This window comes from Podarcis raffonei, chromosome 11, assembly GCF_027172205.1.
Source record: "Podarcis raffonei isolate rPodRaf1 chromosome 11, rPodRaf1.pri, whole genome shotgun sequence".
In the NCBI taxonomy this organism is placed as follows: Eukaryota; Metazoa; Chordata; class Lepidosauria; order Squamata; family Lacertidae; genus Podarcis; species Podarcis raffonei.
In genome coordinates this window covers 37,137,136-37,209,224 of record NC_070612.1, presented here as the reverse complement: position 1 = coordinate 37,209,224, position 72,089 = coordinate 37,137,136, and the positions used below count along the sequence as shown (strand labels likewise).

General features: G+C 41.3%; 1 protein-coding gene across 1 annotated transcript; it reads left to right on the top strand.

Annotated features, from left to right (window-relative positions):
* The first annotated feature begins 17,706 nt into the window (after positions 1 to 17,706).
* Positions 17,707 to 55,818, top strand: ELL2 (elongation factor for RNA polymerase II 2). Its single transcript, XM_053409023.1, has 12 exons — positions 17,707 to 18,046; positions 25,877 to 25,924; positions 32,272 to 32,393; positions 33,931 to 34,094; positions 37,593 to 37,852; positions 40,470 to 40,594; positions 40,725 to 40,818; positions 42,722 to 43,295; positions 45,694 to 45,760; positions 49,539 to 49,710; positions 52,132 to 52,176; positions 54,327 to 55,818. The coding sequence occupies exons 1-12, from the start codon at positions 17,915 to 17,917 to the stop codon at positions 54,441 to 54,443; spliced, it is 1,920 nt and encodes a 639-aa protein (XP_053264998.1). The 5' UTR covers positions 17,707 to 17,914; the 3' UTR covers positions 54,444 to 55,818.
* Positions 55,819 to 72,089: the final 16,271 nt, after the last annotated feature.

Here is a 72,089-nt window from a genome sequence, read left to right as displayed (position 1 = left end):
CAAAGTATTCCAGAGTAAACTAGATAGCCAGGGAGACAATCAGGACTAAAGAATGGGGCCAATGATATACTCACACTCATTTTTATTTTAAAATATATAAACTGAATATCTAAAGACGTTCCCAAGGCTAAACACATTAACAATAAAAATGAGAAACCTTATAAAATCAGTATATTAGAAATACACAGACAAGTTTTTTAAAAAGAAATGGATAAAATATTTCACTCTTCTCAAGAGAACCAAAACACTAGTAGAGCAATGCTATAACAGAGAAACCATTGTTTCCTTAGCCCAGGGGTGCCAGCTTGAATAAAATATTGGGGGGCAGGTAAGCCCCACCCTGCATAATCAATCACATGATGGTAATGCCCATCAACTTGGGGGGGCTGGACCCCCTCAAATATTTTATTGGGGGGTCCAAAGACCCCTCAGCCTCTAGGAGTTGGCTCCTATGGCCCTGGTGAAATTGTGCCACCAGATTAGAAGGTAGAGGAAGCAGCTTTCCTCCTCGTTCCTATTTTTTAAAAACTTATTTAATCCTTTCTTTCAACAAAAAACCCCCTCCCATTGGTTTCAATAGGAGGAAAATTAACAATGCAAGAGAGAGGGACATTTTTAATTGGGGAAATGGTGCAAAACAGAAAGTCTTCAAAATAATCCTTCTCTAGCATCATGGTCTTATAGCTGCTACTAACTTTAAAACAAACAAAAACCCAAGGGACATCCTGCATGTTATCTCCTGCATCCCTAAGGAAGTGGCCTGGTGGGCCTTCTTGGGGAGAAAGTATTCTTAATGGTAGAGGTGCTCCTGGGAAGTCCCTGCTCAAAGTCATGAAGTCTCTCGGCCATAATAGGTGGAGATTTTAATGCCCGTACAGCAGCAAACTGGGACTCGCTGACCAAAGCCAAATGGTGGGTTACCCCAAACCTTGATAATTATGACCTGGAACACATCATGAAGAGAACTTCTAAAGACCACAGAGTAAATGAGGCTGGAGTACTCCTCTATCAAATGGCCATCCATTTGAATTTGGTCCCCTTAAATGGCACATGCCTCCCCGATATTCCAGGGGATTTCACTCACCTGAGCGTTAAATCAAACAGCGTCCTCGATTACCTGTTGGTCTCTAGGGATCTACTTAAGTGTATTTCCACTTTTAAGATCGAGAATGTACAATTTAGTGATCATCTTCCCCTTGTTGCTAAGCTTTCCCTGAACTGGCAGCTGGAGGCTCATAGACATCCGACTCAGATAGTAACCAATGAATCTCTCCAAGTAAGAGGAATCAAATGGTCGGAGACACAGGCCCAAAGGTACCTGGAATTCTTTCAAAAAGAAATCCTCGGGCCCCATCCCAACATAGGCCCTGCCTCAGACGAGCATAGCATAGTGTTGAAGCGCTTCCACCATCATATGACTGATCTTACGTCCTTCTTCAGGTTACCACCCAAAAATTTAAATCGAAACGAGTATACTTACGGTGCCCCCTGGTATAATTCTCAGTGCAAACAAGCAAGACAGCGCCTCCGTGCTATATATAATGTATACAAGACCTCCGATGCATCTACTCTGCCAGCTAGCTATGCACATGCCAAGCAAGTTTACAAATGCACGCAGAAAATTGCCAAGCGTGAGTGGCAACATAATCGTTGGCAGGCTTTGATCACTGCTTCAAAACCACACAGATCCAGGGAATTCTGGTCTTTGATTAACAGAAGGGGGAGGAATTCCCCAAGGGCAGTCATCTCTGCACCGACATGGGAACTGTTCCTGAAGAGATGCTTCTCACAGGCAGATGCTCCCTCCGACCATCTGATGCACCTGTTTACCCACCTACCTATTTGGCCTCCCACCGATCCTGACGAAATAGCCAAGTTAATAGCTCAGCTGAAACCGGGCAAGGCCCCTGGGCCCGACCTGATCCCTGCTGAAGCCATCAAACTACACCCAAAATGGTGGGCCGGCATCTTGGCCAAAACCTTCGATGCAATCAATGCTTCCGGTCTCATCCCCAAAATATGGAAGGAGGCCATAATAGTACCAATTCATAAAAAAGGTTCTCCAACGGAGCCGGAAAACTACCGTAACATCAGCCTCCTTTCGATCATAGGGAAAATTTATGCCAGCTTTTTGCTGACTAAATTATTGCGATGGGTAGACGAGACTAACCAGATTGGTCACGAACAAGCAGGGTTCAGAACTAAACGCTCTACAATCGATCATGCGATAGTTCTTTATCACCTGGCACGGAAGTACTCCTCCCCTCCCCGGGGCTACCTCTGTGCCGCCTTCTTAGATCTAAAGGCAGCCTTTGATAGCGTTCCTAGAAATATTCTTTGGGAGAAACTTGCGAAACAGGGCATTGATAGAAGACTCTTATGGCTCATAAGCCAGCTCCACGAAGGTACCCTTGCCAGAGTGAGACTCACTCCTGCGGGCGACCTCACAAATTCGATACCAATAAACAAGGGAGTGCGCCAAGGATGCATATTGGCTCCCTGCCTATTCAACCTATTCATCAGTGACATGCGAGCACCCCTAGTTAACTCATCTCCAAGTATACACGCGCCTAGACTAGCGGATTACCGCTGTCCACTCCTCTTATATGCGGACGACGCGGTAATTCTATCTTATACACGTGTTGGACTAACCAGAGCTCTGAAGATCTTTGCCACGTATTGTCAACTCAATCAATTAACCATCAACCATGCTAAGTCCAAGATTCTGATTTTCTCCAGAAGCCGGAGATTATACAAATGGAAGCTTGGTGGAGCAAAAATAGAGCAAGTCCTAAAATTTCAATACCTAGGAGTTATTTTTCAATACAATTTGGGGTGGAAAGCTCAAATTCAACACCTACTTAACAAGGCCAAAACCTTGTCATATGCGCTCCTCCGATTCTTCTTTTCAGACGGAGCTTTGCATGTTCCCTCGGCCCTAAAGGTGTTCAAGGCAAAAGTGGTTGCCGTGCTTGCTTATGCTGCCCCGCTCTGGGCCGTGATGACAGATCTTGCTCCCCTTGAGACTCTGCAAAGCCAATTCCTACGTCGGCTCCTAATGCTCCCCCTGTGCGTAAGCAACGCAGCCATGTGACTAGAATTGAAGATCGCATCCTTAGAAACTTGTCTGTGGAAGCAAGTCTTCAATTACTGGTTATCATTGTGGCATAGATTACCAAACCATTACCTTGCCCAATGCTTATGGCGAGATGAATTCTCTAGCCTTTGGACTAGTAGAATTCATGCCAAACTCCTGAGTTATGGAATCTCTCCCTCAGATTCCCTAAAACTAGACCAAATCACTGCTCAAAGATTGATCCGCCAAAGACTGGATGACATCGACTTACAGCGAAATTATACGCTGGGGGGAGGTGTTTGCTCGCCCCAGAACATTGGTATCACTTTAACTTACTGCGTTCCATCATACCTCTCCTCCCTTTCGACTGTTGCCCATAGACTGGTCTTCACCAAAGCGAGGTTTAACGTTTTTCCCTCCAATGTCCTGAGACATAGATTCTCAAAGGGCCAAGCCCCCGCCGTGTGCAAATGTGATAAGGTGACGCCGGAGTCGCTCCAGCACATTATGTTCTTTTGCCCCTTGTTCAATGTGCCACGGGCAAATTTGTTGGGATCAATCATTCAGAAACTAGAGGGTACCCCACCAAAATTCCACCTTGCCCAAATCTTGCAGGACAAGGATACCCACACGACCCTGAAGGTGGCTAGGTTCCTGGTTGCTGTCCTTTCCCAAAAGCGACGACAAGGAGCACTACAAGCTAATTAAGGTGTAGTATGCCTTTCCATCTTATAGTATTTTATTGTTATAGTGGTGTTTTAGCGACTGTTTTTTGTTTTGTTTTTTTCCCCCCTACGGCACAAGCTGTCACTTATGTGTTGTTTTTACCTGTATGGGCCTATGGCCGTAATAAATGAAATGAATGAAGTCTCTCACATCTTGCCTAAAACGGACCTGGGGGGGTGTGAAATCCCTTCCCACCCAATCCTTGCACAAATGTTTCTCAAGTTTATGACCAGTGCAGGGCCAGGATGAATAAGTGTCGTGTCTTTATGAAGTGCTTGTTGCTGATAAGTGTTGCAGAACATCATGAAGAAATGGCATCTAACCCAGAACTCACTGTCTGTTCCTTCCGTATTTCATAACCAAAATATATATTAGGAATCAATTTGTATGCTTCAAGCACACATGTGGGTGGAACTTGGTTATAACAATGGGTAAATGGGAAATTGTCAGAACTGTGCAAGGACTTGCAAATTTCTTAAATTAAACCGCAGAGAATCCTGTGATTCTCCTGTTTGAGACGTGCACTTAGACTTGAGTCTTGATTAGTCTTGTGTATTTCTCATTATTAGATGGGTAGTTCTGAGTACTGCCAAAGAGGTCATGCCACTAAGTGAGTAAGTCTATTAGGCAAGAAATATTCATAGAACTCTTTCAGGAAGAGCAGAACAGATGTTTCTTCAGAATTCCCTATGTCATAAAAAGTTTCCCACTTGTGACGTTCTTGGCTGCTAGTTGCATAGATTTTTGCATTGTTGTAGATGTTTCGCATTTCTGTCCCCTAGAAGAAAATACAAAAAACTACATTTCAAGACTCTATATATAACAATATTACTTAACATGATTTGAAACTATTTTTACGTATGAAAGTGTTTCTAAATGTTGTAATTTTTTAATATACAAAACTGTGATTGTTTTTATTGCAGATGTTTTTAATTGTGAAATTGCTTCTGGATATTTTATGGGAAGCAATTCATAAATGAAATAACTACCGTATATATGTAACTATATATTAGAGACTACCATAAGGCTAACATTCTGTGATGAATGGATGGGTCATGGACAGAGCCCGACAAAAAGCAGTGAAGCTTTTCAGATCATTCTCACGTGATTACCCATTTAAAAGACACAGTTTAAGCAAGAAAGAACACCCCTCCCCAAATTTTATAGCCATGTGTCCTTGTAATCCCTTAATCTGGTCCTGATTACAATGTAAACTGAAACAATGTTGTCTTCTGATCTAGTTCTAGTTCAGATAAAAACAGCAGCTGTAGAATGTGCATGTTCCTCCCATTCATGAAAGTTAACTTTGAAGTCCTGTTATTGCCTCTTATATGATAACGCTGTTAACTATCTCACAGCCCATATTTATATAATAACAAGCCAATTTATTAATCAAGCAAGACACACCTGTTAAGTAAATCCTCCCTGTTACATTCCTTTGAAGGGGCATTCAGACTAAGTACACTCCTATATGCTTTACCTGATACAGATTGCACTGTTAAAGCCCCTTTGACAGAGCAGATCTTTCTGCAACCTAGATATTTTATTTTTTTTACAATTTACCCTTGAAACTAGCAAAAAGGCAAACTGAATGTATGCACATTTAATTCATTTAATATGTACAGTTATTAAATAATTGCAAATCCTGGCAAATATACTAGGATTTTACACACACATACAAATATAAAACAAAAGAAGCATTGGAAATTGGTTTATTGTCAAAGTTGCCATTATTATTATTATTATTATTATTATTATTACTAGAATATATACACCACCCTATACCAGGTGGATTTGTTATATCATCTGTAAAGAATGACATGGATAAAAATTCTGGGACCAGTGATTAAACTCTCTGATTTCAACCTAGGTGGTTTAGGAATGTGAGCTAAAGCTAAGTGGTTTTAACAATCAATCCCTCTTAACAGGGGACTCTTGGGATTGTACTTCTGCATGGGGGCCTCAGACCAACTCTCAGCACCCTTCCGAAACTGCAGCTCCCAGTATTCTTTGTTTAAAGTATATAGTGTGAATATGGCCTCAAAGAGGCTAGGCTAGCCTGCTTCAGTCTGCATCCTTGCTAGAGATTAAGTCCTATTGATCTTAACTGGGTTTACCAGAGCAGACATGTATAAGGTGAACACTTGCAGTGTAAGCAGTTTTTGCTTACTGTAAAGAGGCAGACCGAAAATTGTATTGAAAACTTCACACAAATCTTATCTTCAGCAATTGGTTGGCTAAACATATTCCAAGATTCTGAGATATCCATTATGAATTAAATACTGGTTGCTAATAACAGCAAAACATCTAATTCCCTAAACCTATAAGATCTAGAAGAAAAAGCAAAGTTACACTGAAAGGAAAGCTAAAAGATCAGATTTAGCTGTGGAAGCAGAGACACACATCTGCAGCATGCAGGTTTTGCTTTAATATCTGGTGTCCTTGCATGGGCAAGGTTCTTATCTTAAGTAAACTTTCTGGTCGGAGCACTTCTGACAATCCATCCAAGTTAACACCACAAAGTTAATTAGAGTCACTCCTCAGTTGCTAAAATTCTGAACAAGGGTTACTTAGCTATTGGATTTGCTTGCAGTCAATTACTTTGCAAGAATCAGGTGAGATACCTTAGGGATTTTACATTGTCCCAGGCAGGCTATGCAATTCATTGCATAAATACTCTACATCATCAGTTTCAAATTAGTGATCCATGGATCCCAGGGCCTCTGCATAACCCACCCAGGGGGTTTGTGACACCATTCACATTTTAAAAAACCTACCAGCGAGATATCAAATTTTTCGAAAGTAGGGGGTCCACGGCTTGGCTTTTGAAAAGCAGGGGGTCTGCAGTACTTAGCTATCTGGGAACCACTGTCCTACACGATGAAAATGTGCAGTATTGATGTAGGTGAAAGTCTGCAAGCATAGTGTATGGAAAAACCACCATTATATAGCAACATTCAATATTGTAGCAAGTGGTTAAATTGTAGTGCAAGGCTGCAATTGCTTAAGCCTGGGAGTCATTCCATGGAGCTTCAACTCAGTGGGACTTACTTTCATGAAGAAGCACATAGGATAATGGTGGAAGGGCAGCCTATCCCAACCTGTTGCCCTGTAGAAGTTTTGTACTACAAATCCCATCATCCTGGTCATTAGCAATGCTGACTGGGGCTGAAGGGAGTTGAAGTCCAAAATGTCTGCAAGGCATCAGGTTGGGGAAGGCTGGGATTTGTTCAGATATTAAGCCCCCACACACACACACTTAATAGGCATTAGGGGAGCCTAATATATAGAACACTCCATACACTTGTAGTGGCTACCAAGTTTCAAGAGTAAGTACAAGTTTCAAGAGTGAGTAGCTTCAAGGAGAGACTAACAAAGAGAACCAGCTTTGGCACTGTTTGGGTCCTCAATAACAAGAAAATGCAAAGCTAATGCCAAAGTGAGCAAATGCTAAACTCTGTCCTTCCTGGGAGCACAGAGCAAGAGATAGCTAGAGGGAGGCTTCTGTAGTATTGAAACTAATGGCCGTTACAGGTGCATGGAGGCTTTCCCCATATAGTGCACCATTAAGAGACTTAATATTCAGCATATCTGTCAGTGAATCAGCTCTAATATACAATATTTCATTCACATAACCTTCTCTAGCGTCCTGAAAGACAATAGTCTGACTCTAGATTCCTCAGCTGACAAGTCAGCTGTTGCACATAGATAGCAGGCTTTTTGAACGATATTCCACTGATATTTGTGTGCCAGTGGTGCAGTCTGCAATGATTTATATGATGTTACTAAGTGCTCCACTTGCAGCCTGAAGAAGTACAAACCTTTCTGTGTTTTGTTGTCTGTCTTCCTAGCCATCGTCTCATCCCTCTTCTTTAATCATCAGACCCATTCCTATTATGAGTTTGCACTATTGTCCCATGCGGAAATTTCACCCGGCCCATCTGAAGTCTCCCCATCCTCCATTTTTTCAACAATGTGCAGTGCATCAGACTCATCTGGCACACATCTCCTGAGGATGCAAATGCAATTGCACAAACTCAGTGTTGTTGTTTTAAAAACAAAACACAAAACAAAAACCCTGAGCCAACATTGTCAAGTGGTGAAAGCATGTTTATATTCATAAGAACAAAAAGTGAAAGCGCTGCCTTGGATGCATCCAGAGTTTTAATATGTTTGGAGCCTCTTAACCTAATTTCAAAATTGTTTCTCAAACTTCTGTACACTTGGGCTGTGCAAAACTCTTAACATTTGCTAGATGAACTTTGATATATTTGTTTTACATTTAGTGAGACATAGCTGGCTAGAGAGTAAGCCTTAGCTAAGGGTTCCAACAGCTGAAAATTTTAGAAAGCCTTATTTTGAAATACATATTGCCACACAAGTCAAGAAAGAAATGATATTAAAATATCACAAATCTCCATATTTGTAAACTTGGCATATACAACGATTAGATCCAGCATTAAATCTTGAAAAGTGGTATTCCTCAAGCCAAAAGGGGGACTTTTGGATAACATACTTCAAACATTTTGAGTACACAAACATTGTGCAAATAGTAGGGCTGCCATACATCCGAATTTTCCCGGACACTTCCAAGATTTCAAAGGTGGAATTGATGTCCGGGGGGCATAACTGTCAACTTTTCCCTTTTCTTGCGAGGAATCCTATTCAGAATAAGGGAATTTCCCTTTAAAAAGGGAAACGTTGACAGCTATGCCGGGGGGAATTTCTGAAAGGAAGTGCTTCATCCAGGATCTTAGGCAAGTCAATTGAAAAATTGTGGGTTTTGGGGCGTTTTTGTAAAATAAAGCTCAACAACTTTTGCGGTGTCCTGGTTATTCCTTTTCGAAATATAGCAACCCTACAAATAGTTAATTAATTACAAAATCACCTTGGAATCACTTTATGTAGGCATATAGCCCAGATGAGAGCAGAACTTGGGTGCAGAGGCATGACATAAAGGTGCATAAAGTCTACATTTGCAGATTTAGATGTATACACAATGTACAGTATATGTATAGATTGCCTATGGGATAGTGAAATGCTAGATTCCGGGTGTTAGATGGTTTGTGTTTTATCAACACAATAGTTTGCAGTGCACACAGCTAAACTATAAGCAACATTAAAAAAATTAATGCCACACTTGCAAGTTACATTTTAAACAGGTATTGTACCACTGTCATGGCTTCCCCCAAAGAATCCTGGGAACTGTAGTTTGTTAAGTGTGGTGAGACTTGTTTGGCAACTCCTATTCCCTTCACAGAGCTATAATTCTCAGCGTTCCCTATGAAGAGGGATTGATGGTTAAAAGGCCAATTTGTGAGGCATGGAAAGGTGGGATTTAGAAGTTAGTCCCACTGCATTCAGTGGTCTTAGAAAGTGCATTTAAAGACTGTGGCCTAACACCACAATCCTATAGATATTTTAGTATGGCTCACTCCCAAGTAAGTGTGTACAAGATTGCAGCCTAAACTTCACTCCGGAGTCATAAAATATTCACATAAAAGGTCTACATTTTATTTTCAAGTACTCCATTTTGCTGGCTACTGTGTTCATAGTGTTTATGAAAGATAAGAAATGCCCCATTTACAAGCTTCGGTTCTATAAATAATGGCAAAACTTCGTCTTCCTAGAAAACACAGCAGTTATAGTGTTTTGACAGAACTAATGAAGACTTAAGTGGTGGCTACAACTTCTTCCAGCAAAAGAAACAAAAATTCTATTGCTTCCACAACAACAGAGACTTTCAAATACAAAACCAGAATAGCAGGGCTCCTATTTAAGGAACAATATCTAAACACTGGGCACAATTATATATTTTAAAATGGAATAGTAAACTGAACCTGTTGCTACATGCTAAATTACCTACATGCAGTCCACCAGACTTAAGCAATTATAGTTTTAAACAAATTCCTTCCCCTCTAATTTGTTTAATGATTTTCTGGTGGGGACACATTGTACCGAAAAAAACAAATTCACATTTTTGATCCAGAGGGCTTTTTTTTTTTTTAAGGCTACAACCCTAGCCTGGTGCTCATGGCATGCTAAACCAAGACTTGGCTTGACAACATACCTGTGGGCCCTTAGAAAGGAGCTTGCAGCTGCTTTGCTGCTCCCAAGCCCTTTTTGCCACCACACCATGATGAGCTAATGTCATAAACTGGCTGGATACAGAAGAGTGGTGGGAGGCACCAGCAGAGGAACCCCCAGGGGAAGAAGACTCAGAGCCAGGGAATTGGTGGAGGGACGATGATGAGTGGTCAGAAGGAGAAGACGGGGGTGGGGAGAGGTGTTGGAAGATGGAGGGGCAACAGGGTTTAGTGAGCAGGAAGAGTCTGTGGCTGAATGCAGTTCAGACTCTGAAGCGGAAGCAGAGGCTGGAGAGGAGGGGGTCAAGAGGCTCCTGAAGAATCCAGGGATTCTCCGCCTCCTGCAGTGACAAGCTCCCCAAGAAGGCACAGAATAATGAGGAGAGCAGAACAGAGGTCAGAGGTGTACAGACACCTCTGCAGACACAGTTTGAGACTGTGTGGGGAAAACCCTGGAGAGGAGGAGCCTTAGAGAGAGGTAGTGCTGTAAACAAAAATTGCCCTTTTCCCTTATGGGGTATCCAAGAGCCCATATAGAGTCCTTACATAGGTTTCCTATTGGTAGGAGAAGATAACAGAGGCCAACCACAGAGTATTGAAAAGCAAAGCAGCTAGTAAGCTTGATCTGTTGCAATAGGGTGCTCCCCTCACCCGCAGGAGAGGAGGAACTCCGAAGAATGGTGCACAAGGCCTTATAAAGACTTTTGAAATTGCCACCCTGTAGATCAAGACCAGGGACGCGGGTGGCGCTGTGGGTAAAACCTCGGTGCCTAGGACTTGCTGATCATATGGTCGGCGGTTCGAATCCCTGCGGCGGGGTGAGCTCCCGTCGTTCGGTCCCAGCTCCTGCCCACCTAGCAGTTCGAAAGCACTCTTAAGTGCAAGTAGATAAATAGGCGTTTCCGTGTGCTGCACTGGTGCTGGCTCGCCAGCTGCAGCTTCGTCACGCTGGCCACGTGACCCGGAAGTGTCTTTGGACAGCGCCGGCTCACGGCCTCTAGAGCGAGATGAGCATGCAACCCTAGAGTTGGACACGATTGGCCCGTACGGGCAGGGGTACCTTTACCTTTACCTTTAGAGCAAGACCACCCCCAGAAACATCATACATACATCACAGAAGGGGTGTAACCTCAGACCACCCCTCAGATACATCATACCTACATCACAGAAAAGGCGGTCTAAACAGAAATTTGAATGTTGTTTTTCTCCTGTCGTTGTTTATCTCCTGTCTGGCAGGTTACTTGATTGGATTGCCTGGGGAGCCTGGCCGTTCTTTTGTAGTGATAAATACTTAGTTCCTGGGCCTGGTCACAGGCTCACACGCTATTCATATCTTAAATGTGCCCTTAAGACAGGATTTGTGAGGAAAGAGACAATGGGGAGGTTTCCCACTTTGACCTTGCAGAGAAAACATTTGCTCAGTTTAGGAGTCAAAATGGTTCCAGGTCAGTCTTCCTGTGCTGATCTATGTACGTGCTTGGTTGGTACGCTTATGAACATTACCATATATCTAAGACCTCAAAATTCCTATCACAGTAGGAAGGCGGGGCCCTTCAGTCCTCGCAACTATGTCACTGGGGCAAGACTTCCAAGAAAGAGTTGCTGAGATGACAAGGCCTGATCTGTGGCTTGTTTCCTTGGATAAAGATTTAACTTCACTGGCCCTGGGTGATTTATTGTTTTTGATTGCTGACCTACGCCTTCCTCAAGCCCTGACAGCTAAGTCAAGCTCAGAGGCCGATTTAAGAGCCGCATGACTGGCTTCCCCACACTGGGCACTGGGCCTAAGAGGCACTGCAGAGCACTGCAACTATGGCATAGTGAACTGAACAGAATGGAAGGCCAGAGGCAGGACGGGGCGCCAAATTTTGGCCTTGAACAGGGTGCCGCTGCAATTTGAAAGACCCAAGTCTGCCCCGGCTAAGCTATGGCTGAGCACATCATCCAAACCTGGGCTTGTGGTTAAGCTTTGTCCTCACCAACTACAAGCCAAAGTTTGTTCTAGGTTGCACCTCAAAAACTGGCATTTTGTCTGATAAGGTCGGTTATAAGGATCTAGCAAAGTAAGACAAAGTGAAGATCCAGCTGAAACGTCTGTTGGTTTTTGGTGTACCGAAGGACAGGAACCACTGATCCAAATTTGGCCCGGGAGGCAATTTTCCCAAACCACACCCAACTGCCCTATACTTTACATCATATGTGAACAGGGAGAGAGACAGCTGGATTGTCTGCCCAACCATTAGACATCCTAATGATGGCAGGTGATGGATAGGTGAATTATTACACCCGACTGTCCAAGTTGGCCCACCTTACTGTTTTTAACACTTGATTGGGAGCCGCCCAGAGTGGCTGGGGAAACTCAGCCAGATGAGCGGGGTATAAATAATAAATTATTATTATTATTATTATTAATAATAATAATAATAATAATAATAATAATATTTCCATGAAGACCAGTATGTACTACAGTGGTACCTCGGGTTAAGTACTTAATTCGTTCCAGAGGTCCGGTCTTAACCTGAAACTGTTCTTAACCTGAAGCACCACTTTAGCTAATGGGGACTCCCGCTGCTGCCGCGCTGCCGGAGCATGATTTCTGTTCTCATCCTGAAGCAAAGTTCTTAACCCAAGGTAATATTTCTGGGTCTGTAACCTGAAGCGTATGTAACCTGAAGCGTATGTAACCCGAGGTACCACTGTACAGGAAACAGAGCAAGCTTTTCCCCAACCTTAGGGCATAAGCTTCCCCAGGGTGGTGGCAGTCTACCTTACAATCTAGAGGGTCAACAGAGTGAGATGCAAATGGGTTCCAGCAGTAGTCTAACATGCATTTATCATTTTATTCCCTGGAATAGCTTGTGAGGGCTGCTCCATGGAAACCCTTTTCACCTTTGGTGTGAACCCTCCACAAGAACGTTGCACAACGAAAATAAACAAAACAACAGCAACACTGCATTGTATTTTGTGTAGCAGGTGTTTCACATGTTTAAAATACGATTAACCTCTCAAATCTAAGCCTAAAACCTGTGTGTATGGACACTTTGCCAGTGACCTTGGTGAGAGAAGACTCCTATCAAATGGTCTCCATTGTAAAAGTTCTTTGTATTCATTGTCTGACTTTTGAAGAAAAACAAACAAACAAACAAATTTCTTTCCAGTAGCACCTTAAAGACCAACTAAGTTAGTTCTTGGTATGAGCTTTCGTGTGCATGCACACTTCTTCAGATACACTAGTGTATCTGAAGAAGTGTGCATGCACACGAAAGCTCATACCAAGAACTAACTTAGTTGGTCTTTAAGGTGCTACTGGAAAGAAATTTGTTTGTTTGTTTGTTTTGAGTATGGCAGACCAACACGGCTACCTTTCTGTAACTGACTTTTGAAGGTTCAATTGATCTCTTTTGTAGCCCTTATCATTGCACTTTCTGGCACCAGTGTGACTTTAACAATGCTCCCCTCCAGATGGGAACTCTCCAAATCAGATGCTAAAGTACTTTAGGAAATCCCTTTCTACAGACAAAACATGTTTCCAAAGCAGGATTCTAAGCCTTTTGTCCTGTTCTGAACAAAGTCATCCTGATTTGCAGCCATGGGACAAATGGACCACAGCAACAAGCCTATTTTCAGTAATAAATAAATAAATAAATAAAATCAAGCGGTCTAGCAAGAAACACACATGATATAAACAGGGATGCAAGCGCAATGGACACTTCTGCCTGTTCATTAAGCTTTTACTCTTTCAAAGTCAGTGCAAGTTTTAAAAAACGGTGCTCACTTCAGTACTTAGGAGAATTAAGGAGAAGTTGTCAGGAGGAATAAATCACAATGGCTGTAATCCAGCATGCAACTATGCATGATTCAGTCCCACTGATTGAAGTTGTTCTATCAATCTGAATGGGACTTAAGTGAGCATAATTGGATGCAAGGCTGCTTTCATCCTATTTCAATTCTAGGAAGTGTTGTGGTGGTGGTGCTAGTATCACTGTGTACACCTAAGACTGCAGCCTTATGCACATTTACTTGAACACAGCGGAACTTCCTTCCTGGAAAATCGGCATGCTGGTCAGGCTGTGAACTGGATCCATTTTTCTTTCAGTTATCTCAGAGGCTGCGGACAAAGACCATACAATTAAAACACATTCCCAGCACCACTCAAAGAATCCTGGGAACTGTAGTTTAGCCCTCACAGAGTCAGCATTCCAAGCACCCTTAACCAGTGCCTTTTTTTCTATTTTAAAAAAATGTACTCTCATTTTGACTCAAGAAAATCACCATTTTATAGTTCAAATCGGGGGAAATAAATACAGTAAATGGACAAAAATACAAAGAACATGCATTACACGGGGAAAGGAAAGGAAGCCACCATTGGAGGTGGTAACAACGAAACTGACCAATCACCATGTTAGATTCCAACTCCTACTTCACACATTAAACGCTCGCTTCTGTCCAAGACTCAGGAAACACCGTGACAGGAAATGAGGCCACCATTGGGGTGGCAACAGAACTGACAATTCACCATGGTAGAGAAGAAAATATTTTTTTAAAAGTTTCTTCTCCCGTTAGATTCACAAAATGTTTAGGGGTATTGTACCCCTGTGTACCCCCAGAAAAAAGCACTGCCCTTAACAAACCAGTTCTCAGGATTCTTCTTGATCTCTGAGCACAGGTGTTATATGGTGACAAGACCTCTCCTGTCAGCAATCGTGTCGCAGCATTCTTTGTTAAATAGCAGTTTCAGGGGTGTCTCAGACAGGAGGAGAGGGTTTAAAAACAGCAGCAGCAGCCTTCTCTGTGTTTCACAGATGTCCCAATCCTGATTGGATGCCAATAGCAAACAGCAGTGTTACCTGTAGTTTAGCCTTTGGAAGCCAGAGAACAAGGCTCCAGTGTCCTCCAGTGCTCCTGGACTATTCCCTCACAAGCAGAATAATCTTACATTAAAACACTAGCATCACAGAAACCATTCAAATGTGTTTATTTTTCCTGTAGTGGAATGTGAATAACCTGGCGCAGGCTTTTGGAAACTGAGTACATGCAGCTCTGAAGGCTACCAACTTCAGCACGAACAATTCTCTGTGATTCTTCCTTTGTTTTAACCATTGTCTGTGCCATATGCCATTATCGTCACACAGAGAGAGGCAGCCTTTTATCCTGGGAAGAAATTACGGTAGTGCAAAATAGTTCATCCAACTGTTTTAAGACTTCATATTAAAAAGAAAACAAAAACCCTGGCAAGGAGAAATAGTACCTGACCCTGGAAGAATGGAGACAAACAGGATTATGCAACCATCTGTTGCAACCCGCCACCAAATCACACATCCTCCCTTTCTCAGTATGTGTATCAAATGCTGGAATGTACTGAATTTGTATTAAAACAGTAGCTGATTCCCCAAGCCCAGCTATTGCTAGTAGTAATCTGCCATCTTCCTTTAACACGAGAACGTAAATATTAGCTAGCACGTTAGTTGTCAAACAAACAAACAAAAACATGCAGAATTGCAAAACAAGGACAACAAAACATGGTGCTGATGATGCCAATGTTGCAGGTTCAATCCCCACATGGGACAACTGCATATTCCTGCATTGCCAAGTGTTGGACTAGATGATTCTCAGGGTCCCTTCCAACTCTACAATTCTAGGATTCTAACATTACACACAGTCCTGATTTCTCGAGATATTTCCAGTTTGGGGTTAAGCACACTGATGTCTCCAAAAATACGTTCCACCCGCTTTTTTTCTTAGCTATCATCTATGGCCTTATATGGCAAATGTAAGAAGATTGCATGACATAATAAACATTTGGGATTAAATTTGTAACCCCCATTGGGATTACATTCATAACACCCTTTCTGCCTTTATCCTGGATCGGAATAGAATCACAGTAGTGTATAGCTTCAGCTTCAGAGGAGGATCTGAGAGACCAGGGTTTTAATCCCCACTCGGCCATAAAGTTTGCTGGGTGACCTTGGGCCAATCATCTCTCAGTCTATAACCTACCTCACAGAATTGTTGAGAGGATTAAAAAATGGGGGAGGAGAGAACCATGACTGTCCCCTTCAGAAGAGGAAAGCTACAAGCATAGACCATGAGTGGTGAAACTGTGCTCCTGGACCTGTAGAGGTTTGCACTCAATGCATGGGTGTCAAGGAGAGCAGCCAGGGAACTGCACACTTTCACAGCCAGCCACACTGCCCCTTTCACACAAGGGGGATTAAGCCCTCAGTCACAGGTCTGATACGAGAGAAAGGGCTTTAGGTGTGATTGCCACATCCCCAATGCACCAAGTGCAATGCTAGGAAAGCAAGGAACTAGCCAAGCATGGGCACCTCTCACATATCCCTTGAACTCATGGAAGGGAGGGATGTCTTCCAAACTCCCTGAGATGAGCGCATGAAGGGAGCTAAACTGAATAGTTAAAATGTCACTAAATGATTAACTCTAAGCCTCTTTCAAGGCCTGCTTACGGATACAGTGGAGATTTTTATCTGTACAGTATATAGAACAGCATGGAAACAGTAAATGATACGTAAAATAAGAATTATGAAGTGTTTTGCACAATTAAAAAATGAACTATATAAATCCCTCAATAATATATTTATTATCCCAGATTACTTTGAGAGCTACATTTGGAGGGATGGCATCAAGCATCAAGGGTATATGCCCTGCCCGATGTGTTGCACCAATGCCCATCTGAGATAGCCCTATGGTTGTCATGAAGGCCATGAAGTCATTTAATGTACTTTAAATATATACAACCAAGTATAAGAGACTCTATGCTTCAGACATTGGCCCAGCATCTTGTCGAGACTGACTGGTAATGGGCAAAGGTAGTACATTCATTCTAGCTACCCCCACCACACATTTCCTTCACTGATATTTAGACTTTCTACAAAGTACAAATCAGGCATAAGGAAACTCCTGATTTCACCCACCTATAACTAAATTATGTGCCACCTAGCGAGTCACTTGGCTAAGCAGTGAGGATGGGAATCCTGTGATCCTCCAAACCAGCCTTCCCTCACCCAGTGCTCTCCAGTTGTTTCAAACTCCAGCGCCCATCAATCCCAACCAGCATAGCTTAGATTTAGTAGCTCAAAATAGCTGGAGGTCACCAGCTTGGAGAAGAAACCTCCAGAGGCTTATTTGATTTTTATCCCATCTTTCCTGAAAGGAGCTCAATGTGGTACCCCCCCCCACTTTATCCTAACAACAACCCTGTGAGGCAGGTCGTTGGACTCCAAATCCTATCAACCCCAGGCAGCACGCATGGCCAATGGTCTGGGACAAGGGAGGTTGAAAGCCTCAACATCTGGAGAACCCCAGGCTCCCTAACCCTGCAATATAAGAGCACAAGCCACACACAGAGAGATATATGCAGCCTCGTGGATCCAGATGTGGGGAGAAATAGCATCCTGGAGGAGAGCAAACACTGATGTGGGTAAACAGGCGGCACAGAGCACGGCCGCTGACAGCCCAAGGTACATAATGGTCCTACAGGTGACTCAACCCTAAGCGTCAATAATGATATAAACGCGCTTGAACGCCGCCTGCGCTGACGTCAGCGTGCAGCCCCGCCCCCTCCTCTCCTGCTGACCTCGGGTAAGCCTCTTTCGCGCGGATCCCGGCTGGGGCAGCTTCGGCCAATCAGCGAGGCCGGCGGCGCGAGGCGTCTTCGCGCGGGGAGGGGGGCGTGGCGTGCGTGTCGCGGCCTGGCAGCGGGCCTGTCGCGTGGGGGGAAGAAAGGGGGCGTGGCTAAGGTGTGCGGAGAGGGAGGAGGAGGAGAGGGGAAGGGCGGCCGTTGCGCTGAGTGGGCGGGGTGCCGCGGCGGCGGCGGCGGCGCGGCGCTGGCGGCGTCTGCGCGCTGGCGGGCTTGGCTGGTACGTCAGCGGCAGGATGGCTGTAGCTGTTGACCCAGCAGCAGCAACAGTAGCAGGCTCCGGTGGCGGCTTGGCGGCCCCAGCGGTGGCAGTGGTGGCTGTGGGGCGGGAGGTGGCGGCGGCGGCGGCGTTGGCGGCGGCTTGGTAAGATGGCGGCGCTGCAGGAAGGGGGCAGGTATGGCGTGTCCTGCGGCAGAGTCACCCAGGACAACATCACGGTGCTACATGTCAAGCTGACCGAGACCGCCTTCCGAGCGCTGGAGAGCTACCAGGGGAGCAAGGTGAGCGGCGCCCCGGGGTCGCCGGTTGTCCTCACTCGCCCGGGCTGGGACGCCCGGGAAGGGAAGAGGGACACGCAGCCGGCACAAGGGGCGTGGAGGGGCTGCTTCCTCGAGGAATTCCACGCACCCCACTCATCCCAGGGCGTGAAATCTCGCCCCACACTGAGCTCTGGGTCCGGCTGAGGATCCCTTAGAAAAGTCTCCTCTTCTCTCCTCCCCCCTTCCATGGGACCGTCTCTCCATATGGTTCGTGCCTATTTATAGGCGGGGGGGGGGAAATAAGAATACTAATTCCACATTCTTCCTTCTCACCAACTTTTGTTGATCCCCCTCTCTTTTTTCTTTTCCTTCCGCGTAAGGGACGGGGAAAAAAAGTTTTGCGGGGCAACAAATGCCCCCAGCTGCCCTGTATGTACCTCACGCAGAAGGGAGGAGGAGGAGGAGGTTGGCCGTGGCAGAGGGCGATCCTTTGAAAATGGCATTTACACAAGAAAGTCATTTTTCTCGGTGTCGGTGCCAGCTAGTGCCTCTGGAGCTGGCCGTGACCGGAGCCAGCCGTTCCCAGATGAGGCCGATTCTGCTGAGCTGTCATTTATTTATGGGCTTAGTTCTTCTGCCTGCTGATTTCGCTCGCTCGCTCGCTCGCTCTCCCTCCCCGGGGCAGGGAGAGAGGGATGGGCTGAGCTTTTCCCTAGGCCCAGCTTCTCAGCCTGCCCACCCCGAAAATGTGAAGTGGCCCTGGTTGTTTTTTTTAAGGGACAATGGCAACTATGACAGTTTTATTGTACATCTTTATCATGCTGTCAGGAAAACTGTTTCTCACTGTCTTCCTGTGTTCCCCCCCCCACCAATACCTTGTCCCTCTCCCACCCCCATCCGTAACAGCTGCCTTGTGAGAAATCCTGATGGGGACAAGTTCCACAGCACATTCCAGTGGTAACAGCAGCTGTATAAATTGTTCAGCACATCGGAGATAATATAGAAATATTTTAAATCGGTTTATATCTGGATTGTATTCTTTTCATTTATATTCTGTAGATAGGTTGGATTCATGCAATGTTGTCTTTGGTTGGGGGATTAACACCCTACACCCCCAAAAAATAAAACAGCATAGGGGAAGGGCATTTTAGACTTAGGGGAATGGGTCAGTTAAAAAGAACATATGATAGATCTCTCTCTGTCAGGCTTCTCTTGCAAAAGTAGGGGACAGGAGAACTGATAGTCTTCTTTAGTTTTTCCTTACTGTAGCTTTCCATTGGAAACTTGAGCCTCCGCTTGTGTTTGTTCAGGGCACATTAAAAGTGGCTATATGTCCCAGCAAGGAGGATTAAGCTCTAATTAGCTGGTGTTTTAACATGGAATTTCAAATTAAATGTTACTTGTCTCATTTTTTTTTCCTAAGGCCCATTTGTTACTCTCTCCCCTCTCCCTTACTGTTCTGAGAAATCTTGGAGGATTGTTACTTTGAGTACAATGAATCCCAAGAAAAGGTGCTGATCGACTCTTCTTTTTTCTTTTCTTTAAACAAAAATAATTCTATGTCTTTTGTAGTGCCAGCAGGCTTTCTTCCAAAAGATTTCCTTTGAAACAGTTCTAGGAGCAATTCTTAAAAGATAAGCCAGGAACATACTAAAACCAGACAGAATTTAAATAACAGGTTCTTGACAGACAACAGTCTCTCTTCTCAGAGTCTCAGTGCTGCTTTCCTTATGTAGTTCTTCATGTAAAAAGATGACTCAGACATGGTTTTCCCAGAATTGACCTCCAAATTGTGCCTTTTCTTATGACTAATGGTTGTTTTTCATAATAAGTAGGTGAATCTAAAATAGAGTAAGCGAGTAAGCTTCCTTCACCGAGTTTGCCCCTTCTATTCTAGCGTGTCTGGGCCATCATTCTCTCTGCCCCTTAGCCATTGAACAGTGTATTATAGCCACTCTGGGTTTTGTACTGCACAATTATGCAGTACATCAGCTGTTTCCCTTGTTAAACCTGAGTGGAAATCGTTACTTCTGCCAAATGATCCTTCGAAATCAACTTCAAATTGCAGCTTTCCACTGCATATGTTTCTTGAAGAACTGCAAACTGTTATTGCTAGCGTCAAGGCTGCTCTAAGGCTCATATTCTGGAATGTGATAGTTTTAAACACTATTGATTTCTTCTTTAAATGTAGAGAGTTGCTTGTGTTCCCCTCCCCCATCTTTTAATAATTAAGAAAAGTTAGAACTTTGGAGTAAGCAGCGTGTGGTTGGAGGTATAATTATTTTTCATACTCTGTGTTTTTTTAAAAATAAACTCATTAACTTTTGAACCAAACTGCTTATACAGAAAGTTTTAGAGTAAATATCTTCAGAGGATTTTTTGTTGTTCAGACTTAACCTAATTAAAGTGAGATTGAGTTATAGCAGTTTTTTAATATAAAAAATTGAGTTGCATAGTATACCAATTTTATGTTCAGTTTTAAATATCATTCTTCTCCTGTCTTGAAACTAACTTCGGTCAATATTTCGAACGTAGTCATATTGAATAATTTTTGCCTATTTTGTAGAGTTTAAAGAAACCAAAGGCTTTGTTGAGGCTGAAATTGCTAGCTTTTAAAATTCCATAATGCTTTAGGTTTCCATAATGTAAGACATATTACTTTGTGGCACAGAATAAACTGTTTCTGAAGTTGTAATTGTAAAATACTTATTTTTCACATCAACTTAATTTCCTATAAAATGTAAAATATATATAAAACTGTAGATTTGAGTTTAATTTTAAGCATTCTTCTGGAGTCTCTTATGAATAGGGTCTCATGTACGTAATACCTAATTTAACCTGAACGTAGTGACACTCTTGCATGTTACAACACATGACTATTTAAAATTTTGTGCTGAGTTCAGCTAGTCTGCATTTTGTAGGTAAATGCATCATCGAGAAAGATAATTGCCCTAGCGTTGTAAAATCAAATGTGATTAACTTAAAAACAGGAGCTTAGCTGCAACTTTTTTAGTGATTTAGAATATGAAATATCAGTTACATGAGAATAAACATCATTTAATTTCCTGGAGTTTACGTTACGTACAGAATTATCGTGTGTATACAGACGTTATTTACCTATAATTGAGATAAATAAAATTTGAAGTAACAAAGCTAGTTGCTGTTTCCTTGTCTGGCAAAATATTACTGTGCAAATATGTTCAAAGTAAGTTCTGCAATATGCAACATACCGGGAATTTGTAACGGAAGGGAACAGTACTTGCCCACCATTTGATCAGCTGCCTGCAGAGTCCTAAAGTAGCTATTAAAGTGACAGTTTGATGAACAAAAGTCAGTTTGGCTTTTAGCTGCCTGCATTGGTAATCTTCACCAGCTTTCCCTATGCCCATTTGCCTAATTAATTAAACAGCAAAACATCTCTAACTTGAACAGTTCTTCCAGCCGTCCAAAACACAGGGAAATTTGTAGTTAATTTCTTTTTATTCTTGCTATATCACAGTAGTTAGATATTATTGTCATTGAATTCATCCAAAAAGCACAGGGCAGTTTTACAACATGAAAATAAAACAATACTTGCCATAATAACAAAAACAATAACAAGTGCACACACATACAGTTTAAAAAGCCATAGGTTGTTTAATTAGCTAAAGGCCTGGGAGAAGAGGAATGTTTTTGCCTGGCATTTAAAAATATGTAACATGCATGAATAGCCTCCTGAAAAATAAATTAATTAAAATACTGTAAGAAGCCATAGGCACTGTGTAAAGGATTTAAGAAATATTATCTTCAAATGCTTATAGTCATAAACATGATGTGGGTGCAAAGCATTTGCTGTGTAATGTATGTATCATTTATAGGTACTGTCAAAAGGTTTAGCTAAGCTGAAACGTCATATATGCAATAAAATCTTGTTATGGTACAAACACATCTTGTACCTTTTTAATCAGATCATTCCAGCAGCCTGTCTTTTTATTTTATTTCTTTAGTTTGAATAGGAAATTCAGAATAGTTCATGAAGTGAGTTCCTCAGAGGACCAGATTGGCTCCTGCTGCAGATCGGTGATCAGACTTTGTATAACTGCTTACAAGCTGGCACTATTCTGAATGTGATCACTCTCTTGAAGGATGGCCTCACAACTAATACTGCAGGAATCTGATTTGTGTCAAGGCCAGCTTTTTATGTGCCCATAAATAACCAGTAGGAACTTTGGGGTCAGGGCAGGTGTTAATAGTTCTTCTAATCTACTAAAAGTCTGATCACTGTGCTAGTCCCTTTTTCTCTTCACATAACATTTTTAGAATTGTAATACTTTAATAATGTTGATGTCAAGCTTTTGCGCTTGTTGCTGATTATTTATTTATTATAAATGCTCCTAGGGTGCCCTTCATCTACAGAGATACCTGGATGGCATACAAAGGTTAATTAAAAAAATAAAAACAATATCATACTATGAAAGATAAAACAACAACATAAAAACAATGGAGACAGTTTTAAAGGCAAGCAACAGGCTGGATACTGATCAACTTTAAAACTTTGGACTTTAAATTGCCCAGGCAAATAAATGAGTTTTAACCTGGCGCCAAAATGATTGTACCATTGTGTCAAGTAGATCCTTTGGGTTCAGGCAACTGGCTTATTAGTATATAAACTCTACATGCAAAAGTCTTAAGGTGACCCTTTTAATACAAGTTTGGGGGTGGTGTTGCACTTTGTAATATATATCGTTCTTCTAGGTTGATTATGGAGCACCTAAAAATATACTGAGAGCTTTACAAAAGGTAATACAGAGAGACCTCTGCCCAAAGCAGCTTACAATCTAAAAATAAATAGGCAACAGAGTACAGGAAAATGAAGGGAATTGAGAACAATAGTATGGAGATTAAGGGGACACTTGGTTTAAAAGGTGCTTGGTTTTACTATCTCTTTACTATGAAGAGCTGTTTTTCATTTAATGCCTACCTATGTAACACTGTAAGAATACAGTAGTTTAAGGGCAACAGAATTAAGCAATCAAGCTGTGGCTGATTTTTATTGTATAGTTTTTCAATATTTAATATGTTGCTAATATGTAGGTAGTTTGACATTTCATGCAGGTCAAGGTTTGCAAAATGTTTTCCCATTTCAACTCCTAGGCTGCTGTCTACATTTTTCTTAATCAAAAAGTTATTTGAGTTCCTAATCAACTCAAGTGATGTAACACACCCCTTGAAGCATCAAATATAATTACAGTTTATATTGTGAATCTGAATGGAATAGAGTCTGAAAACTCTAAGTTGTCATTTCATATTTAACAAATATTTGAATATGCTTCATGAATTTAAGAATTATAACAAAAGTATATTTTGTACTGTTGTGCTTTCCACTGAACACAGTGAGCCTTATTTCTGAGTAAGCTATAGTACTGCTTGTGTTGAAATTAAACATACGTAGAAGAAGATTAAGAAAATGAAGGTGGAAGCAGGCATCTGCTTGACGCACAAGGCATTTAGCATCAGCTGTCTTAGCAAGCACATACATTTCTGGAAACAAATCTGCAATGCTTCAAGTCACTATGAAACTGATGCAGATATTGGTCTTGTTTGACTGTGACTTTAAACTCCACATTAGTGTTATGCAAAAGAATCTTGTTTCATCAAGTCTCTTGTACAGCAGGGAGAGGGGAGCCAAAGCTTTCATTTTGATTTTTAGATAAATACATTTTAGTGTTTGGTTGAATCTGGACAAACTCTGGTTAGCCAAGCTATGGTTTATGTAAATAAGCCAACTTCAAGCCATGGTTTATTAAGTTGACTTGTTTCAATAAAATATAGTTAAAAGATGAACGACAGCTTGAGGCTCAAACATAATTATAAAATGCAGTTAATTGAAAACTTCCCTGAAAGCTTCCAGTCTCCTTATGGCCACAGCATATATAATAGGGCAGTGCACACGCCTGAGGATTTTGAATCTCACATAAACCATAGTTTATGCATCTACACTAGAGCAATGAATAGTGAGGTGCTTGTTGAGGAATGCAAATATGTACAGAAGAGTTGCTCTTTTTAAAATGACTATTCCATGGCATAACCAACAGAACTGCAGATTAGAACCTAAACTGTTTTGTCATATATAGCCTAGGTAATTTCACTTGTTGGCAGTGTTTGTTGAGGTGTCTTGAACTTGTCCACTGAGGTGCTTTTAGATTAAAGCTAAGGAGCTCTTTTCAGTTTGAAGGCCACATTTCCTCCTAGTCAACCTCAAATATTTCTACACAACCCCCCCAGGCATATCCCTCCATCCATGCAACCAGGAGGTATTATCATCAAGCAGACAAAAGGGCTGAAATGAGGTAGGGCTTAAAGCAGAGAAGGCAAAGGGTGTAGCCCAGGAAAAGAGGGTGTAGCTTGGGGAGAGTTGCAAAGACCAGATAAAAAGGTCTAGAGGGCCACATTCAATCCTGGGCCTGAGTTTCCCCATTGGTGTTGCAAAAACAATTGCCTAAGCTGTTAAATTAGTTTGATGCAACATTGTCAAAACCAAATCTAGTTAGGTTCTGGTTGTTGTTACAAAACATCAAATAGAAAGATCCAGCTATATGAACCATTTTGAGCAATTTGGGATTGGGCTGTAGAAATTCTTTTCTTCAGTTCCTCTGCCTTTTTATGGGCCGAAAGCTGAGTATTGCAACAGTAAAGCTGTAATTCATCTTATATGAGGCACCATCAAATTAGACCTTTAACAATTAGTAAAGTATCACTGTTTTTGTCGCTTTCTGCAAAGCATGTTCAGTATCCTTACAATAAAGCCATTCATTCGATTTTATTGTATTTGGATAATTTCCAAAGGTTCCATTCGCAGTCATAGGTTTTTCTTGTACCAAAACAAATTGGGAATAGCAGACGACCTTTTGTTTGTATATATTAAATAAGCCTGCTGAAAGGTAACAAACCATTCACTATTAAATGCTTTAAATGCTATTCATAGTCTGGTTTTCCCCCCTGAATTAGTGGAAATAGATATGTGTCCCACAGTTGTGTTTTGTTTTAGTTTTTTGTGAAGAACTTTACCTGATTTATTCTGTTTTCATTTTTGTGGGATCTAATGCTCTCCCAGCTAAGTTAGCTGAATCAAATAACATTTGTGTTAGACCAGCTGAGATAAAGATAATGGGTGATGTTCAGTGTAGCTATTCTGCTAAGGAGAGAAAAGGTGAGGAAGTGCTTTTCTGCTGCAGACCCCTGAAAGCCTATTCAGAGCAGTGGAGATGGTCGTGCAGGGGGCTTCAGAGGCCAGAAGGAATGATTGAGAACTGTTTTCCCTTCACTTACATTAGTTCCACTTGTTGCTGCAAGTGGAACAACACCATTGTTTCATTCAGAGCGCATACTATGGATGTAATGCTAAGCCATGGTTTAGTACTACATGAATGAGCCATGGTGGGCTTCAGGCTTGCTCCCTCTTCTTCTTTCCATGAAACTAGAAGGCGGACCCATGTTTTGATGTTGCCTTTATTTCAAACTGACCATAGGTGGGGATAAACCATGATACTGGGTTTGAGTGTGGTGGAAATCAGGGTTCAAGAAAACTAAAAGTGAGTACTGCAGAAGTCCTCTTGACAGCATGGGAGGCAGGGATGGGCAGAATACGGAAATCCAAGCCTTGCTGCAACTCATTCCTGTAACACTAAGCCATGGTTTGACATTGCATCTGACCCTAGCCAATGCCATTTCAGAGATCAGACTTAATGTGTATTAACCTTTGATTCTTTGTACAATAATTACAAGCATGAACAAAATACTTAAGATGATTGTTGAAGTAGCTGAGATTTTTTTCTTTTCTTTGAGAGCTCATTGTTCCTTGTTCTTCTTTAGAATCTGGTTCCTTCTCGACCTTCCATCCAATTTCAAGGACTCCAAGGGGTGAGTATTTACTTTTTTAAAAAAATAACTATTATCATGTTAACAAAAGCTTCTCTCTTCTGGCGTGTGTAGTGCCTCCATAAACTGACTTTCTGGGATATGTGAGACTAGCACTCTCAGAACAGAGTGACATAAAACTTAACATGTGAACATGTTTGGAAGAAACAGGGAGGGGGAGACATTAATATATGGAAAACTGAAATATGTGACAGTGCATTTTTCATTGTTACCTAGTATTTTTGCTATAATGTTTTTCATTCAACCTTTTTGGAAATGTGGAAGGATAGACTTGGGAGGGAAGATGTATAGAGGCTTTTCCTTAGTATGACAGAGAAGTTTTGAAGTCTAAGGCAAACAGAAGGGACAGGGAGGAAAGCTTTTATAAATAATCTTGCTCTTAATGATATTGAGTGTTAGACTTCTAAAAATGCATATTTAGTATACATTACTAAAGGCAAATCTGGGTCAGGTCAGTGCTTGGATTGGAACTTGGGAGCCTTAAGTATGTCTTTCTGGACAAAAGGTGGAGTACATATACATGCAATAAATAAAGGTTTGTTTCCTGAAGTAAACTGGTCTTACTATTCAAAACCACCAACATTGCTCTAAATGCCAGCGTGCTTTGGACTCTCCTAGTCAAGTGATGGAAGGGGGAAAAACTAAATTAAATATGAAGGCAAGACATGGGGAAGATTTAATAGGTGTGTTTGCTAGAATTCATGACACTCCAGTTTCAATATAAATTCTAGGCTGAGAAGTGACAACTCAGTTGTTGGTTATTCAGTGCTTCGGGGTAGGGAACATGGGGCCCTTTAGACATTGTTGGACAATAGCTCCCATCAACACTGCTAGCGGTAAGGAATGATGGGAATTTTAGTCTAACAACATCTAGAGAGCACTATGATGGCTACCCATGGATAAGGTGGTCAGGTGGCTTTCTCTGATCTCTGGGACTGGTTGTTAACAACTGCTACAGGCCATAATTTTAAACAGACTAGAGGGCATTCTTATATTGTGGTACCTCGGGTTACGAACTTCTGGAGGTCCGTTCTTAACCCGAAACCGTTCTTAACCTGAGGCGCGCTTTCGCTAATGAGGCCTCACACTGCCGCCGCACAATTGCCGTTCTCATACTGGGGCAAAGTTTGTAACCCGAGGTACTACTTCCGGATTAGCGGAGTTGGTAACCCAAAGTGTTTATAACCTGAGGTGTTTGTAACCCAAGGGACCACTGTACTATGACTCTAGCTGCTTCATGTGATTACCTCTTATAATAGGTATGAACACTTGGAAAAATAAGGCAATACAAAATTGAATTCTTTGCTGGCAATAGCTAGAAACTCTGTATGAAACTCTGTAGATTTTGTGAATTTGCATCTTAAATTTTAGCATGCAAAGCCACCACTGCTCTGCTTCTCCATAAGCCACTAGACTGTTGGCAAGTATTTTCTTTCTTTGGTTCGTCTTATCTTAAATTTTGGATTGAGTCTGAAGTTGACTTTTCTGTCCGTCTCTCTGCTTGCACATCTGGTTACTGTTTAACCACATTGGTTGGTTAGCTGAACTAAGCAGGCCGCAGTACCTTAATGCCTTCCTCAGAATCGGCAGACTTACTGATGATCTATTTACAAAGATGATGCCATCTGCTATTTTACAGCCGTCAGAGTTTTATTAGGTTTAAAGCCAGATTTTGAGGACTGGATTGCCCTGTATATGCCGAAATATTGGAAGTCTTAAGAACAACTGAAGAAGTTAAGTACAGTGGTACCTCTGCATGCGAACAGGATCCGTTCTGGAGCCCCATTCGCATTCTGAAGCGAACGCAATCCGCATCTGTGTGTGCGCGGGTCGCGATTCACCGCTTCCGTGCATGCGCGTGACGTCATTTTGAGCATCTGCGCATGCACAAGAGGTGAAACCCGGAAGTAACACACTCCGTTACTTCCAGGTCGCCGCAGAGCGTAACCTGAAAACACTCAACCTGAAGCACATTTAACCTGAGGTATAACTGTATTTAAGAATACAGTGGTACCTTGGGTTACGTATGCTTCAGGTTACATAGGCTTCAGGTTACAGACTCCGCTAACCCAGAAATAGTACCTTGGGTTAAGAACTTTGCTTCAGGATGAGAACAGACATCGTGCTCCGGTGGCGCGGCGGCAGCAGGAGGCCTCATTAGCTAAAGTGGTATTTCAGGTTAAAAACAGTTTCAGGTTAAGAATGAACCTTCGGAACGAATTAAGTAGTTAACCCGAGGTACCACTGTAGTAACTAGATACAGTTCCAGTGTTGGTTCTGTTTCGACTGGCATGGATTCCTCTCAGTAGCAGATAAGATACATCTGAAGAATTTCACATACTATTTGTGAGTCATACCAAATATTAACTTTGGCAATGCCACTTCTAAAATGGTTGGTAATGTATAAAGAAACTCCAAAAATTAAAAACTTTTTGAAAATTACATCTTCTGCTATAATTAAAGAAGTGACATGTGAATCTACCTTTAACATGGTGACTAATAAACGACTTCATTTTTGCTGGTATGTCAGCCCCTAGCCATCCAGTTTATTGTGCCTGGCAGAAATATAAGGAATGTTACCTTTCTCTTGCCAAAGGATATACTTCTGAAAATTTCTTTACTGACCTGAAACAGTCCGTAGCATATTCACGGCGTGTTGCTACCCGCTCCCCTTTTTAAATGAATATCCGTCTGTCTAGTGCAGCATTGTCTTCATTGACAAGCAATGACTTCCCAGGGTCTCAAAGAGGGTGGGATCTTCTTACAGTTCTCCCTGGAAATGGAGATTGAACATAACACACTCTGCCACTAAGCTGTGGCCTCTCCCCCATCTCAACACAAGCCAGACTGGATCCAGCCCTATATTTATCTACTTAGAAGTAAGTTTCCTTGAGTACAGAGGGTCTTACTCCAATAAATGTGTATAGGATTACAGTTATACATGGAATTTTCCCATACTCTTTTCCTCCTATGGCATTTTGCATGTTTCAAGAGAACATACACACAGACATATTCCTATGTAGATGTTATTCAGAGGGTTGCCATGGGGATGAAGGAATGGAAAGCTTTCCTCCCTTATCATTGGATCCAAGCCATTGATATTAAAAGGGGCAATACATCAATTCAGTCATCTAAGCCCATTAATATCTACCATATTTTGCAAAGTTCTTTTACTGTGCATTTGAACACCCCTTAAGGTGTCATAACCAAATTGTGCATGATGATTCCCAAGATCAAGGAGCACGTTTTTGTCTCTGTTTGGATACAGTTGGGTACCATTTTGAATCAAAGTGATGGACTGCACAATTGAAAACTCTACTCCCTTTAACCATTGATTAAACTGCACTGCACTGATAGCAGGAGTGTAGAATTCCAGTGCAATACTGGGTACAAAACTGCTAGTTCCGAATAAAAAATGCTTCCAGGTGGTGTCTAGGTCTGGTCTTCAGCAAGTTGCCCTAGAGGACTGGGGCAGACAGGCACATAGAGTTCTTCTCTATATGCTCAGTCCTTGCTGCATGGATAGTAATGCCTTAGAGTGCAGAGAATTACAGGAACTAGAAACATTTCCTTATATATGTTATGCCCAAATTGTATGGGTGTTTGTAAGCAAGCACGTTTAGTTGCTACTTATTCTTCTTTGTTTCTGGAAGACTTCAGTGACTATGCAGATAACTTGAACCTTTAGGAAAATACCTTAGGAAGCAAAAAGAAAAGAGGCCCTTGGAAAGAATTTTCCAAATATGCACATTCTACACAATCATTTAAGTTAACTCAATGCTAAATTATATCACAATGTGTTATTTTAAACACACAATTTTTCCATTTGGTTGTAGTCATATCAAAAGCCACTTTATGGCATCTCTGATCTCCATGAACACCTTTTGGGGAGGCAGAAGGAGCTTAATTGGGAAGGGGGCTGAAATGCCTTCATGTACTCATGGACTGTTGTGCCCTCCCCACCTTAATTAATTATTACATTTACATCCCATTTTCCTTGGAGGAAAAAGGAGGTCAAGGTGGCATACATGGTTTCTCTCATCTCACAATGTTATCCACCGAAGAACCCTGTGAGGTATTTTAGGCTAAGACAGTGACTAGCGCAAGGTCACCCAGTGAGCATCATGACTGGGTTGCAGCCAACACTCTAAGCAGTGCACCACGTTGGCTATCATCCATGATACTTTATAATTATAAATATTACAGGAGCAAAATCAGATTTAACCCCAAAGATCAATGTATTGAAGAACCTGTTTGAATGTAAACCAGTAGGTGCAACTATTTATTTATAAATCTGTTTATAAAGACATCTTTAATACCACCTTTTGGTCCCATTAAGAACTCCCTATTATCTTAGAAAGAGCAGTCTACAATAGTAATATTGAATGGAATTGAATCTAAAACACACATAGTTTTTTGGGAAAGAGAACACACATGCAAGAAAAATATTTCAGTTGGGAATACTGCATAAAGATTCCAAAATGAGGAGCCACAAGCAGAGAGAACTAGTTATATTCTCATAGATTGAAGCTGACATTCAGAAGGCTCCCAGACCCTGCCTTCCCCTCCAATAAAAGCCCCAGCATATCTGCATTGTGAGGGGATTCTGAGCGAAGTCTTTTTGGGGTCTTACTCCACACCCAATTTCTGTTTCCCCAAAGAAGAGGAGCAGCCAGGGTGAACCTACTGTGTGTCTCCCTTCCTTCTCCTGCTTCTGTTTAGGGCACATGGTTGTGCACACTCTTCTTGCTAAGCTGTGCTTAAGTGTACAGGAAAACTGTTGGGTGTGATACGCCAGGTATGGATAAACCCTAGATAGATCACTCTTGTTGGACATAGACATCATCTTTGAACTAGATCCCCTTTGCTTAATTTATTTAGATATTTTCTAGTGTTGCTTACCTATTCAACAATACTTGCTCCATAAGATATGCCTTTGTATAGTGGACCACATGACAAAGTGTCTCCCCCCACTTTTTGTATACATTATCTGTGCTTGCACAGTACAGTACTTTATAATCTCTACTAGAATACAGTATCAGTTGCAGTCAGTGGAACAGCATAGCTGCATTATGCTGGCCCCATTATGCTTTTGTACAAAAGCTGTTGATAGAAGTTGCTGGGTTCTCAGTGATTTTGAAGCCAACTTTAGTAGCAGGGTTACTTGTGAACCCACTGGAATGTTTGCTGTAGTGGGCAGGTATCAATGTTTGTATCAGCCTCATTTTCATTTCTTGGATCTCTTGCCGTTTACCTTTTGACAATAGCAACAGCTACAGAGCAAGAAAGAAGATGCAATTAAAGTCCTCACCCCATTGAACTTCTGTTGGAAATAACTATCTAATTAGGCTTATAATTCCATTAAATACTGGCCTATAATTCTATGAAATGTACTGCATTAATGAAAAATATTTTAAAAATAAATTAGTACTGTTGACATTTATGCTAGTCAAGATTTGGACCATAGTTATCCCTATTTTATCCTAACTATAGCTTCAGTTCTTATAAAGAAGAAAACCCTAGCAACTTTAGCTTGGCACCTGAGTGGACATATAATATGCCAAGTCCAAAATGGCCCTCTGGACCCAAATGAAATACTCTGGGTTTGTAGATAATGCTGAGTGGCCAAGCTGCCTGGCATCACTACTGCTGTGTCCTATAGCCAATAAATTTGGAAGAAGTTTGTTGTGCCTGCGTTTATTCATTCATTTATATTTATTAAATTTGTATACCACCCTTTATCTGAAGATCTCAGGCAGTTCACAGCATAAACCTACATGATCAAAATACATAATAAAAGCAAGAACAAAACAATTACACCCCCCTTGTGTGTACACATGAGATTATTGAGACTTTAAATGTAAATGAATTATGTAAAGGGGCATTTAGGGCTACTATACCTTGCAAGAAATGTCTAGTTTGTTGTATGCCTTATTATGGATTAATAAACCAGTGAAAGGAAAATATATTGTGAACTCTAAAATATTTCTATGTGTAGCAATATTTTTGCTAGTGCTTTTGTGATTAGAATGCAGTTCTTTCTTAGACTCAGTGTGTGGGATATAGTGTTATTCATACGCAGAATAAATCTATTGAAATCAGTGAACTTCACTCCATTGATTTCGGAAGATCTACTCTGTGGCTTGGTTGGATATCACCCAGTGGGTGTCCCTTGGGCAAGTTGTCATCTTTCAGTTGCATCTGTTACATGATTATAAGCGGCTGACATTGCAGGTTTGCTGTATTGTTCATTACAGTATTAATGATCAGATATGGTACTTTTCCATAAAGTAAGCATGTCTGAGTCTTTTTTTTAATTGCTTTTTCAGCTTGTCAAGATTCCCAAAACTGATCTCCCAAATGAAGTGCATACCTTTAATTTCTATTTGTCAAATGTTGGCAAAGATAATCCTCAGGGAAGCTTTGACTGCGTCCAGCAAACTGTTTCAAGGTAATGTTTATGAAAGGGAAATGAAATTGTTTGTTTTTAATTTCTCCTATGATCTGAAGAGTAATTGCAATGAACTATTGATGAGGAATCCCTCTCCTAATTTAAACATTACTTTAAAATGTGCTACAATCTGCTCCAGAATGCAATTACCTGTCTGTGGAAAATAATCTTGTTGAGACTTAGTGTTTGACAAAAAAATGCCACTTCTTCACCTTCTGCTCTTTGATATGAAGTGCCTTCCACTCTTTATCCTATAAATGTGCCATAGTATCCTGTCCAATTTACATTATCGAGTTTCTTTCTACCAGGCATACACGTGTCATGCTTGGAGATGATCCACGGTGCTCACACATTTAATAAAGAGCATACAGAAAGAGCTGTTTACTTTTGTTACTCAGCCTGCTAAATATGGCAGATGCACCCAGGATACTACTGATGAATCATGCCTTTGCTATAGAATGGAATGAAAGGAATGTTAATATGTATTCTTGGCACAATTGCTTTGTGTGTATTATAGAAATTCAGTACAAATTTCTTTAAGGCTACAGCCTCTTAGAAACTACTTATTGTGGCGTCTTCTGTAGGCACCAGAATATTTAATCTAACGATCAGTGGGGGTTGAGCAGATAAGTGTCTATTTACGCACATTTTGCCTTTTTGTAAATTCTTGATCTTGAAGCACCTATAAATATTACTGTGATTTGGTGGAATATGGAGAAGTCTGCACTTCTAAGTTTACTAATTTCTGAGTAAAAATGTTTAGGATCATTTTTGTAAATTTTAAGTGTCAAATCTAGTTCTTAAGTCTGGCTCAAATGCCTCTTCATAATGGGCAGCTAACTAAAAACATTGGCCCAGTTCTGCTAAACCATAGGTTAGCTATGTGCAGATCAGGGAGAAGCTGCTATGAGTCTTGGGCTCTGGCTCCCACTCTTCTCTCTTCATTCTATAAAGTCAAGTGGAAGAAGAGCTCCTCAACCCTGACTTTCAGTCACCAGGGAAGAATGAGCATCGTGTGAGACCAAGACTCATGGTGAATCTATCCTCTTTATACACAGAGCACTTAACCATGGTGTAGCATTATGTACAAACTAGACCACTAAGAATTGTCTAGGATCAACAACAGGAGAGGACTTTTGTTTTCTAGCCCTGATTATGGGGTGTCCTGAGGCATCTGACTGGCCAAAACTGGATGTTAGACTGATTCAATTTTTGATCTGATCCATCAAGACTGCTCTTAATTTTTTCACCATATTCATTGCTTTTGCTTTAAGAAATCAATTCATTTCACTTCCCTGCTGCAGTATATTTGTATAAATGCTGTTTTATGTCGTTGCCTGAGTTCTCTGTTACAAAAACATCTATTACAGATTTATATACAAAGCTGGCAAACAGATTAATATGTTACAGTCCATAACTTGGCTTTAAATGACCAGAAGGAATTAAAATAGTATCTTTTCATACTTAGTTTTGCTATATCTTTGTATCTACATCCAAATGTTTTAAATAAGGTTTCCCCCCCCTCATTATTGCTTAGTACCGGATCTTCCCAGCTCAGTTGCTTGGGGTTTATACAGGACAAAATCACAGTATGTGCAACAAATGATTCTTACCAAATGACTAGAGAACGTATGACCCAAGCAGAAGAGGAGTCTCGCAATCGAAGTACAAAGGTCATAAAACCTGGTGGACCATATGTAGGTATGACTGTCGTCTTCTTTTTTCTCCCCCTCTGTAACAGCCTGATGCTAACTGTTGTAACGGTTGAAGTATAACCTGTTGGTTTCAGTGAACCTTACTGCTATGTAAACATATATAGGACTGCAACGTTCATACATTGCCTTTTTTTGAAAGCATCCATATGGCACCAGAATACATTGTTTGAGAGGAAACGATGGTTGACATTTGTGCTATGGGAATGACTATCTGTTAGTGATGTATCTCTTGATCCTGATGGCATCATGTCAAGTTCATCTGAATTCTGCTGCTGGATACCATAGTTACCGTTTGAACAATATTTTTAATGCATTTCAGGACTCTGCAGTAGATATAAGTTGCTGTTTTAATATCTTTCTGATTTTAAGGAGTAGAACATTAGTATCTTAAAATCATAGAACTAGATTTAGAAGGGATCTCAGAGGTTATTTAGTTCAGTGTCCAAATTTATGTTGGAAGCAGTATTTTAACGGGATTTTAGATGGCACTAGCAGCTACAGTGTACAGTGATGGAAGAGAGATATGAAGAAGAGAGTTTAATTGAGACACCGGTTTGGCCAATTTATATTCTGTCACATGTGTTAAATAAGTTAAACCATAATATGCAGAGATACTTTGATCCAGACATTTCTGTGTGCATTAAAAAAAAAAGTATGTCCAGTGTCTGCAGAAGTTGTGCCAGCTGAAGTTTTTGACAGCTGCAGCTGACATACCAAGCGCGTAGGTATTAAAGCTAGAATATTTATGCTGCTGTCTGCTAGTTCTTATACCAGTGGTAGCTACAGGATTGCTAATGATGGTAATTGTAATAATAGGTGGATTGGCGTTCAGTTGTTGTGGTATGGCTTCCTTCAAAATCCTATATAGGTCTATTCAGGAATAAGACTTACTGAATTCAGTGGGGCTTGTTCTCAAGCAAGGATTTGTAGCCTGAGTAAAGGAAAATGGAGAGACTCCATATGTAATCTATACTATTTTATACTCTTTGGTTGTTGGGTAATGTGCCAGGGAAGGCTCAACTTCCTGAAGAGCCATAGAGATAAGGTAGAACAAAGAAGGAAGAGTCCTTTTCTATCCTACCTTATCTCTATGGCTCTTCAGGAGTTTGAAGAAACACAGTAGTGAGGATTAAGCTGCATAGGCTAATAGGAATCAACTGCAGTTAATTCATTTGGATTAGTGCTTTTAATTTTGTTTCTATTTATGTGTCTATTTTAATGTTCTGAAGCAGGAATTCAAGTTGCTGCATGTTGTATATGAGCTTCAAGTTATCTTTTACTTTATTGACTTTAGAAACTTGGGTTGTACATGCTCGGAATGGCATTCTTTGTAATGCGCTGTCCACTTGGCAAATCATTAAATGTCTTTTGGAAGAAAAGCTAAATTTTATAAAATTAGCCAAATAATTTTTTTGCAGCTCTCTTAATTTCTAGTCACATTATTCTTCTTTTATTTTTTTCTTTGGCAATCTGTAAGGTAGATGGCTATGATTCTCACTTCACAGATCGGCAAAGGATGCCAAAACTCCAGACTTGTTCATGCAAACATATTTTTGCCAAGTGAAACCTAGAGGAATAGTAATTCTCAAGCAAGTTGTGTCATGATGTAAACAGATCATTTAATCTGTATTCACTATTAGCGGTAAACATTTAACTTCCAAAGAATGTTTTGGTTCTGGTGTATTTGTTGTTTGCAGTAGATTAGAATTAGAGAAGCATTTGGGTCTTTTTTGCAATAGTAAAATGCTAGTCACGTTGCCAATATATTTTATAATAACTGGGAAGCTATTATGTTAACTGGGAGGAAGCTATTTCTAAAACTAGAAAATAACAACCTGATTTATGAGAGAACACTTACTGAAGTGTTATCAAAGGATGGCTGAAATAAGATAATAGCTTCTTTAAATAACATAGGTTTTACCTGTGTTTGGTTAAAGTGTGTTAGATTTTTTATAAAAACTAACAAAGGTTTTAGTATAGCAGTAATAAAACCATCTAGTTTTCTGTCTTTTACCTTTAGTTGGCCTCCAAAGCAGTGAGTTTCCTAGTATAATCCAGCTCTACAAAACATTATCATCCGCTTTCTCAGCCAGTCATCTAACTCATGACACCAAAGAACTCTTAAATAGCCATGTTCCGAAGCATTAGTAGCTGTTGTTGAAACCACGTCATCCCTTGTTCAAATCTGGGATCTGTGTGTATGTGGAATGAGTTCAGGTGGTTTTCATTAGAACTCCTCCTTCCACACAGTTAGCAAGATTTACAGAAGAGATGAAGCACTGCAGAACTTTTTAAAAAGACACAGCTCTTGCCAAATAATTTTGAATGCTTGTGGTGATGCAAAGCTCTTTTCCTGGAAAGATACAGCAAAGCTCCAGAACCAAAACATGCTAGTTGTGGGTTCTTCAGAGAAACTTCATAGCAACTATTTTGACTGGCTGTGGAAAAAACTAGGCATATTGGATTCTGCAATATTAACGAGAAACATATTTGCTTATCATCTTTAGTGCTCTGTCCTAACTCTGTGTGGCATAGGTTAGAGTGAGCAATATCATAGCCGTCTTTTGTAGTAATATAAATATAGTTCACCACTTTGGGGGCCTTTGGACTAAAAACTGTATATAAATAAACCATATCCCACAATAAACTTGTTCAAAGCAACCTGGTGAGTTCAGCCATGCATAGCTTTGAATTTGGGTGTTTCACTGACTTGGGAAACTCTGATTTCCTAGAAATAGCTTATTAGCATCTCCTTCTAGTGTAAAATGAAGCAGTAGAAAGTCTTTAAGTAGTATCTATCAGGTGTCAAAAGATCAATTATTTTATTTATAGCTGCCAAGAAACTGCTAGTAAAATTATATTGTCTCTTCTACTAAATTTTGAATCCATTTTGCCCTATATAGAATTTGTAAAGCACAATAGCAGGGGTACCAGTCAGTGGTCCTTGGACTTAGTTTCATTTTAAAGAACAGTTGATAGCAGAGGATACAGACACACACCAGCAGAAAATTTAATACTAGAAGAAAATAATACCATCACAAAAAAAGAGAATGGTTCCATTTCATCAACTAGCACATAGTTGGACTCACCTAGTCTGTTGCACTAACAGGATGCCACAGTTAAATTTTACAGAATAAAAAGAGATGGGTTGATTATCATCCCTTCACACAAATTACATAGCCTTAACATTGACCAAACTTGCCCGTTGGAAATATACTGCAGGGATTTACTTGTCTTAAATTACAAGATAATGAAATTATATCCACTGTTAATGATATTAATATAGGCTATAGGCACAAAGAAGGAACAAATCTCTAAAACGGTTGAAAATCCTTTTAAAAAAAAAAATAAATCCCTAGTATGTCATAAAAACTTGAGTCAATGAACCTGTTTTCTCCAGCAGTCAGTTTGGAAGTAAATTTTGGGTAACTCGTTTGTGTCTAAGGTGGAGAGAAATGAAAACGGTTGTTTATCTTGCATATAGGTAAAAGAGTACAAATTCGGAAAGCGCCACAAAGTATTCCAGATGCAGTGCCTGAGAGGAAAAGGTCCACTCCCATCAACCCAGCAAGTACAATACGCAAGACGCATACAAACAACAGTATTTCTCAGCGGCCATATAGGGATAGAGTGATTCACTTATTGGCACTGAAAACCTATAAAAAACCAGAGCTTCTTGCTCGCTTACTCAAAGATGGTGTTAGTCAAAAAGACAGGAATTCCCTTGCAATTATTCTTCAACAGGTGAGATTATTTGTTTTACTCTCCTATCCTTTCTCATGTTTTTGTTTTCAGTGGTTATGGTACATATATTGCCATGCTCAAACTAGTGGTCTTATGCCAAATTAGTTTTTTTCTTTTCTTTTGCATATCTTGAAAATGCCTCCAGTTTTGCCAACATCCATCTATATAAAAAACTGCAAGTTTGGGTGTAAATCTAAAGACTCTTGTAACATGTTCCACAGTGTTGTTTGTGTGAAAACTCTTGAGAAAAATCTTGTGCGTTAGCTTGCTCAAATGGGAGGACTACTTTGAATCGGGGGCCACAGTTTTCATGACCAAGCACATTTATGCTTGGTCAGAAACAGCACTTGAATGAAAAAGTGAAGGAAGGCATCTTTGCTTCCAAGCCAATGGATTTAAACAACCCAGTTAAAAAGAGCAATTTTTTCTAAAATTCTCATTTTAAGAATTGAGAAAACAACTCCTCAAGAAATTTTTCTCCTGATATTTTAAAGAGGGAGAATTGTTACTCTTTAAACTTGAATCAATGATAACTTCTATAATGCTCCCCCCCAGCTAAATTAATTTTATTAGCTGAAGGAGAAATCTTACTAGGAAGTGATTATAACAGGGTCTTTAAATTGACAAGAATAAAGAAATAGAAAATAAGACTAAGCTACTTCCAAAAGAATTTAGAAAAAGAGTGGGCAGAAGAGAACTCTTTTGCTAAATGCAAGCCTTCAAAGTGGGATGATGAAGTAATTCCATGTGTGTAAAAATGTAGACTCTTCTCTTCAGAAACTACAAGGTAGCTGAGAAGTAGATTTCAGAAGTCTTAATTGAGTAGAATATCTGAAGTTAACTCCTACTGATGCAGCACTGCTGTATTCCTGCACTCACTGCCAGAGAGGCAACCTGGTTTTTAAGCTAAACAGCAGTTTGCTTCTTCAGAAACTGCTGCGCCAAGAACAATAAGCAAAGTTCCAGCTTCATGTGCAATTCATTCCTGCACATGCAGATCTTTTCTTTGGAATATAGCCATCGTTTAGGTATCTGGGATAGACAGCTATACTTGATTGGTGTTTAAAAGTGATCGCATAAAATAGTTGAATAATTTCATATTTGGTTATCTTTTAAGTACTTACTCATATCACTCTAGACACTGGCGGAGGAAAGTGGGGGTGGGGGGCGCACTGCTCTGGGTGTCATCCCTGAGCAGGGGTGACATTCGGTGCTCCACCCACCCACAACTTGGACTCCCACACCTACCGCAAGACATTGGGGAAGCTGCTGCGCCTCTTTGCCGGTTCCTTCCTCTTCTCTTCCCCCACACCTGTCTCCTTCCCATCCTATCCCCTGCCTGCTTGCCTTCTCCAGCCAGGAGCATGGCGCAGCAGCTCCCCCCTTCCCCTGATGGCTGACGGTAGGCGCAGGAGTCATGGGCGGGCAGTGCGCCGTTGCCCCATGCTCCCGGCTGGAGGAGGCAGGCAGGCAGGGGAGAGGACGGGAAGGAGGCAGGCGAGCGGGAAGGGGAAATGAAGGAAGTGGGATCGGTGGGTGGGTGCGCGACTATCCTGCGCCTGGAAGGGCACCCTCCACACCCCTTGGGAACACACACCCGTGCCCCTCGGGAACACGCCCACAGCGCAGGCATATGCTCCACCACTGACTCTAGAAAGTGAAAAGATTCCATGGTTTACATAGGTTTTACGAATCTGGAATGTTCTGATGGATGGGGCAGTGATTTAGGGAAGAAAGCAGATATCTTAGGCCAGTAGAGAGATCAGTTAGGGTTAGCTAATAATTCTGCTTTTTGTTATCTAGGAAGAATAAGGAGGGAAATAAATATATGTCTTAAAAAACAAGTGGGATAAACATAAGAAAGAACACCAGCTATTTTGCAGTAGTTTCAGTAACCAAAGCAATTTAGGAGGATAATTAGGTAATGTTCAGGTGTAGAGAAATTCGTGATTAGACTAATATGTTGAATTGTACAGGTTAAAACATATGAAGGGAAAATGCAATGTCGGCCTCCTCTTTTTCAGAATATATACATTCACACATATTTCAATACTGTGTGACCTAGGTATGTGATAATTTGAACCAAATTTGTGCGTATGTATATGTTATATGTTTTGTATTTAAAACATTTCTATGAGTCTGTGTGCAAACACATACACTGAGTAAGCAAAACTATTTTTAACATGGTATTTATATTCTCTTTAAAGTCTTGGACTAAATCTATATGTAGCTGTTGTGGCTTTTACATCAGTCTTGCAGGGTCTTACCCAAATTTTATCTGTAGCTTATTTCTTTAATAATATTTCTATACCATTGGCATGGTGATTTACACTTGCAAAGTGATTTACAAAAGTAAATAATATTGAGAAGCCCAATCACAGGAATAAAACTAGGAAGGGTGTAGTGCTACCAGTCAGGGAAAGTCTGGTTAAGTGGGATTTTAGGAAGCAGTGGACAAACCCAACAGTCTGTGCCTCCCAAACATTGGAGTTGGGGGAAGGTATTCTATAGAGTAGGCACCACTGTGGAGAAGACCTGCCTTCATGGTTTGCTGTGTTGAACACCAGGTTCTGTCAACTTGCTGATACTGTTTGTATTTTTATCTCTTTATCTGTAGGTAGCCAATTTGAATCCAAAGGACAACTCTTACACACTGAAAGACTATGTTTATAAGGAAGTTCAGAAAGACTGGCCTGGGTACAATGAAATAGATAAACAGTCGCTGGAATTAATACTCTCCCGGTAAGTTCAATCCCTTCTTTGTAATATGTTGACTTGAAAACAAAAGCTATTTGCTTCCTGCAAATAATAACTGCTAGAGCATCGTTAACTTGATATTCCTTGTAACCTGGAATGTGGGTGATCTTTACAGAAAACTCAATTCATCTCAGAATGTCACCAGCACCGGTCACTTGGAATCTCCTCTGGGTTCTCAAAAAGATGCTGCATCTGCTTCTCCTTCTCAGGTATTTTATTTGTCACTCTTTATACCCTGATTCATCCAGTAAGGCAACACATGACAAATGCTGATGTATGTTTGGAAGCTTCAGTTGTCTAGTGGGAAAGAGCCATGTAGAGCACACTCACTTGGCATGCAAAAAGGTCCTAGGCTCAGTCCTGGCATCTTCTTGTCTGAAGTTCAAAAGAGCTGCTACCAGTGTTGGAGCGTATGCCCACGCTGCCTGGGGCGGGCTGGGCACAGAGTTCAGGATTGGAGAGGGCCGGGGAAGCTCCTGCCTATTCTCCTCCTGCTCTCCACCTCCGGGTCAGACGTGACTCGGCAGTGGAGCTACTGCAGCCAGGCACAAGGCACCTTGCAGCCAAGGAGGGTGGGTGGCAGTCGCTCTCCAGAAATGACCCAGTGGCAGAGCTGCTGCTGCCAGGTGCAAGGTGTGCCAAGGAGGGTGGGCAGCAGCTCTTCCACCCACTTGCCTGCTCTCCTTCCCCCCAGGTCAGGCCTGACCCAGGGGGTGGAACTGCAACAGGCACAAGTGTTGCAGCCAAGGCATAGCTTCTTCTGGCGCAGAGCCAGGGTCTGATGAAAGAGCCTGCTATGGGGCGCCTGTTTGTGCCCTTTAAAAATTGCACCCGGGGCCATGGCACCCACGGCACCCACCATGCTACACCTCTGACTGCTACTAGCCACTATAGACAACACTGAACTAGAAGGTTGAGTGTTCCAGTTTGATATAAGGCAGCTTCTCTTTCTCTGAATATTTTTATAGATATCTATATTATGGTAACACCTGTTTTGGAGAGGGAATTACAACAGTCTTCCAAAGTTGAAAATATTGCACTTATAGAGTGGCTTAAAATTCCTAATAAGTGTTCCAAGAGAAAAAGAATCAGGAGCAGCTCTAATCTGCCTTAAGGAGGAAGAAGGACTTTTTGTGCTTGCTTTTGAGTCTGCTGGTTTCTGTCTCTTCTGTGCACTCTCTCTGACTCACATCTAATTTAAATCTGTTGTGTAGATTGGTGCTGAGCCCTTCTGGTAAGATTTCCTGCACTGTACTGTAACAGTCCATGTCCTTACAGATATGAGTCATTGGACACAACCCACTTGACTACTTGAGCACACATACACCTGGCATTAGTTGTCTTTCCAGTTTGGCAGCCCCATGCCACCAAAGCGCATTTTAAGCTTTTCAGTTTCAAAATGTGGCTTGTTGTTTCCCCGGGAAAGTGCTGATTGGGCAAAGTAGCATCTAGCTTGGGTGTGTGCATGCGTGCTCTTGGGCATATATTCACTCTGTGTTGTTTTTTTTAAAAATCTCCACTATTGGGTGAGAGTGACTTCAGACAATATTGGAATTATTCTTTCCTTCCATGTGAAAAAGTCTGGTCCTTTCCTGCAGCAAGGTGAAGCTGATCATTTCAGATAGCATTGGTGAAAGGGATTGATGAACGCAGAAATTAACGTCTGAAGAGTATTTCAAAACTTTTTTTAAAAGTGTTGATTCTGTCATGGTGGGGAGTCACAATTTGATGCTTTGCTTCAGGCAGCAAAATATTTTGGGCCATGGCTTCATGTGGACACAAGAAATTAGGACAAGGAAAGTGTGTTTAGTGGTTTCAGAAAATTAATTTAACACCAGTTGACATGTTAAGTACAAACATTGTTCCTTTAATATCTAAATTATCACAGTGTGAATTATTTGGTTTTCTTAAGGAAGGAATCCATGTCCAATAGAGAATTCCCATGGCACCATAAATAAAATCCATTGCGGGAGCTCCCTTCTGCTCACACAACTCGTCTTCTAAAGCTTGAAATAGTGTTCCTTTATCTTCTATATTTGCTATATAACTATTTCTAATTGCCATTTCTTAATAAGTGCAAAAAATAACAGTGTGTGCCTCAATTTATTGCAGAAACGGCTTTTGGATTCTGATTTTATTGATCCGTTAATGAGCAAAAAACCAAGGATATCTCATCTTACCAATAGAGTTCAACCAACACTAAATGGTCACTTGACTGCTTCTGGTGAAAAGAATGCTGAAGCTTCTCAGCCTCCCCCTCCCCCTGCAGTTGCTGCAACACCAGCTGCTCTGCCACTTCCTCCAACTTGCCTTCCTGTTTCAAATCCTCCTCGGACTGTGAATTCTAACTCCAATTCCCCTAGCACTCCTGAAGGCCGGGGGACTCAAGACCTGCCTATTGACACTTTGAGTCAGAATGGCAGCATTTATGGGGACCAGCATCAGAAATATACTTCTAGGACTCCGCTGGAAATCCCAGCACCTGCTGAAGATCTGTCAGTGTGCCCAAAGTCTACGGATGAGAAGCACTCAGCGTTGTACAAAAAATCCAAGAAGAAGTCAAAGAAGCATAAGGAGAAGGACCAAATCAAAGACCACAACACTGGGAATGCTGCAGAGAAGGAGAGAGACTGTGAAAAGAAGGAAATTGTCAAACTGAAGAACTCCAGCCTGAAATTGATTGAAGGTATTGTCATTGCTTTTCACTTTGGACGACCAAGGCACCTATGCCCTATAATTACATTAGCACTGAAGCATGGGAGTTATTTGCCCATGGTAATACCTGCATACAGGTAGACAAGGGATAGTTGAATGAAGTGGTTACCTCCCATGCCAACCCCTTCCTTGTCTCCAGGATGCAGGCATTCCTGTTATTAGTGCAGGATGGGGCCAGCCCACAAGCAGTTAAACCCATGCAAATGTAGTACATGGAAATTCCCTGTCTCTTTCCTTTTGTCTGAACTTGAAATCTGTTGCCAACGACCAATGCATATTCAGAGCCACATGAATGAAAGCCTTATACGGTGTATATATCTTGCCTCCGAACAATTTCTCTAATCAGCTGAAGTATATATTCGTACGCCTGTTCTTGTAAGGTTGTTTTTCTCTTTATTAGCTTGCATACACAGTTTCAGTGTTGGAGAGAAGTAACAGCTGCAAAAAGCTGTGGGAATGTACTCTGACCATCATTTATTCTAACCTGCCCCACGGATTTCCTTTGTATTGATTTATTTGAGAGTCTAGTGGGTGGGACAGGAATAATATTTAAATCATTGACAGTAATAAACCCAGTATGCAGCAGTCTACAAATTTGGGCTGGCCTTGATTACCAGCCGCAAACTTACAGTCGCCAGGACACTGACTCACCTTGGAGTTGAACTTTGAGAAGGTCTAGTGGGGTGTTATTGAAATCACAATACTTAGAGGTAAGCCCCAGCATGCTTGCAACTGAAGAGTAGGGCTAGGGTTTGCTTTGTACTTCTAAGTGTCTCAAGAGCAGAGAGTCAAGGTGACAAGCCCCCACTCCCCATATGATATAGGCTGGAGCTATGCATCAACAGCCAAAAGGCACAAGTTTGTTATATTGACTACTGTTACCACACTTGTGGCCCAATTCAAGAACCACACCTCATAACTTTTCAGATAGCGAAAAATACAAACATGATTGATGGCTGTAGCATGATTAAGTCATTGGTGCACATTATTAAAGTACATAGGCATTCCATTAGTAAATAGCTAGAAATAATTATTCATACCATTCTTTTAATTTCTCAACTGTTAGATTTGACATGGTCTCAAGACACAGTATTTAGATACAGAGTTCCAGGCTTCCCCTAATAGTTGTAGTGACAGCCGCTCAGGGAACTTGAGTTGTTATCCTGAAAGTTGACCACCTAACCCATCTGTTGCCTTCACTATTTTAGAAAGGATACGAAGATGCTGTGGTTAGAAAAATCCAGACAGGGAGGAAATGTAGCTGCTATTTTTTAAAAAAGTTATTGAATATCAGCAATGGCACTGTGATTTGTAACTTTTTCTAAAGGACCTATGACACACTTTGTAGAGCCAAATTTAGTTGTGAACTATTAAAACTATTTTGTGAAGTTAAATAAAAAGTTGACTACATATTTGAACAAATTCCTGTTTAAATATTATTGCTGACTAGATACAATAGATTTCCAATTCACTGAGGCTCATGACTTGGGGTTGTCCTAGTCAGGGCCTGGGACAATTTGAATTGTCTTTGTTTAGTTGCTTGGTCGCACAGGGTACTATCACAGATTCTTGGTCTTCTTTATCAGACTAAGTCCAGCTTAAGAAACACATATTTTAAAATTATATTTTTAGGAATACAAAATAAGTTTTTCCTTTTCTAATGTGTTAACTTGGATTATATATTGATATGAAATACATTAATCTACCACTATATTTGATTGTGTTTGGCATCATTGTAAGAAATCTATATATATATTGCCTCACATGTAAGTGCAAGTGCCTTCTGTTCATACAAGAAATTCTTTACATCCAAGCAATTATTTTTAACCCTGCCATTCTGATAACAGATAGATTCAACCCAGTAATTGCTTGTCATCTTCTTTTATAGTAAATCATTTGATTATCTTTGCATATTCATAACTTTGTGTGAAGGGGAAGAATTAGCAGAAAGAAAAGCACTTTGGCATTCCACTCCATTGTTGTTTATTGTGCCCTAGTGAAAGCTGGATGTTGATGTAAAACTCCCATCTCCTTTTGTCCACCGACATCTGCCACAGAAATTCTTGAATTGCTGTGCAGATGCCACAACTTGTCTTGAAATAATAGAAGGCTGACCTTAGGTTAAGACTGGACTGCTTTTATTGTACGCAGACCAAAGTTCCTTTTGCATTTTAAGTTCCTGCCATTGGCTGATTGAGAATTTGTCATGCAACTACTATTATAAATATTCAATAGGGTGGCTTTCTCTTAATTGTCTCTTAAAGCTAATGCCTAGAAAGGAACCCTCTGTGTAGGCACTTGAAAGTCAAATCCAGTTTGGTTTGGGAACAATCTCTTATCAAAGTGTGTAAACTTGTATTTCTTTATAGGTGTTGAAGAGACTTGCACTTCCACCACAGATCCTTTGTCAACAAGTGAACTACCGGACTACTTTGTGTAAGTAGGATAATACTGGCGAAAGGGGATAGAGTGGCAGGAAACAATTTATGCAGTGCTCCCTCAAAGTGAAAAAGCACTTAGTAACTAAGAAAGCTACTAAGTAAAGAGGGGAAAGCTGCCTGGAAATGTTGCTCTGTGTAAGATTTCAAGTAAGGTAAAGGGACCCTTGACCGTTAAGTCCAGTCACAGACGACTCTAGGGTTGTGGCGCTCATCTCACTTTACTGGCCAAGGGAACAGGCGTCTTGTCCGCAGACAGCTTCTGGGTCTTGTGGCCAGCATGACTAAGCTGCTTCTGGCGAACCAGAGCAGCGCACGGAAATGCTGTTTACCTTCCCGCTGGAGCGGTACCTATTTATCTACTTGCACTTTGACATGCTTTCAAAATGCTAGGTTGGCAGGAGCAGGGACCAAGCAACGGGAGCTCACCCCGTCGCGGGGATTCGAACCGCCAACCTTCTGATCGGCAAGCCCTAGGCTCTGTAGTTTAGACCACAGCACCACCCATTTCAAGTCTATTTCAAGTAGACTTGCGTTATTGCAGCTCTGCCTTGACTTTCCCTCAGATTCCCACGCTGAAAAGAAAAGTCTCTTAGTTGATATGCCATCTCAAGGAGTGCGTGTGAATAAAGTTCATGTTTACCTCACCTCTGGCCTTTTCATAAGAATAAAATAGTCAAAAGTACCTGTGTTCTTTGGCTAGCTCGCCTGCCATCTTGATTCCTGGTACTGAGATCTGCCCATTCATCCTTCCAGAAAGTGTAATCTGTTAAAAGAGCAACTCTCTTAGATGAGATAGCTGGCTGAATTCAAATTGTTCCCAGACGTTTGGAGTCAAATGACTCTCAGCAACCTGAATTTATTTGTTTTGGGGGTTTTTTTGTTTTTTGGTATGTTCTGCATCCATTTTGTTCCCTTGGCACCGGGTGATTACAAACACCATTTTTTCTCCTTTCCCTTTTTTCCGTTTAATTTTGCCATGCCAATCCATGTGATTTTGTTGACAACAAAATCGCGTGGGTCACCCTTGATAAATGGCATCGAAAGCAAAAGGGAGTGAAAAAGAATAATAGCACACAAAAGCCATTGCAGTCAATGAAACAAATGGGCATCAAAACAACATGAATGTATGGCTGCATGAATATTCCTGTGGCCTAGCAGGCTACACCTGTTTTGAAAAAGCCATTGCAATGCAGACTGGGTTATGACTGTTTATAATAAAAACAGCAAAACTTCATGTAAAAAATACTATTGTTTTGACTTTTCTCTGCTCCTCTTCCCCAGAATATGTCTGTGCTTCAAAATCATTGTTGTTTTTCCAAAATTTGAAATAGATCATGTGGAGTGTGTGTGCTTCTTAGATGAGATAGTGGTGGGGGATGTAAAAACAAAAATATTGTCCAATCAACTAAGCTCACTTATTTATTTTAAAGCATTCCCACCCAGCTGTTCATCTGAAAAGGCTCCCAGAGTGCCTCACAAAGACCAGTGATAAGACAGTCTCTGCCCTCAGGCTTAAAAAGAGACACAAAAGAAAAAGAGATTAGGATGAAGGAAAGGGGGGGGGGGAGTCGGGCATTAGTTCTCAGTTAAGTTTTTCTAATGACCAGCTGAGACAGAAATGGTTCGAGGAGAGGAGGAGCCAAAAGTTGCTCTTCTGCTTCAGTCTTAATCTTTCCTGCAACCTGATGCTGTCTTTCCTGCTGCTGTCAGGTGATAGTTGAGGAAGCTGAAACATCTGATGGAGCTGGCCTCTCAGCAGTGCCAGTGGTGTGGGACTGCAGCCTGCTTGGGGTGTAAACATTTCTACAACTAGAACTTTGCACCGTTCAGACATAACATCTCCTCTTGGTAGATGTCCAGTTTGCAGCAGGCACAGATTTAGCTATTCACTAATAATTAACTAGTTAGTGCTATTGTAGAAATCCTGCTGAAAAGTAACTATTTTCAAACATCTGGTTGCTGATTTTCAGTATGTCCTGTTTGTAATTGTTTCTTGAGACAAAGATAATGAAATGCACATTTTTATGAGTTACTTGAAATGCTTTTCCAACACCCCTCTGTGTTGGAAAGAGATTTACTTCTCGTTCTCTAACAAGATTTTTTTTTTTAAAAAAAACCATCCATACTGGGGATTTAAATACATGCAGTAAACCTAATAACCCTTGGTGTAAAAAAAAGAGAGAGAAAGAGCAGTGTGTGCTTTTGAATGTTGTGAATCAAAATGCTGACACAACCTTGCCCAGTAGTGCTACTGTACAACAGGGCGGTGAGAGTGCAATGACTCCAATCATGTTCACATGACCCTTGTCCCTGGAATCACGCTGCCTGCACATGTCTATCGCATATCAGCTGTAACTGGCACAGAGCCCCGTTTTGTTCTACTTGGGCAGCACACATTCCTTTTGTGCAGAAAAATCTGAGACGATGGTGTCTTGTATTCCTGTAGAAACTCACTTGACAGTGTGGCTAGCAATTTCTCTCCCAAAGGCACTGTTTGTTAGCAGTCATGCAGAAAACAGATAAAGGGTTCCAAGGCCAGTGGAATAATGTTTTTTTTAATCTACAGTGCTGCCTATGTACATGGCGTTTTACAAAAAGAGAGAAAACGGGTCTTTAAGCACCTGCAGTCTAAAAATAGGCACAAGGGAAATAGAGGAAGTGGAGAGTGATGGAGGCGGCAGTAAATGGAAGTAGAATGTACCATTATTTCTCATAAATGTACTTGGGTTTAGTTACAATCGGCTATTGGGACTGGGGGTTGTCCCAGAGGCTTCATAACATGGCAAAAGCGGGTTTTGAGGAAGTACTTGAAGAGAGTAAACAACATGGAGGTGTTCAGGGAGACAGTTTTGGGTAGAAGGGGCAGCAAAGAGTGAAGTTATTTCAGGTAGGAGAAGACCTTCAGATAGTTGAGGAGGGTGGAGCTGGATGAGTAATAGCTACAGTTAGGGTTGTGTCAAGATACAAGAACTGAATATGGAAAGGCAAAGGCCATGGAGGGTTGTGAAGGTACGGATAAGAATCTTGTGCATGATCTAGGAGCAAACAGGAAGCCAGTTTAGGGAATTAAAGAGGGCTGTTGCATGGTAAGAGCAATGAAAAGGTGAATAATGATAAAGTGAAGAGTATAACGTAGAACAATGCAAGAACAGAAAGGAGACAATCTATAATATTGTTCCTTCTAATTCCCCTAACCCAGCAGAGAGGAAGGCTTGGAGATATGTAGCAATAAGCAGCAATTAGGTTGATTGCATAAAATGTAATTCCACTAAAACATCTTCAGTGAGGTGGAAGCTGTTTATCTTTCCTCCTACAGAATCATAATTGATACAATACTGTAACTATTTCTTAAGTCTTAGCCACCTGGGCTTTTTATTAACTTCTTTAGTCCACCCAAGTCATGAGATTTTGCCTGATATTTAAAAGGTCCTTCAGTTGTATTAATTGTAGGAAATATAAACTATAATCAGATTCACAGAAGAATTTTAAAAACCAGCAGTGTTTGATTTTAATATTCTTGGTTCCTATGTAAAAAATGCATGTCATTGTGAACATTTTTTTGAACAAAATAACCGGTAACCTGGAGATTGCAGAAACTAAATTCTGACTAGTTAAAAGGTGGTTAGATCACCATGACAGTGAAGGGGGAATTAAGTAATTTATACCTCTTAATAAGTTTTTAAGGGGAAGTGAATTATGGTACCCTTTAAAAAAATTACAATACCATGAATTTTAAATCTTGTTTATTTTATTTCTTCTTTTTTTAAAAAAAGAAAATACATAGCTATTATCTCTTATGAACAACGACAAAGTTACAAGGATGACTTCAACGCAGAATATGATGAATATAGAACCTTGCATGCAAGGATGGAGAGTGTTACTAGAAGGTTTATGAAACTAGATGCACAGCGTAAGCTGGTTTCTCCAGGATCAAAAGAATATCAGGTAAAACTTGCTTTCCACCTTCCTCTGATGTTAATGCAGCTTTAACCTTCATCCAAGTATGCCTCATGATTTGGATTAGTATTGTTGGACGTACGTTGCATCTGTTCCCCATGGTATGGCCATAATGTTAAGTTCTATAAGAACTTTTGACTGTACCTTCCATGTGCCAAATCCCTCCATGGAGGCCTTATAGAGAAGAACTTTTGGGAAATGTTCCACAATTGTGATCATTCCTGTCCTGGAGACTTGGCAGAGGCTGGTTCTATTTTGTAAACCCCGTCACATTTTTTATTTTGGGAAGTGATGGATCTTTACTTTCCTTGGCAAGGCTTAAACTAGTATTGGATTATTTTAGGAGAATTATTTACATATCAATCATGAACTGATCCTCAGTGTTTACTCCCATTCTCTGGTTCAAACCAATATAGTGATTAGGGATAGAGGTTCATCAGTCTTGTGCCTTCAGGTTACTTTAAGATAAATGAGAAGCAGTATTTGCTGCTGAGTCTTAAAACCAATGATTAGTGATGGCAAAGGGTTGTGCAAGAGCAGGATGACGCTCATGTTGTGGTAGGATCAACAATATATTTATTTGTATAAACTTGGTTCTTTTGTCCTAGCCTCTAACCCCTGGAGTGTTGCTTAGCACAAACAGAACAGCAGGAGAGGAGACTTCCTAAAGTGTCTAGTCGGAAAGCTCTCTGATGCTAAAAGGCAATGCCCACATTCAGCATTCACATTCAGCATATCTTGGTTTAATAAACTGAGATGAACATTTGCTCACACTGCAAATGGAAGAGCAAAGGAGCTGTATGCATGCAGTGTAAACCAACCAACCAGAAAGCCTCTAATTAGCCATAGCTTCCTGTTTCTTTTTTTGTCAATTTTATTGGTTTTCCAAAATTTAGCATGATTATGAAAATTCTACTAATTATCTCCAAATTAATACAATTTTGTTTTAAGTGGCTTCCCACATGCCATTCTTGATGCGTCTTTATCATCTACTAATACTTTGTTTCATACTCCTATTTATCTCTGGTTACATTCCATTTTACAAAATTATCACTTAGTCAACAGCTGCACTCTTAATGATTTCTATTCATTGTATTATATTATTTAACTTTTCATATAACATCAAGTGAGGAGCAATATTTCTTTTCTCTTCAGTCCAGATGTGATCTGATAAATCCAGTTGTTGACATTCATTGGTCTTGTGTGTCTGCCATTGATGTATTAAACTGCATTCTTTGCTGGCTGTTCACAATACAGTGGTACCTCGGTTTAAGAACAGTCCTGTTTACAAACGATTCAGTTTACGAACTCCGCAAAACCAGAAGTAGTGTCCCGGTTTGCAAATGTTACCTTGGTCTAAAAACGGAATCCAAACAGTGGAAGGGCACTGGCGGCGGGAGGCCTCATTAGGGAAAGCGCGCCTCGGTTTAAGAATGGTTTCGGTTTAAGAACGGACTTCCAGAACGGATTAAGTTCGTAAACCGAGGTACCACTGTATTGTTGTTCCATTGTGATTGGGGTGGACAGCTGAAATCTCAAGGATAACTCCAGTCTTCCTCTGCCCAGTTCCTGTCCCTTCCATCCCATAGTAGGAAGTTCCAAAGGAACTATAGTCTTCTCCTTTCAGTTGGTCAGCTAGATCAACAAGTTCCAGGAAATTGCCATTTTCTTTCTCAGTCTGAAGGCAGGGTATTTTTCTCCAAGTATAGCTAACAAGTGGTGACCACCTCCCGCTCCCATCAGAAGCATCTCCAGAGACCCTGCACCGCTTCACACATACGTTGCAAAATTTCTCTCACCTCCACAGTGACTTTTGGCCCATGTTCTTCCTCTTAAACATAAGTTGTATCTCAACATTGCTTTAAGTTCATAGTCCCCTTGGGGGGGGGGTGGCGTGTTTAAGCTCTAGCCTCCAATGACATCCATCAAAACAACAAGGTTCTCCCACAAATCATAGTTTCCTGTTTCATCCAAACTGGGATACTGTAGATTCAGTATTCCAGGGATACCAGCTCCAGAACAAGCCAAGACATTAAGCAACAGTTTGAAGTTGGTTTAAATTCTTATTCATATTTTGGCCTAGTAAGCTGAGATATGATTGTCTGAACTGGCTCAGTGACTCTTTGTTACTGACTGTTCTTCTCTATTAGTGAGCAATTATTTTTCCGCAGAGAAGGCAGAAATGAGGGGCTCTACCAAATGGGTTTTCAAACTGTAATACCAAATTCACACCATCCCAATTCTTGAGGGGAGAGTGGGAGTTTTTGGTAAAATGAATGTGTGATCCAGGAATGTGTAAGATGGATGTTCTTACTGTACAGGTGTGGTACAGTGTCTTCAGTTAATCTTAAGGTAATTGTTAATTGCTAGCTGTACTTAGTAACCATAAATTTATCCTTAAACTTGTAGATCCTTCATGATGAAGTTTTACAAGAATATCGGAAGATCAAACAGGTTTGTATAACCTTTATTTAATTATTGTGTATGGTGTATGTATAAAACTGTATGCCATGCCAGTTGAATAGGATTAATTAGAGCTCAGAGTTAACATCAAAAAGACCAAATTCCTGTACTCATATTGGCTTCACTGTATAGAATTCTAGCACTTCTAATTTTACAGTGAAATGGATTAAAACACATATTTAGGTGACGTGTATTTAAATACTGAAACCATATTGGATCATTGCCTCTTGGATTCTCATTGCATTGGGCTTGCTTTTAAGTCTGGACAAATGCTTCTATTTGTCTGTTTTTAATAATTTTGTGGCAAGTGTTTTGTTTTGGCTTCTATGATCAATGTGAATTGTGAATCTTCATATGAGTGATACACATTTTAGTCCTGCCTTCTATAGCATTCCACTCTCCAACTGAATCCTCTAGCCATAGTGACAGCCAAGGCTTGGTATTGATCCCAGATATTCAGAATTATAAATAGTGCTCTTAAAACAATGAGAATTTTAGAAATGTGACTTAGAAATGAGGCTCTAATTGACCATATGCCTCTTCTTATGTGCTCTCCCTCATTTGCTGCTTAAAACTGAAGGAGTAATTGCAAATATGGTACTGAGCATCTGTATGCCTTATGTGGCTGCATCACTTTATGAGCCTGGGCACATAACCTAGGAAGCAGAGCAGAGCTGGAAAGGGAAGTGACAGTCACTCGGGCCTTGGAAGAACCATCTGTTGAGGATTGGGGAGGAGCCTTCTGCCAGAGAGACATGAACTGAGAAGGACATCAGCTGGTCCCATTGCCGGAGGTGGAGAGAGGCAGATGAGGGTGGTATAAACCCCCCAACAAGTGTTTTTCACATGAGCAATCCAGATACATTAATGTCTGAATCCCACTAAAGTGCAAGAGGCTTCATCTTATCTCATGTAACTGTGTTCATTGGGCTCCCCCTGCACAGTAGGATTTAGAAGTACCTAGTATTCCCTGCATTGTACCTCCTGCTTCCAGAATTTTACAGAGTTCCTAAAAATTCTGGGTCAATTCATGTGTGTTAAACCCATGTTAAAACTGTGAGAGCGACCCAAGGACCCAGCAGTGTGGAGGAAGTAGTACATGATCTGGTTCAGCCATGGGTCCAAAAGCAATAGCTGTGCCCAATTCTCTTTTGTGCGGTAACCATTTTTTTCAGTTACCACAGTGATCAAATTAGTTCTGGGAACCCATGGCTGTATTTGTGGACATGTCACACACTTTATATGCACTATGTCTCCAGAAGTACATCCTGGGTCCACATAAAGCACTTCACAAACATCTCAGCTGGTCCCGTTTTGAAACAAAATGGCACCTGTCCTTTCTACTGCAGTACGATATGCAGCCAACCTCCACTGTAACCGCAAGGCCACGTAGTATTTGAACATTGCTTGTTCCAATGTAGCATTAGTTAGATATGCCTTTTGAATACTGTGTATGTCAAGAGTTGTCTCAGGTTACACCATGGATTCTCTGAGAAGGAAGTACCCTCATTTTTTAAAACGTGGTCGCTGCCAGATCTGTCACCAGCCTTAAGCAAAACACACAAGTTCCTTGATAGGCAGAGAACAGAATACAGTGAATTACACTGTATAATTGCGTACGTTTTGTTAACTATCTGATTAATTATGGAAAATGCCTGGGCATGGGTTGTATAACATACAAAGGACAAAAAAAGGCTAACAAAAAAAACCCTGAAATCAAAAGTTTCCTCTATGGAATTTGATTGTCTGAATCTTCAGCCTGTTTTCTATTCCAATTTTGTGACTGAAACATCCCTGACTGATCCTAGACAGGGGAAGCTTGTCCCTGATTATTGTGCAGGACCTCTTGGCATCAGTGCCAACGACCATGGTGTCCTCGTGAACTGTGTATCTGAGATGGGTTTAAGAGCCCAACTTTGTGGTGGTTCCTATTCTTTCTGAATTGGTAGGGTTTCAGGAGATGCTTGTGGGGGGGGGGGACAGATTAGGTTTTGTTTTATCTGTGATTTAAAAAGTAATGAAATGCAAACATATAAACAATGTTTTGTGTCATATACTGTCAGTGTCAGGACGATGAGATATAAATATGCTAAATATATACTCTGTATATAGTTAGAATTTTACTTTTGTTTCTGTTGCAGTCTAGTCCTAACTACCATGAAGAAAAGTACAGATGTGAATATCTCCACAACAAGCTGGCTCACATTAAGAGACTTATAGGTGAATATGACCAACGGCACGCAGAGTCATGGCACTAGGGCTCTGGACCAGAAGATGTGAATAAACTAAAGATTATTTATTTAAAATTCCATATGACTTGCTCTAAGGTTTAAAAACAAAGTGAAATCTCTAATGCGGGAGTTTCAGCATTAGCAGGCCGAGTTGCTGTTTTTCTTGATGGTGAGGATGTTGCTTCCCTGCATAGTTGAAGCTGCTTTTCCCCCCGGTCCCTTTTTATCCTTAACATTTACTCGTTTATCCATGGAAATCATTTTACCATTGGGTACTGGGGATCCAGTCTCTGTAGTTCTGAGGTTGTGCACATTTTTAAAATATATATATATAAATTGTAGCAGAAGCAGATGCTTTTGGATGAATTACAAGCCTGTTTTCTTCCTGACTTTTTCTTGTTAATGCAAAAACGATTTGCCTTAAATGGTAGAAAGTTTAAAAATTTGCACAATAAAATAAACATTGTTTCTGGAGGGTTCAGAGGTGTGTATGTGTGAATGCCCACATGCACACACCTATCAACAAGAGTAACTTATTTCTGTGATTTCAACCCCCACTGCAATGATTGCCTTACATTGTTTGCTTATGTATCTGAATTGTACTTAATCCATTTCTCCATAAACACTGCTTTCCAGTACATTAAAATGGGAAGCACTACTGTGTCTGAAATAAGTGTGTGTGTATGTCTGCGTGTGTGCATGGGAGGGAGAGAGAGAGAGAGAGAGAGAGAGAGAGAGAGGGAGAGGAGGGGGGTTGTGTGCATACACAGTTGGGGAGTAAATCTGCTATATAGGCCAAATGTTCAGGTTGACAACTGACAAGTGTTAATGCAGGGGTTTCTTCCAATAAAACTGCTGCATCTGTTCTGGAAGACAAATATTTCCATTTCAACAATTTCAACGATTTGTCAGCTTTCTTATCCAGGAAAAATTGATACTTTACAAAAAAAATATTCTATAGTTTTGGGGCAAAATTATAAAATTAACATGTAGGTGACCTATTTATATACTGCTATAAAAAGTATTTTTGAAGAGAATATGCAATGAAGCTATTGCCTACATGAAATGTATATTTAAAGATTTTTCTTCCTGTGTGTCAGGAATATAACAAAGATGTATTTAACTATAAAATACTGTGATCATCAAACAGCACAAACTTTCATTTCATGCAGTTAATTGGTTTAATTTAAGTTAAACCGTCACTTTATCATGTGGGAACATAAGTTATTTGGTCACAAAATTGACTTATACTTGTCTTTTCTTTTGTCTTAATATATTTCTTTCAAAAGTGCTGCCAATTGAAAAGGGAAGCATTATGTTTACAAGTCTGATTTTATTTTATTTTTTGGAATGTTTGCCAAAATTTTGGTAGTATCTTTAATAAACTTGTCTCCAGCATCAACTCAGTTGTTGTGTGTTGCTGTACAGCAGAACAACAGAACATGGTACATTTCATTCAAATACCGTAAGCGTTATACACATATAACTCTGAAATGCTGGGCTCAGATTTTAAAGACAACAAAAAATAATATCTGGAACATTTTTCACAAGAAACCATGTACCTCTTCACAGCTCATTATTTTAGCCACAAAGCATAAAATTTCACAGCTTTTTAGTGTAGTCATTTTAACATATTATGACTTACTACAGTCAAACCTCTTCCTCAGGAGTACTTTTTTGGTGTATTGGCTTTCAAGGCTTAGTGGACTGATGCAGAAATTTCTGAATTGCATTTGGCAACATTCTTTTTTATGTTAATGTTATTTGCATAGAGGACCCAACAGTAATATCAAACTTGGTATTTTTCTCTGCTACGTACTGGTGTTAACTTTTTTTCTTTTTGACCAGTTGTCGTATGTAGTTTTGTTACTCACGAGACTTGAGTGGGAAATCTCAATCTGCTGCAAGTGCATGGACATCAGCCTGAATGGCAGAGAAGCTTTGGTTTGTAACCTAACTCAGCCATGGCCTTGGGCAAATCACTTCCTCCATCTCATTTCCTCCCTGTTGTAAAACCAGAATGATGGTTACTTAGCTCAAAGTGGTGATACAGCTAATCGGCAGAGAGACTGTAAAGCACTAATGCTGCATTTGTAATACATCATAATGCAAAATAAACCCACCCGTGAAGTTGCATGCACTTCATGATTTTACAAATTTGTTTACAAGTAGCTGAAGAGTGGTTATTTCTCTAAGGTTCCATCATTACATGCCTTGAAAGCTGACAACTACTTTAAATGAACTGTAATTTGAGAATTGCTGTAGCAGTATAGCTAAGTGATTTATGAACAAAAAGTTCTAAGTTCAAATTTCAGTGCACCCATGAACCCACAGCATGGCCTTAGACAAGATACACTATCTGGCCCAGTGCATTATATTTAATATACATTTAAGTGTTAATTGAATGTACTTTTCACATTTCATTGCCATTGAACCCCCACCTTACATTTTCCCTCTTTCCATCCTCCTTGTGTATACGTTGACAGGATTTCTCAAAGCCTGTTGGACATAATGCATAATGACCTGAGAATGGACAAAATTCAGTCAATATATGTGTATTTACCAAGGCCAGTTGGAGACTACATACATTGTCTGGGAAATGTGCACAATTCCTTCTTTGTGGGCGGATTATGTGCACATTCTCCATGAGGCCTGGGAAATGTCCAGTTGTTCCACACACTAACCTCTCAATCCACATTCTCCTTAACATAATATTTCTGCAAACAAAATTCATTTCCCGCAGCTGGACAAAGCGAACTTTAGACTTCAAATGCATATGATTTTGTTATCATTTAAGTGCTGTTTTTGCTTCAGAAGGTTAACATGGCAACTGCTCTGGAAACAGAGTATTATAAATTGTTAAGGGTCACATATATTGACAGTGCCAAATTAATAATAGTGTTACAAAGCTGTGGCCAGGAACCAAAATGGCAGTGCACTGAGTCAATGAGATAACATCAGTAGTGTAATTCTGTTGCTAAAATTTTAAATACATACTCCTCTGAAACAGCACAGGACGTCCTTATGACCTCCCAGTAGATCAGGGGGGCAGGTAAGAATCACATTCAACAGGGTCACATCCACACTATATACATTGAAAGCACATGGTTTCCCCCAAAGAATCCTGTGCTCTCTTGATTTGTTAAGGGTGTTGGGAATTTTAGTTCTGTGTAGGGTAAACTATAGTTCCCAGGATTCTTTTGGGGAAGCCGTGTGCTTTCAAGGTATGGTATGCATATGGCCTAAGACAAGAGGAACAGGAACTGTATTATCTAGTAGGTGAGGGCTGTTTCTTTTACTAAATGAGTTACAGTAAAAAACAAAAAAGGCATGTCCAAAGTAGTATTTAGCATACAAGTATGTCTGTCTACAATTAAAACTTTCTTCCTGACAATCTATGGTGAACTCCTCAGTTCCTTTAACTAGATCAGGCATAGGCAAACTTGGCCCTCCAGATGTTTTGGGACTACAATTCCCATCATCCCTAGCTAACAGGACCAGCAGTCAGGGATGATGGGAGTTGTAGTCCCAAAACATCTGGAGGGCCAAGTTTGCCTATGCCTGAACTAGATGGTTTATGCAGTTTCTCTCACTAACACTACTAATCAAACATTAGAAATATGAATTATAGGGCAGTAACCGGATATTTTCAAGTGTCTTGCCTATGAAACTGCTTTACTCTTAACTAAAATTCCCTTTTAAAAAACACCAACCAGGCAGCTTTTTATTTTGTAATGGAAACATTACAAACATTTTTCACTCAGATCTGTTAATGTTGAAAACGGGGACTTCAGAGACTATGGGTTCTGTGGAAGGGTTTAATATAATAAACCAAGGTAAGAACAAAAGGCAGGATTTGTATCATGGATCTATGTCCGGTTGAATTAAATCGAGAGGCAGATCAAAACAAAAAACCTTTGGACATGACCTCCAAAGATCTCTGCACAGAACAGAACATGCTGCAAATAGACACAGTATGTACTGGCCGGCTTAAGACTGCTTCCTGCAGCATTTAAGGTCTCCCATCGGTCCTGCTGGGAAGATGATTATCCAGAATGTGGCACCTTTTAACTTAATATGTGCTGAGCTAGCATCTTGGCCAAATGTCAACGTGGCAGGGCCTTGTACATCTGGAGATCCTTCCTTTAGAACGAGGCCTGAACGAATTTTAACGAGTCCTCATGGCTAATAGTCTATACAAACAAGCATTGTTCTCATCCTTTCCCCACCCTCTTGGCTAAGCAGACCAGCTTGCCAGATCAGTCCATGGCCCATCTAGTCCAGCATCCTGTTTCCAACCAGATGTTTGTGGGAAACATACATTAAAGGCACAGGGCATCCCCAGCAAAGAATCCTGGAAATCCTAATTTACCCCTCCCAGAGCCACAATTTCCAGCAGTCTTAGCAAACTACACTTCCCAGTATTCAGTGGGGTGGGGAGCAATGTGCTTTCAATGGACCTTAACATCTTAGTCTTGCACTGTAAATGTGAACGACTACTGGAACATCATTTATACTGTATTTTATGCTGTTTTTTGTTGCATCAATTAAGTGTTTTAAATTTGTTGTTAGCCGCCCTGAGCCTAGTTTTCTGAACTGGGAAAGGGGAGTATAAATAAAAAATTATTAATTAATAATAATAATAATAATATATTTATACCCCACCCATCTGGCTGAGTTTTCCCAGCCACTCTGGGTGGCTTCCAATCGAGTGTTAAAAACAATACAGCATTAAATATTAAAAATGTCCCTAAACAGGGCTGCCTATTATTTAAGAAGGGCTGCAATTGCCTAGGTAAAAAAACAACACATGAATACAACCTGCACATTTCCTTTATGTTTAAATGTGTTGCTTTCAAAATGAAGCAAAAAAACATTTCCTCCAGCAGCAACTGGAAGAGTATAATGAAATGGCTTGCTTGTGTCAGGGCCAGATAAAACAACTCTGGCCCACCATGAGCATGCATGTTTCCAAACTCTAGCTTTCCCCCTAATAACCTTGAGCAAATGCAAGTCTTAATGTTTGTTTTTCTGCAATTTATCCAGGCTGTGGTGGTTTCACAAGAGTGACTGTAGTGTTCTCGTCTACATCAACTTGGCATCATTTGTTTCTTAGGCTTTTAATAATCATGGCACAAGCACTGAGAGGTGAATATTGGAAGACTTTCATCTGCTTTAGCTGAGATTCCTGCATTGCAGGGGGCTGGACTAGATGACCCTTGGGGTCCCGCCCAACCTTACGGTTCTATGATTCTACATCATCCCTGAACAGGACCAGTGATAGGAGTACAGGGATTTCACATGTACTTAGCCAGCAGAGACCTCAGACTCCTAAATTTTGTTTGTTTGTTTGTTTTAGTCAATCAGACATTTCTGAAAAAAGTTAGCACACCAAATGTGGAGGCAGCTCTAAGACTTCAGCACCATTGCTAAGGACACTTAAATCATTGTTGCAAAACAATCAAAGCAAAAAAGGCTGACCACTCCCACCAGGGTCTTGGGATGCCCCCCCCCCCAATACCAGCAAGAGTGGTGGCTGCTACTAGCCTGAAGCTAGACAGAGGTGGATCCTGGGAAATGGTTAAGCACTTTCCTCTACATTCAAATGATTTAATTCACTCCCCAAGAGCACTGCCTTTACAGAATAAAAGGCAACTTGGCTGACTTGGGTATGTGTTACTCAGAAGTAACTCGCTTGAAATAAATAAAGCTTCCTTCCTACTTAGAAAAAAAATATGCTATTGCAACACCCCTGGTGTTGATTGGTTTGTCATCACTGGGCTGTTATTTATGAATATGCAGCAACCATAAACAAAATAGAAAATGCAAAAGGAATCAGCAAACGCGTTCGGGCTGCAGCAAGCTAAAATTCCTATAGGCAATGCATTAACTCAATGATCCTTTTTTATTTCTCATAAAAGTTTTGTGTACGTGTTTTGCTGAGAGCTGTGACTTGTGCTCGTGGTTGTAGATTTGTATCTTGATTTTACTCCCAGGAGCTCCAGGCTGCGTACATTGTCTTCCTCTTCCCCCTTCACAACAGCCCTGAGAGGGAAGCTAGGCTGGGAGTCGGCAGTTCAGACACCCAAGCAGTGAAACCGCACACACTTAAGTGTGTGTGTGTGTGTGTGTGTGTGTGTGTGTGCACGCGCACTTATTTTTCCTTATCAGAGTCGGCCCTTTTCTTTTTCTTTTTTTCCTTGAAGGACTTCGAAATGTTGCGGTAAAGCAAGGGGACCAGTGTGAATGACATATATTTGCATTTTGCTTTTCCACGAAGGAGCTCAAGGTTGTGTAAATTACCCACCCCCTTCTTCCGCTTTCAACTTTACAATAGGATCCAACCTATTCCTCTAACTAATGTGCTTTTTTTAAAAAACTGCTTTAATATCGGGTTTTATACGGCTGTAACATGCCCTGAAACCTTAAGGTGAAGGGTGGACAAGAAATCAAATAATAATAATCACAATAGCCCTGTGAGGTAGGTTAATATATGTACATTAGCAGCAGTTCTTGCCAATGGATTGAGGGCCAGGGAGGTGCTATGCCTAGGAAATCCTGTTGGCATCCCTCTCCAAAGCTTACTGGCACTGCCAGAGTCTCTTCTCCTCCGGCCCCACCCACTCCCCACAAAAAAAAACCCATTTCTAGAGCATTTCGATAGGTATTTGAGCAATGAACATTGCAAAATCAGTTACTATTCCAGTTAGACTTGGGCAATGCTGAGCTACAAACAAATACCGCGATTGGAAAGGCTTTAAACTGTCAGTTGCAAATGCGGGTGGTTTGTTATGCCTACTGATACTTAAATGTTTCCTTCCTCTGTGAAAGGATCCCCTTTCCTTTCCTTTGACTGCTATCCCACATTGCGCCAGCTAGAGCATGGCTAATATTGTGGGTGGGCGCAATTGGAGTGAATGGGGGCTGTGTAAGCACATCCGGCAGCCCTGGGAATAAGTTATTTGGTAGTGCTAATGGAGGAAAGAGGGACGCGGGTGGCGCTGTGGGTAAAACCTCAGCGCCTAGGACTTGCCGATCACATGGCCGGCGGTTCGAATCCCCGCGGCGGGGTGCGCTCCCGTCGTTCGGTCCCAGCGCCTGCCAACCTAGCAGTTCGAAAGCACCTCCGGGCGCAAGTAGATAAATAGGGACCGCTTACCAGTGGGAAGGTAAACAGCGTTCCGTGTGCTGCTCTGGTGCCAGTTTGCCGGAGCAGCTTCGTCACGCTGGCCACGTGACCCGGAAGTGTCTGCGGACAGCGCTGGCTCCCGGCCTATAGAGTGAGATGAGCGCACAACCCTAGAGTCTGGCAAGACTGGCCCGAACGGGCAGGGGTACCTTTACCTTAATGGAGGAAAGAGTTTCACCTGGATCAGGCCCATTGTTCAGCCTTACACAGAATTGTAGAATGCAGGAATCTCAGCTAAAGTACAGTGGTACCTCGGGTTACATACACTTCAGGTTACATATGCTTCAGGTTACAGACTCCACTAACCCAGAAATAGTGCTTCAGGTTAAGAACTTTGCTTCAGGATGAGAACAGAAATTGTGCTCCAGCGGCGTGTCAGCAGAAGGCCCCATTAGCTAAAGTGGTGCTTCAGATTAAGAACAGTTTCAGGTTAAGAACGGACCTCCAGAACAAATTAAGTACTTAACCCGAGGTACCACTGTATCTCATTGTTTTGGGAAGAGATTATTTTTTAGGGCTTTCAAACTGTATTGTTATAAGAATTTTAAGATCATATATATATATATATATATATATATATATATATATATATATAAAATAAATATTCATAAATGTATAAACCACATGTCTAAAACCCCACAGAAAAAGTCCTGAAACCATTTGTCTCTTCCAAATTTACCTCAAATATTTCTCTGCAAGGTCAAAGGAAACGGGGAGCCTCCCCATTGTCTCTTTACTCACAAATCCTGTCTCAAGGGCACATTTAATATTTGAATAGGGTAAGTCTGTGACCTGGATTCAGGAATTGAGTAGTTATCATAACAAAAGAGTGGCCAGGATGCCCGGGTAATCCAGTCAGGTAACCTGGCAGACAGGATAAAAACAACTCAAATTTCTGTTGTAGTCTGCCCCTTCTCTGATGTACGTATGGTGTATTTGGGGGGTGCTCTTGGGCTACACCCCTTCTGTGATGTATGTATGATGTATGGAGGGGTGGTTCTGAGCTACAGGGTGGGCAGTTCAAAAGTCTGTATAAGGGCTTGCACACCTTTGTCCTGGGTCCTCCTCTCCTCTCCTGCGTGTGGGGGGAGCACCCTGTTGCAACAGCTTTAATAAAGATCAGGCTTACTAGCTGCTTTGCTTCTCAATATTCTCTGGTTGGCCACTGTTATTTTCTCCTAGTGATGGAGAACCTACAAAGCGCTCTAAGGGCTCTTGTGTATCCCATAAGGGAAAAGGAGCAGTTTTTGTTTACAACAGAATGTACTCAGGTCTTACATTTGCTTTTAGCCATGCAACTCAGAAGTTCTTTCTTTATGCCTGATTGGAACTAGCCTGTCCATTAAATTTTTTAAATATATCTGTTCTCTTTTCCTAAAGCATGACATTCAGTGTCCTATATCAGAGGAGCGGGGGACATAATGCATTATGCTTGAAGTGCAACACTGCCAGAATTACATGCACAGCACACATGCAATGTGTAGATTCCTGCCCTACTTTTCAAATAATCATTCGCCACTTTTTACATTAAGGCCGAGTGCTGACTGTCCCCCCTGTGATCAGAGGCGTTCTCTGCTACAGAAAACTTATTTTCATGGAAAGTTTTCTCTGAAACCAAGGTTTTATTCCATTACTCAGTGTTTTCCTGGAATGGCTGCCAAAACCTTTCACAAAGGTGCGACAGTATAAAATAGGTCAGCTGCTCTTCTAAGAAGTAGAGTGTGGTTTGTTGACTAGAGGTCAAAAGCAAACTTAGACAGTTTTCTGAACTTCACCTATTTGCATTTCAAAGCTCCAGTGATTGCCCGTAATAGATTTGAGAGGCAGAAACTCTTAATGTAAAAATGACCTTTTGTGCAGGCAGGTTAGGCCAAAAGAAAGGTAAACACAGCAATCCCACTTTATAAATCTTATGTCTTCATGACGGCAAGTGGCTTCCTGCAATCATCGCCATTATTTATAAGGCATCTAAATTTACTAAGCAACACGCAGATTAAAAAAAAGAACAATATATTATTGCAAATGTGCAATCTCTAAAACACGGGTGGCAAGATCAGAATATACTGGTAGATCTCTGGGTGACTGGCAGTAAATTAGCTAAGGTCATTTGATTCCTAGTTACCCAATAACCGCAACAACTAAAAAGCATTTTCCCCTGCCCCAAATTACTGTAGGTTAGAGTGCATTTCATCTGAAACAACACGTGACCTTACTTCTAGTACGGATCACAAATCTGTGAGCTGAGCATATGCTCAGAAGCACACTGTTGTATCCTCTTGGTGTATGCCTGCCCTTGCTAAGCTACTATTTGGACCTGTTTCAGGCTGGTGGACCTCACGGTTCTGGTAAGTAACAAATTAAATCCTGCAAGTCTGGGGCCTGCCCATCTGTAACCTAAAAGAGATAACACAAAAGGAAAAGGGGTGGAGGAGGGGAAAGGAAAACAAGCAAACTCGGGAACAACATAGTGGTTAGTATGATCATCTTGAGTGAAGACAGTGCAGGGAGAAGAGGACCCAAAAGGCAGCTAGATTCTTCGCTGAGCTAATGGAGTGGGTCCTGCTGTCTCAGCTGGGCTTCTGCTGCAGCCAGAAACTAATACTGGGAACTTGTACACAAGTGAGAGTCAGTAACTGTATATTACAATAAAGGACACGTTCCAAACTTTGGAGTAAGGGTACAATGCAAGGCTAGTGAGGCATGTATGACAGGGGACAACCCCAAAGGCCAAACAGAGGGGCCTGAAGTGCCTCATTTAGTTCCTAGGCCTAAGGTTCCCCACCCTTAAATTACAGTAATCCAGTCCTGGAAGTAATTGAAGCATGGATGACTGAAGCCAAATTTGCTTTCTCCAGGTAATAATGGTCACATCTGGCATATCAGCTGAAGCTGATAAAAGCCCCTCCAAGCAACTGTAGCCACCTGAGCGCCCAGGAAAAAGCTGACAGCTTCTGTTTCTGCTGGGTGTGTATGTTCTGCTGACTTTGTTGTAGCCTGACCATAACACCCAAGCCTGTGATGGCCACGGGATTAGCAGGTCAACCAGTTGTGGGTCATTCTGCTCGTTTCTGGCTTCTTATCAACACCAACCAACTGGCAAAGTACAGATCTACTGATATTAGTTCCTGGTTCTGAGCTTCTCTTTGAATCAATCCTAATAATCCTTGGGTAAATTGTAGCAGGTAGTTTACTCAACCTTATTCCAATACTTGGCATTCCTCCTCTTTTACAATTGCAAGCTTGTTTTCGTTTGCTGCATGTCCAGTGAAGATGAGATACATTGGGGACAGGGGATATTCAACAAGCTTGCTGTCCAGTATTTTAGACTTTTAATTAAGCAATAACTAATTTATAGTGAACCTGTGGATCCTATAAGTAGCAAAAACAAAAAAACAAAAAACCCCACCATCCACATAGAAGGGGGAGTTATTAGCAGGCTAGGAGGAACCCTGAGATTTGAAAAAGTGCAAAAAATAAAAATATTTAGGGGGTGGAATCTAAGGGTTGTAAATGAAAAACAATCTATTGAGGACTAAACACATGCCATGGGCATGTTATACTGACTGTTGGGGGCAGGAAGACAGAAAACTAGAGGAAGGAGAAATGGAATGGAGTTTCCTGAAAGAGGGCGTGGCTGGCTGTTAGGTGTACTCTGCACTGCAAGATTTTGTTGCGGGTGCCGCCTGTAATTTCTCTTGCTTGTGAGCTGTTTTCCTGCGCCTCTGAACAAATCATAGTATAGGAATAAAGGACAGAATGGTAGCTTCCCCCAAGGAGAAGTGGGGCAGGACAGAATCACAAGGCCTTTCAATTACCGCAATTAGTCAGGGCCTTGATCTTAGGTCTTATTATCCAGCCCTGTTTCTCTTCAAGTAGGAGGAAGCGTGGCTCATCGCCATCATCGCTTCCTGCACTCACTTTGAAGCCCAGTTGCCAAGCAAGCTTGGCCGTGATGCAACTGATAGGAAGCACCAGAAGATGCAGGTGTTTATCTCAAGAGACATTTAAATATCATTATTAGCAGGTGAGCATTTATAAGAATTTGAGAGGAAGGTCTCCTAAAGTGATTCTGAGCCCAAGGAAACAAGGCATTTCTTATATAGCTTACACATTAATATGGTCAATGGAGTTTCTTCAGTGTAGAGGCTAGTAAAATACTGTCAGTTTTTTTCTGACATTTCGTCAGGATCCCCCTTCACGTAACTTGAAGCCATTGGTTCAGTTCCTAACCTCCAGAGCAGGAGAAAACAAGCTTGTTCCCTCTTCCATGAGATATTGGAAGATGGCTATCATATCTCCTTTCAGTTGCCTTTTTCCAGGCTAAACATGCCCAACATTGACAGTCTGGTCTTCCATATACCAAAGATATGCTTGCAGATGACACTGCGTGTCTCCCTGTCACATCTAAATGCACAGATCACAGGTGAGGTTCTTGTGAGCAGCTCTCCACAGAAAAGATATCCATTCGCAAGTTGAGTGTGCATTCTGGGCTGTTATGTGTGGTTGTAAATGTGTAGAGGAAACCTGAAATTCTTTGAAATCCAGGAGAACAGCACTCATAGGTCATATGACTAAATGGACTGTGGGTGGTGGTTCCTTCCGCAGTAAGCACTACTTCATGTCTGACTGTCTTTGCCGCCCGTCACCTCCTAGGGAGGAGTCACTCGAGGTTGAGCCGCCAGCTCATTAAAAACAAAGAATCACAACCGATGCAAAGGAAGCTGATGACAAACCCTTGAGCAAAAGGGCTTATTAAAAACCCAGCCTCATCTAGCTATTTAGCAGTGTAGTAGTAGGTCAGGAAATTTCACTGAATGGGTGGGTGAAGGTATATAGCCTGTTTGTAATTAGCAAGCCAGATTGCATTCAGCCGAAACTCTGAATCTTCCTGGGCCAGGCAATTATAATTCCTTTTTATAGCGTCAACTTCCTATGAACCAAGGTGTATCGATGGAACAAAATGTTGGATGGATCTGAAGGAGACAGGAAGGTTTAATTTCTACTTCAAGCAGTGAAACATCATCAGCTTTCATTCTTTCTCTATCTCTGCCTCCAGCCCAGGCTACTGTGATCAAGAGTGGCTACCAAATTTCACAGGAAGGAAGATTTGAAGGGATTTTTAACAATAAGTCAATCAAGGAAACTGACAAAGTTTTCCCATAAATTGGTCTCAGGACAGGCAGAAAATGAATATGTAGGTTGTGAACAAAACTCTATTGTCCCCCACCCCTCACCAGCATCGGAACATTTAAATATGAATTTGAAGGACCTGGTGAAGGAACTCCATTTCCAAAGGAGTTAATGAGAAACTGTCCCCCAAAGTAACTTGGAATGAAATTCTCGTCACCCTGTGGATCTGCGTCAGGGGTTCCCCATGGTTTCGCAAGTGCCTCTGTCCTCTTGAAATGGCTCGGACCCTGAGGGCATCCTATTGCGTCAGCCTGAATAATTCCTTTGACAAAAATGCCAACTTTCAAAAGCAAGCACAGTGAAAAGCAAAAGTTCAGCCGACGAAAATGGAACATAACTCTGTTTATTATTATCGTTCGAGTGGGGAGGTGTTGCTTCTTAAAAAGATAAAAAAGTTTATCTTTCAGTGCTTGGTATTATATGCTGCTGTAATCAATCCCTGGCAATTGAAAGAGATGATAACCTGGAATGGCTGTGTCAAACCTATATGGCCTGTGTTTTTAAATATAAACAAGCTGGGAGGGTGCCCAGCGGGGGGCGGGGGGCGACAACAGGGAGGAATTCAACATTGCACTTAGTTAATTGTTCCATCAGTGTAAGCATTTCAGCTTGCTAGATGGAATTATCTGCTCTTTCCTTTCTCTGTGTGCAGTTCTGGGGGGTTTCCTCAACCACTCAAGCCAATTTTGGAGGGTGTGTAGAGGGTGCAGGGGGGCAGAGAGTGGGGAGAGCCTCATTGCACAAGTGACAGACTTTATTAGGTGAATCAGACCCATAATTGTGTGCCAAAGAAATCGAGATTCTCCTCTCAGAATTAATAACTCATTATATGCTTTGGTATTCAGCTGGATATCATAACTTTTATTAAATGTGTTTTAAAGGTCCAGCTCCGAGGAACTTCTGGTGGTTCCCTCAGTGTGAGAAGTTACAGGGAACCAGGCAGAAGGCCTTCCCAGTAGTGGCGTCTGGCGCTCTCTCTGTGGAATGCCCTCCCGTCAAATGTCAAACAGATAAACAACTATCTGACTTTTGGAAGATATCTGATGACAGCCCTGTATAGTGAAGTTTTTAATGTTTGATGTTTTATTGTGTTTTTATATTTTGCTGGAAGCTGCCCAGAGTAGCTGGGGCAGCCCGGTCAGATGGGCAGCATATAACTAATAAAATTATTGTAACATTATTGCTTTTTTCCCCACCTTTCCTCTGAAGAAGGACAGTATGGTTCTCCCCTTACCCCCCCCCTTTTCAGGTAAGTTAGGCTGGAACTGAGACAGTGACTGGGCCCCAAATCTCCTGAAGAGCCTGTGCGATGGAGTGGAAGTTTGAACCCGAATCTCCCCACTCACACATCAACCAATATAACCACTTCACATCATTATCCAAATTCTTATTCCTTGAGAATTTGAGGGCAGGTAAGATGACTCAGCAGATGATAAAGAGACAGGAAGCAAGACACAGATTGTGAACAAGGAATCAGGAGGGACAGAAAACAATCTATCAAACTGGGACAGGAAGTTGTGTGATGCAGTAATAGTTGTTTGAAGCCTGTCCTGCCTTGTGGATACTAGAAATTTGCTAGAGAGAGCATCTGGGGGAAATGTTTGGGATTTAGAGGCTGATTGCCTAAACTTTTATGTCCTGAATTTCACTTCTAGAAATATGGTAACCCTAAATTAAGAACTCCAGGTTCTGGAATCCAAATACAGTCGTACCTCAGAAGTCAAACGGAATCCGTTCCGGAAGTCCGTTCAACTTCCAAAACGTTCGGAAACCAAAGCATGGCTTCTGATTGGCTGCAGGGAGCTCCTGCAGCCAATCAGTACCTGCGGAAGCCCCGTCAGACATTTGGGATCCAAAGAACGTTCGCAAACCGGAACACTCACTTCCGGGTTTGCAGCGTTCGGGAGCCAAAACGTCTGAGTACCAAAGCGTTTGGAATCCAAGATACAACTGTAGCTTCCTCTAGCAGTCCTTCTTCCCCCAACCTGTCTTCAAGAGTAGCCCCACTGAGAGTGCATCACAGTGGTACCTCAGGTTAAGTACTTAATTCGTTCCAGAGGTCCGTTCTTAACCTGAAACTGTTCTTAACCTGAAGCACCACTTTAGCTAATGGGGACTCCTGTTGCTGTTGCCGGAGCACGATTTCTGTTCTCATCCTGAAGCAAAGTTCTTAACCCAAGGTAATATTTCTGGGTAAGAGTCTGTAACCTGAAGCGTATGTAACCTGAAGCGTATGTAACCCGAGGTACCACTGTACAGTATTCTAAGTTGGAGGTTACCAGAACATGGATTACTGTGGCTAGCTTCGTGCAGGAATGCCCACAGATAGTGAAGCAGCCATAGCTGGAACTACCAAGCACTTGCTCCTAGCTATGGAAGCCCCATGGACAGGTCTGGATGAACAAGTACCTCCAAACAATGTCCCTGGTCTTTCAACAGGTATGCAGCCCCATCAAGCACAGGCCATCTCTCCAGCTCCCAGACTCAGGAAGTATCTCCTGTCTTTTCTGGAAGATAGCCAATGCAGCACTAGCTATTTAACTAAGCACTGGAGCAATTAAGAAGCAAGTTCTGAGCTCGATCTGTTCAGCAAAGCAAATTGTAAGGATTTATACCATGCCAAAGGTGTGTGGCAAGCCTTCTTTGAAAAGTCTTTGGTCTGCTGCCAACAGTCTGCTATCTAAATTGGATGCACAGTAGCAACAAGGCTAATATTTTAAAATAATAATTCTTTATTATTTCTGTCTGCCTGACCCTAATTAGCTCCTACTTTGGTGAAGAGAAAAATCAAATAAATTGTCATTTACATTTCCCTGATTCATTTCTAGCCAGCACCACACCTGCTGTTGGAGTAAACTATGCAGTTGGTCATTGTAGCCAAGCGAGAGAATTCTGACTCAGCTGCTGAACCAGAAGTCTCAGAAACCAGCCAAAATTGCACAACAGAGCCAGGAGTGGAAGGTGTTGTTGTGAGAAGTAATGCACTCAAATGCATAAGTCAGGGGTCAGCAAACTTTTTCACCAGGGGGCCAGTCCACTGTCCCTCAGACCTTGTGGGGGACCGGACTATATTTTGGAAAAAAATAGTGAATGAATTCCTGTGCCCCACAAATAACCCAGAGATGCATTTTAAATAAAAGGACACATTCCACTCACATAAAAACACGCTGATTCCCGGAGCAGCCGTGGGCTGGATCAAGAAGGCGATTGGGCCAGATCCAGCCCCCGGGCCTTAGTTTGCCTACCCATGGCATAGGTCCTATTCTGCAGTAATGGGCTGATAAGAAACTACACATATATTTAAGGGGCAGAGAAGGATCTTTTTTGGGCTATTAAAAAAAAACCAAAACTGCCCACATAATGCAGGTTAAATATTGTGGCTCCATCACTTTCATATCCTAATCTTAAAGCCTGCTAGCCATTACAAAGACAAAAATACCGGTCTTTTGACACATCCACTTACACGTCGCTCTGATATGACAGAGCTTTGGTGCAAAATTCTTATAGTTCCCTGTCACTGCCTTAATATGGAACTGTGAAGTAAATGGTGATGGATTAGCTGCTATGTGGTAGCCAATAAGAAGTAAGATGCTCTGATCCTGAGGCGAAATGGGAAGGTGCTTCCTCTGCCCACCATGTCACTTACCAGCTGGCCTTTCATGGAACTCTCTCACAATATCTTCCCAGAAGCTGCTGCCTCACCGCACTTCTCTGGCGATGGCAGCCTCTGTGCCCCTCATGGGCCTTGTCCAAGAGTGTCTGTTACTGGGCGGGCTTATTGGTTTTAAAATGTGCTGGAGGTGGGAATTATACATAGTGCTAGTCATTTGCACCAGCCTTTCCCATCCACTGGTGCCCAGGAGAGTTTGGATTAAAAACTCCATACCCTCCAACATTTCTCCGAGGAAAAGAGGGGTTTCCTATTCAATATTAATATTTATACCCTGCCCATCTGAATGGGTTGCCCCAGCCACTCTGGTCAGCTTCCAACATATATAAAAACATAATAAAACATTAAACATTTTAAAACTTCCCTATACATGGCTGCCTTCAGATGTCCTCTTAAGTTTAATAGTTACTTATCTCCTTGGCTCAGGAGTCACATAATACCACACCCTCCAACAATTCTCTGGTGAAAATAGGGGCATCCTAAGGCATGGGTGAACAGGGATGTGGTGGCACTGTGGGTTAAACCACAGAGCCTAGGACTTGCCGATCAGAAGGTCGGCAGTTCGAATCCCCACAATGGGGTGAGCTCCCATTGCTCAGTCCCTGCTCCTGCCAACCTAGCAGTTCGAAAGCACGTCAAAGTGCAAGAAGATAAATAGGTACCGCTCCGGCTGGAAGGTAAACGGCATTTCCGTGTGCTGCTCTGGTTCGCTAGAAGCAGCTTAGTCATGCTGGCCACATGACCCGGAAGCTGTACGTTGGTTCCCTCAGCCAATAAAGCGAGACGAGCGCCGCAACCCCAGAGTCGGCCACAACTGGACCTAATGGTCAGGGGTCCCTTTACCTTTAAGGCATGGGTGAAGCTAGGCTTTATTTCTCACAGGCCTAAGACCCAGTCCCCACACACACACAGGCTGGGAACCTCAATGGTACCCCTCTGGAGGCTTCACCTGAGGCAAAAAAACCAGCTAGGCCTGCTGCAGCTACAGCTCTGCCTAAGGAACAGTGGGACATTCCAGGATCAAATCAGAAACTGGAGCGGCTTCTGTAAATCCGGAGCTGTCTCTGGAAAAATAGGGACACTTGGAGGGTCTGTTATTGGTTTTATAATGTGCAAGAGGTGGGAATTATACATAGTGCTTCTGATTTACACCAGCCTTCCCCAAACTAAAACTCCCGTCATCCCTGACTACTGGTCATGCTGGCTGGGCTAATGAGAATCGTAGTCCCAAACAGCTGGAAGGCACCTGGTTGGAAAAAGTCACTTTACACCCTGTGCTTTATAGAATTACACAAAAGTTCCCAGCCTTAGGAGCATACATTCTACATTTAGATCAGTGTTTGCACTGCTTTGCCTCTTTGCCTCTTCGTATCTGCTTAAGCCACTTCCAAACAGATGCAGAAACAATTTGTCACAGGATTCCTACATTTATGGGATGATGTCTCATCTCCAGGTTATGCTTGTTCAGACTTCCATCTTATTTGCATATTTAGAAATACCACACCTAACGCTTTCTTCTTCTATAGGAGAGACCGTGTTCCCAGGAGGAGAACCCAGATGCAATGTAAAAATGCCAATTTAATGCGCATCTACACAGCTGTGCCTGCTCACGGGAATAGGGTTA

Excerpts from the sequence above, each read along its gene's own strand:
- ELL2 (XM_053409023.1), top strand. The coding sequence starts at position 17,915 with ATGGCGGCGCTGCAGGAAGGGGGCAGGTATGGCGTGTCCTGCGGCAGA. Across the intron at positions 37,853-40,469 it reads TTGCAATTATTCTTCAACAG|GTAGCCAATTTGAATCCAAA; the intron begins GTGAGATTATTT and ends CTTTATCTGTAG. Across the intron at positions 45,761-49,538 it reads GAACTACCGGACTACTTTGT|AAAATACATAGCTATTATCT; the intron begins GTAAGTAGGATA and ends TTTTAAAAAAAG.